This window comes from Phyllobates terribilis, unplaced genomic scaffold, assembly GCF_046119375.1.
Source record: "Phyllobates terribilis strain yellow unplaced genomic scaffold, ASM4611937v1 Scaffold_1__5_contigs__length_1240528914, whole genome shotgun sequence".
NCBI lineage: Eukaryota > Metazoa > Chordata > Amphibia > Anura > Dendrobatidae > Phyllobates > Phyllobates terribilis.
In genome coordinates, this window is record NW_027362761.1 from 760,915,616 (window position 1) to 760,987,704 (window position 72,089).

A 72,089-nucleotide genomic window follows, 5' to 3' on the forward strand; every position below is an offset into this window, starting at 1 on the left:
ACTTCTATAAACCATCAAACGCTGGTAGTTTAAAAAAAAAATCATTAGAGAACTCAGTAAGCAGTCACTTATTTCAAACAATAAACCAGAAAAGAAAAAGGACTCCCTTGGGGTATATTCACATGTTGCATTTTTGCTGCGTTTTTGTTGCTTGTGTTTGCAGCATTTCTTTGTCCCAGAAAAGTGAAAGATTTCTGAAATCTAATATACAGGATGTTTCATTTTTCATTGCAGATATGAAGCAGTTTCATATCTGCAGAATGTCGATTCTATCAGCGTTTTTGCAGCATTTTTCACCCATTCGATTCAAAAACATGCATATTTCATGCAGCATTTTTCCTGCCAACACTCCAGTATAGATTTCTCTTCTGCAAATACCAAACGTGTGCACATATCCACAAGGCCATGTTCTCAATGCAGTTTTTTTGTCAGTATTTCACAAGTCAAAACAGCTATTAATCATTTACAAGACCATATACAGTTTTCAATGTCTCAGAATTGCAATGTATCCGTAATAATCAGATGCTTTACTGTGACTCCATATGTTGTCCGATTTTTTTATTTGCTCATTCATAGACTTGAATGGGGGAATCTCATCCGATTTACAGAGGAAACTAGTGCATGCTGGGATTTTTTTCCACACAGATTCAGTCACTGAAAAAAAATCTGCACTGCTCCAGTGAATAACATTGGTCCGAGTGCTGTCTATTTTTTCCACAGACAGCACTCAGACCGAAAGTACGGTTGTGTGAACGAGCCAACTTAGGCCTCTTTCACATGTCAGTGTCTCCGGTATGTGTGGTAACAGTTTTCACATGTACTGGAGACACTGACACATGTAGATTTGAATGGGTCTGTGCACATCAGTGTATTTCGACAGACCGTGGGTCCGTGGGCAAAAGACGGATTTTGGTAAGAACTTACCTGTAAAATCCTTTTCAGCGAAGGAAGGAAGGGAGACACAGATTCTCTACTTCGTGGGTAGGCGGAGCCCCATAGGATAGTCACCTCAGATTGGAAAATGACGACCGGCCCCTCCAGTATATAGGCTCCTCCTACTCCCATGTTCATCAGTCCGTACACAAGCTAAGGAAGAGCAGACCAACCAGCAGAACAACATATCCCCTTCTGAAATTTCAGAAATGAGAGAAAACAGGTTATGTAATAGAAACACACAGTCTTAGGCATACCCCATTGGACCTGACAACTGTGTAGAGCTGGCGAAACTGGAAGGAGAGCCGTAGAGCGCTAAACCCAGTCCAGAAGATCGACATCAGGAAGGAGACGCGCTGCATCTAGAAACACAACAACACACTTCTGCCCTGGGAGGGTGCTGTGTCTCCCTTCCTTCCTTCGCTGAAAAGGATTTTACAGGTAAGTTCTTACCAAAATCCGTCTTTCAGCAGCAGAAGGGAAGGAAGGGAGACACAGATTCTCTACTTCGTGGGACGTCCTAAAGCAGTACCTACTTAAGGGTGGGAAATAGAGGCAGAAGCTTCCATACCCCAAAACTTAGGCAAGAGCGCAAACCGCGCTAAATAATGGAAAACTAAATAAAGGGATAACTTAAATTACCGCCGCCTGCAGGACCCTGCGTCCCAGGGCCGCCTCAGCTGAAGCACTTACGTCCACCTTATAAAACTTAGTAAAGGTGTGAATGGAGTGCCAGGTGGCCGCCCGGCAGAGCTGCGCTGCCGAGGCCCCCTGACGAAAAGCCCACAATGAGCCAATGGCTCTCGTGGAATGAGCTTTAACTTTAACCGGACAAGGCTCGCCCTTGAGCCGGTACGCTTCCAGGATAGCTGAACGGATCCACCGAGCTATCGTGTCTTTGGAAGCACGTTGACCACGCCGACGACCTGCCGGAATTACAAAAAGAGAGTCCGACTTCCGAAAACCTTGAGTGATCGTAAGATAGAACTTCAATGCCCGCACTAAGTCCAACGAGTGCAAGGCCCGCTCCCTTGGATTCTTAGGTCCTGGACAAAGCGAAGGCAACACAATGTCCTGATTAATGTGGAATTGTGACACTACCTTAGGCAAAAAATCTTCACGAGTACGAAGCACCACGCGATCCGGAAAAAATTCCAGAAAAGGAGGTAAGCAAGAAAGTGCTGCCAATTCAGATACCCTTCTCAAAGACGTGACTGCCACCAAGAAGGCCACCTTCCAAGAAAGTAGTAAAAGTTTAGCAGAATCCATAGGCTCAAAAGGCCTATGCTGAAGGGCTTCCAGGACTAGATTAAGCCGCCATGGAGCCACAACTGCCCTCCGTGGCGGAAACGGACGTGCGACTCCGCGAAAAAAAGAACGAACATCCCTGCGAGAGGCAATAGCCTTCCTAAAAAGTGCGGAAAGCGCAGAAGCCTGTCCCCGCACCGTACTTACTGCCAAACCCCTGGCCAGACTAGATTGCAGAAAGGCCAAGAAGTTGGGGATGGAAAAAACCCTCGGGTTTCTTGAGGATCCAGAACACCATGAATAGAAAGACTCCTAAGTTCTGTGATAAATCCTGGACGTAGCTGGACTCCGGGCCGCCCGCAAGGTAGCAATGACCTCGGGCGAAAAACCGCGACGGGTCAAGATCTCGGTCTCCAGAGCCACGCCGTCAAACGAAGGGACCTCAGGTCCGGATGACGAATGGGCCCCTGAGTGAGCAAGTCCGGGCGAAGGGGCAGCGGAAACGGAGGTGCCGCCTGAAGAGACACCAGCGTCGAATACCATGTCCTCCGCGGCCAGTCTGGTGCTATCAGAATTATTGATACCCCTTCGAGTTTGATCCGTCGGATCACCAGAGGCAGTAAGGATATCGGCGGAAACGCATAGATCAGCTTGAACTGACCCCACGGGGCCACTAAAGCATCCACCGCCACCGCCTCCGGGTCCCTGTACCTGGACATGAACGTCGGAACCCTGGCGTTCAGCCTGGATGCCATCAAGTCCACCTGAGGAGTCCCCCAACGGGAACACAGCAGAGAAAACACTTCTGGATGGAGACTCCATTCCCCAGGGTCCACTTGCTCGCGACTGAGGAAGTCCGCCGAGATATTCAACACCCCTGGAATGTGAATTGCAGAAATTGCTGGAACTTTGGACTCGGCCCAGACCAGGATCCGAGAGACCTCCGACCTGAGACTGGAACTCCTCGTCCCGCCTTGGTGGTTGATGTACGCGACAGCCGTAGCGTTGTCCGACTGGATCCGGACCGGTAGACTGCTTAATAAGACCGTCCAATGTTGGAGGCAGAGAAATTTTGCTCTCAACTCCAAAATGTTGATCGGGAGAGACGACTCCTTTGGCGACCAGACCCCCTGAATCCAGAGGTCGTTCCAAACTCCCCCCCAGCCTGTCCGGCTGGCATCGGTTGTCACCACCGACCATCTCGGGGGAAGGAAGGATTTCCCCACGGATAGAGTCTCCGGACGTAACCACCATCCAAGAGACACTCGTACCCTGCGGGAGATAATGACCGAGCGATCCAGAGAAGTTAGCGATCGATCCCAATGGGTCAGAATAAGGTTTTGGAGATCCCGGGAATGAAATTGTGCAAACGGTACTGCTTCCATAGTTGCCACCATTTGACCCAGAAGGCGCATGCATTCCCGAAGGGACATTGACAGCGCCGACCTCATAGCCTGGACCAGAAGACGAAGGTTCGCCTGTTTGACAGGAGGCAGGGACACAACTGCCCGAACTGTATCGAACTGCATCCCCAGGAAAAGAATGGACTGTGCTGGCTCCAATGACTATTTCTTCCAATTGATCAGCCACCCGAAGTCCATCAGGTACTGAAGGGAGAGATCGCGAGCCGTTATTGCCTCCTCTGCTGTGGGTGACACTATGAACAGGTCGTCCAGGTAGGGGAGGATCGTAACCCCCTGTCTTCGAAGAAGCGCCATGAGAGGAGCCAGAATCTTTGTAAAAACCCTGGGAGCTGAGGCCAACCCGAAGGGTAGGGCCACAAACTGGTAATGGGCTTGACCTATAGCGAAACGCAAGAAACGCTGGTGAGCCCTGCCGATAGGGATATGCAAATAGGCGTCGCGGATGTCTATCGACACCAAGAAATCGTACTGCGACAGGGTCACTATCACCGATCGGAGAGACTCCATGCGGAACTTCCGTGTCTGGACGTAAATATTCAAATCCCTGAGATCCAGCACCAGACGAAACTTGTCCTCCTTTTTGGGGACCACAAAAAGGTTGGAATAAAAACCCTTTCCCTGGTCTTCCGGAGGAACCTGAACCACCACACCCTGTGGTAGGAGAGAGTCGACCTCCTGAAACAGTGCGGCAGCCAGTCTTGGCACGGACGGAATGCCCGTCAGACGAAACCTGTCTGGAGGTAGAGAATGAAACTCTATGAAATAGCCTGCCGACATAACCCGTGTCACCCAGGCATCTGCTATGTGGGATGCCCAGATCGACCCGAATTGTAGCAGACGACCTCCCACCCGAGAGCCCTCGGGGGGATCCCTGGCGTCAGTCAGCCTTAGCGGACTTTTTATCAACCTCCCGTCTGTCCTGAGGGGACCGTTGCTTCCAGGGAGTACGAGATTTCTGGGCGGATCTGCCGGAGGATGAGGGACGACCCAATCTCCAAGAAGGCTGACTGAATCGTCCCCTGGCCCGAAAGGACCGAAGACCTTTGCCGGGCCCTGTCCTGCTGGCTGTGGATGCCACTGCCTTTTTCCCAGGCAGAGTAACATCCTTAGCTTTAGCAATTCGTTCCGAAAGATCTGAACCAAAGAGCTGAACGCCCTTATATGCCAGACTAAGCAATCCCTGTTTAGATACCGCATCTCCGGTCCACTGTTTAAGCCATAGAGCTCTTCTAATCGTGACTGCCGAAGCCTGAGCCCTGGATAGAATTGAAGCAGTGTCCAGCACTGCATCTCTGCCATAACACATAGCTTCTTCCATTCGCTGAAAAAGCTTTTCCACTTCTGAACGCGAAGTCCCATCCTGCCACGCCACACGCAGCTGATCCAACCACCGCAGAGAAGCCTCACCGGCCCACATGGCCCCCAAGGCCGCTTGGAAACCATGACCTGCGGCTTCATAGATGGATTTCGCCGCTGACTCCGATCTTCTGTCCAAAGGATCCTGAAGATTGGCTCTCCCTTTAACAGGAAGCAGGGAAGACTTGGTCAGCTGAGACAGAGATATATCCACCTCAGGAGAGGGAACCCAATTAATAACCATCTCCTTGGCACAGGGATATAGGGCATCAAAAAAACGCGTTCCTCGGAAGCGTTTATCCGGACACTGACGCTCCTTCTCCACCGCTTCGTTAAGTTCCTCATGCGCAGGTAATGTAGAACGAACACGGCGCGTCTTCTGATACAGACGGGCCGACCTAGACGGTCTTGTCGGCTCTTCAGACAGCTCTAATACTTCCCGCATGTCCTTAATAAGCCCATCTACACGACCTGAAAGAGAAAGAGCGATCCTGTTGATCCTCCTCTTCGGACTCAGAAATTTCATCAACCGAATCTGTTGGTGAATCCGAAGCCTCTGATGCGCTCTGCGAGGGAGACAACGCCACCATAGTCTTGTGGCGCTTTTTACCTCGTGGCATTGGGTGTGATCTAGCTGACACCCACTGTCCCAGGAGACTAGAGAGACTATCAATGGAGCGAGTGAGCGCCTCCACTTTAACATCACTGAGCGTTGAACTTGATGTAGTAGAAGGCCTGAGTGTATCAGAGGCGTGCGACTGAACCTGAAACGGATCAGGAGACCGATCCGCACTCCCAGGCCCCTGATCAGACATGCCACCCACACCAGATGCCAGGATGTACAACAAGGATGGCAAAAAAGTGTAAAAGCTGCACAGCCTGTTTTCAAAACTCACTCTTTTTTTTTTTTTTATATATGCGTCAGGCTCTGAGGGGTTAAAGCTCACCCTTAGAAAAGAGCTACCCCAGAAAGCCGAGCAAAAATCAATAGGGGGAAACTCCCTTAAACACCATGTGTTTCCCCTAAAGTTCCACTTTTTCAGAAGGGGTTAACATCACAGCAACTATAATACTACGCTGCCTAAAAGGTCAGTGAAGTAAATAGCTTTAGGAGAGAAAGAGGCAGTGCTCACGAGGACTCCTAATAGGTAGCCGAAGTGACAGCACTGACAACGAACCCCTGCCAGAGGCAGAGGTGACTCACCGGTACTGCGGCGACCGCTCCTCCTGAGTGTGTGGACGGACGGACGGGGAGCAGAGAGCAGGAGATGCCGCTGGACGCCGGAGGGAGAAGCAGGGACTGCCAGCGGGTGCTCAACCAAGCACTTCCTGTCTAAGTAATGACGGCAGGAAGCCAGGAGACGCCAAGCCACGCCCCCACTAGGCCACGCCCCCCGCCAAAGCCCGCGCTTATTCAAAAAACGAGGGCAGAAAACTTCCTACCTCTATGAAGGCAGGAAGCAAGTCAATAAAAGCAAGGAAACGCGCGCAAATACAGGGAGCTTCCTGCCTCAATGAAGGCAGGAAGCAAAAACGAAAAAGCATGCGCAAATAAAAAATAAAAATTACTGGCCTCCGTCTCTGCTCCCCAGTCAAGGCAGCGTCTGAAATAGACAAGAAACACACAGGCAGTACACTTGCCGTAGCCGTCAAAGATACTCTTTAGACCAAAGAGCACTTACCCGGCTGAACGCCACAGGGATCCTCAGGGATGTGTGGCGCCATGGCCCTTTGCTCCCCCCTATGGCGGAGCGCGCAGGGACCCTCTCAGATGTGTGGTGTGCGCCTCCGCCAGGGAGCCCCCTGTATCCCCCGGGGCCGGCAGGCATAAGTGGGAACCTCCTCAAGGGGTACACAGAGCTGCCAGGGGAGGGTCAGGGGTCTCAGCAGCGCCGAGATCCCTAGAGACCTCTAGACCACGGGGGGTCCAGGACTCGCTGGATATAAAATAAACTCTTCTGAGGAGCTGCCGAAGCAGCGACTATCCTCTGAGACCTCAGATAAAAAGACTGATGAACATGGGAGGAGGAGGAGCCTATATACTGGAGGGGCCGGTCGTCATTTTCCAATCTGAGGTGACTATCCTATGGGGCTCCGCCTACCCACGAAGTAGAGAATCTGTGTCTCCCTTCCTTCCCTTCTGCTGCTGAAACACGCTTACATGTCCATTTTTTGCATGCCTCATGGACCCCAAAACGTCCCACACACGTGCACACTGATGACATCAGTGTGACACGTACCGACACCTGGGAATCAGCGGTACAGTTAGCGCTTTTCCCAAGTGCCGGGTGCTGCAGGCATCTGTCATCATTGTCCCCTGCCAGCGCTGCGATCAGCGCGAGCAAGGGACAATGCTGACAGTTGTATTCTGCCCCCGCTGTCTGCAACAAGTGTAAAAATAAGAATAAAATAAAAAACACATTATACTCACATTTACACCTAATTCCCTGAAACCATTGTTCCCTGTAAACAAACCAAAAATAAAAAAAACACAATACACCTCACCTGTCCGAAGATGAAATAATCCAATGTCCCACGCTTTAATCCATCTGACCGACATTTCTTCATCAGCGTGTGTGGTGACTTGAGGTGACTGCACACACTGAGGAGCAGGGGAGAATGACTCACTGTAGCGAGCGGGCTCCTGAACTGCGCTGAGCTCACTGAGTGAGAGGACACTGCTCACTGAGCTCAGCGCAGTTCAGGGGCCCTCTCGCTGCATCGGGTCCTTCTCCCTTGCTCCTCAGTGTGTGCGGTCTCCTCAAGCCACCGCACATGCAGATGAAGAAATGTCGGTCAGATGGATTACGGCGTGGGACACTGGATTATTTAATCTTCGGACAGGTGAGGGATATTGTTCTTTTTTATTTTTGGTTTGTTTACAGGTGACATGGGCTTAGGAGTAAAAGGGGAGTATAATTATTTTTTTATTTTATTCTTATTTTTACACTTGTTGGTGACAGTGGGAGGTGAATACTACTCTCAACATTGTCCCTTGCTCATGCTGATCGCAGCGCAAGCAGGGGACAATGATGAGAGATTCCTTCAGCACCCGACGCTTGGGAACAGAGCTTTTTATATCGCTGATTCCCAGGCGCCGGTACGTGTCCCACTGGTGCGGCACACGGTTGCCACACGTATGCCACACAGATACACACGGACATGGATATTTACAGTACTCTATTATATGCTAATGACACTCGGCTCAAACTTTGATCAGAGTGGGAGCCAAAACCAGGAGTGGGTGATAAATGCAGAATTGGTACACTTGTTTCTATTATACCTTTTCTCTGATTGTTCCTCACCTGGTTTTGGCTCCCACTCCTGAGAAAAAATACTGACCGAATACTGAGGCTGTGTGCACACGATGCATTTTTAATGCGTTTCCGCAGCGTTTTTGCAGCTGCAGAAACTCATTAAAAATGCATGGTAGAAGGGCAGCAATGTTCCCCAATGATAATCCGCATGTGCTGTGCCCATGCTGCGGATTTTTCCGCAGCGTTTATGCTGCGCTCAAAAATTCGCAGCATGTCCATTAATTTAGCGGAAACGCGGCGTTTTTGCCGCCATTGACTTGCTTTGTACTTGCGTTATTGGCGCGTTCTAATGTGCGGATGGTACCCGGGTGTGGCGGACAGGAGAGTCTCCTCCACACCCAGGTACCATTAAAAAGCTGTAAAAACAAGAATAAAATAAAGAATAAAGATATATTCATCTTCCGACGGCCCCCGGTCTCCTTCCCTCTGCTCGCGTGCAAGACTGAAGGACCTGAGGTGACGTCACAGTCATGTGACCGCAGGCCCTTCAGCGCAGTGTCTCGCGATATCCCAACAGCCAGGAACAAGCCAGGAACGAACGTGGCAGCCACGCTGGGGCATCAGAGGGTAAAGTATAGTTTTATTTTTTTATTTTTAAACATTCTTACGGTCACACTATATAAATCCATGCCGGTTGCATGGATTTATATAATGTGACCTAGTTGTCAAGCACTTTCCAGGTGATGCTAAAATCGCCTGGAAAGCACTTGTCAATCCGCATGTGGATCCACATGTATTCCGCAGGAAAAACGCATGTACAATCCGCATGTGTTTTTTCTGCCAGGGAGATGCAGAAATGATGCAGAAATTTTCTGCTTCATTTCTGCATCGTGGGCACATAGCCTGATAGTGAGGCCGTGGCCTTAGGATTTGGCTCTGCTTGTTGGTTTGAGTGGCCATAACGAGTGCTCATATGAAACTTGCATATTTGTGGTCAGATGCCAACTAACTAATCTTCCTGCTTCTCTGAATATTCATGTGAATGCATTGAGAGAAGTAGGAAGAGAAGTTATATGACGACAAGTATGAAAATCGCATATGAATCATGTGATGACTAATCAAACCGGTAAGCAGAGCCAAACCCTAAGGCTCGAGTCACACAAAGGTATAAAAAATTGGTGCGATTTTCATCCAGAAGAGTGATATTTTTTTCTCACTTGTCATCCGTGTGCAGTCTGTATGCAGTCATTTACAAGACCATTTACTGTTTCCTATGTTAGGCCTCCTTCACACGTCCTTGTTTCCAGTACGTGTGGTATTCATTTTTTATTTTCACAGATACCACACATACCCATTGTAACCTATGGTGCTATGCACGTCTGTGTTTTCACATGGACCATGTCAAACACAAAAATACATGTCTATTTTTTTCCGGCAGCATGGATGACAAGGGCCAATACAAGTCTATGGCTCCGTGATAAACACGTACAGCACACAGATGGCATCAGTGTACAATCCATGTGTTGATTAACATTGCAAAGTATAGGAGAAGCTTTGTTATTTATTTATTTCATTATTCATACTGGAAAAACCCTGATGACACACTGATGGTAAAAACCAACATATGGATGACACACTGATGGAAAACACTGATGACACCGTTACCGTTTTTCACGTATGTATTTAATCTGGACATGTGAAGGAGGCCTTACAGAACTGTAATGTTACTTACTGCTATTCACAGTCGCCGGGGCCGGATACGGGGAACGCTGGACTATGTCAGACCTGCGTGGGAACGTTTTTTCTAATAAATTTGTGAACAAGGGACAGTGTCTTGTTTTTTTCTCTCTATGTTTTTCAGGTTTCCAATTGTGGACTACGTCAGATTCTGTGGACTACATCGGACCTGCAGAGGCTTTTTTTTTCATAAATTGGTGAACCAGGGAAAGTGTGGGGGAGTGTTTTTCAAAAAAAAAATTTGTGTGTGTGTTTTTATTTTTGGTTACTGGGTTAGTAATTGGGGTGTCTGATAGAAACCTCTCCATTGCTAACCCCAGGGCTTGATGCCAGCTATGATTTTTGACAAATCACATCTGATATCAACCCCAAGCGCCATTACCTTTGCACCAGGGCAATCGGGATAAGGGAGGCAAAGTGCCAGAATTGGTACATCTCATGTGATGTGCCACTTCTGGGGTGGCTGCGGGCTTGTATTTTTAGGTTGGGAAGGGGTCAATAACTAGGGACCTTCACAGCCTGATAATATCAGCCCACAGTGGTCTGCTTTACCTTTGCTGGTTATCAAGAATAGGCTAAACACTCTTTAGTACCACATGAAAGACACTAAAGGGTGTACATTTATTATATGAAGAGGGCTTGTGAAATTATATATCTACCTATCTATTCATCCTGACCGTTCTGGTTGTGAATTTACTGTACTTGGCTGATGAAATTTCATGGTTCCTTTTAGATGTGTGCGTAAAAATTGGATGGCAGACAGATGGTCCGTGTGCCGTCCAATTTTTTTCTCGCACCCTTAGACTTGCATTGGCGAGTCTCGTCCAATATACCCATGCAATTGCAGCATGCTGCGATTTATTCCTCAGTCTGATTAGAGCTGAGGAATAAAATGCAGATCTGATCTGCATCATTAAAGAACATTTTTTATCGGATTGCATTCATCCGATTCATAAGCTTGTGTGACTCCGGCCTTAATTTTTGAAGAGCTCAGTAAATGTTTTCACCAGGCTGCGGCCAAAGACTATTGCAACTGAGCAGGGGCACTGAGTGTTAGATTCCTACTGATCCAAAATCGATGACCTATGATCAATGTCATTTGCTCAGAGAACCTCTTTGAAAAAAATAAATAAGTTGTGTACTGTACGCTAAATTGGTACTAATAAAAACTTCACCTCGTCCTGCAAAGAACTAGCCCTCGTTCAGTTCCAACCACACAAAAAATAAAAAAAGCTCTGGGTCTCAGAATATGGCACCACAGCTACATTTTTAGTTTTTTTTTCCCAAGTTTTATTTTTTAAAAGCAATATAGCATAAAAAACCTTACATAAAATAGTTTTTGCCACAATCATACTGTTCCACAAAAACAAAAAAACAGGAACTCATATGGCTTTGTGAACAGAAAAGTAAACAGTTATGTCATGAAAAAAAACTAAAATAAACCTTAAAAAAGTGGTCATAATAGCAAGGAGATGCTACATGGAATTATTATATACAGTGCCTACAAGTAGTATTCAACCCCCTGCAGATTTAGCTGGTTGACACATGCGGAATTAACTTGGCATTGTGACATTTGTACTGTAGATCAGCCTGGAAGTGGGAAATGCACTGCAGCAAATATTTTTTTTTTGTTTTTTTAAAACGTTAAAAGTTAATTCAGAGTGTCATTTATTATTCAACCCCTCAAACCACAAGAATTCTGTTTGGTCCCCCTAAAGTATTAAGAAGTAGTTCAGGCACCAAGAATAATGAGCTTCACATGTGTGGATTAAAGATCTCTTTTGCCAGCCTTTTCTGACTATTTAAGACCCTCCCCAAACTTGTGAACAGCACTCCGACATGGTCAACATGGGAAAGACAAAGGAGCATTCCAAGGCCATCAGAGACAAGATCGTGGAGGGTCACAAGGCTGGCAAGGGGTACAAAACCCTTTCCAAGAAGTTGGGCCTACCTGTCTCCACTGTTGGGAGCATCATCCGTAAGTGGAAGGCTTATGGAACTACTGTTAGCCTTCCACGGCCTGGACAGCCTTTGAAAATGTCCTCCCGTGCCGAGGCCAGGCTTGTCCGAAGAGTCAAGGCTAACCCAAGGACAACAAGGAAGGAGCTCCGGGAAGATCTCATGGCAGTGGGGACATTGGTTTCAGTCAATACCATAAGTAACGTACTCCACCGCAATGGTCTCCGTTCCAGACGAGCCTGTATGGTACCTTTACTTTCAAAGCGTCATGTCAAGGCTCGTCTACAGTTTGCTCATGATCACTTGGAGGACTCTGAGACAGACTGGTTCAAGGTTCTATGGTCTGATGAGACCAAGATCGAGATCTTTGGTGCCAACCACACACGTGACGTTTGGAGACTGGATGGCACTGCATTCGACCCCAAGAATACCATCCCTACAGTCAAGCATGGTGGTGGCAGCATCATGCTGTGGGGCTGTTTCTCAGCCAAGGGGCTTGGCCATCTGGTCCGCATCCATGGGAAGATGGATAGCACGGCCTACCTGGAGATTTTGGCCAAGAACCTCCGCTCCTCCATCAAGGATCTTAAGATGGGTCGTAATTTCATCTTCCAACAAGACAACAACCCAAAGCACACAGCCAAGAAAACCAAGGCCTGGTTCAAGAGGGAAAAAGTCAAGGTGTTGGAGTGGCCTAGTCAGTCTCCTGACCTTAACCCAATTGAAAACTTGTGGAAGGAGCTCAAGAATAAAGTCCACATGAGACACCCAAAGAACCTAGATAACTTGGAGAAGATCTGCATGGAGGAGTGGGCCAAGATAAATCCACAGACCTGTGCCGGCCTGATCAGGTCTTATAAAAGACGATTATTCGCTGTAATTGCAAACAAGGGTTATTCCACAAAATATTAAACATAGGGGTTGTATAATAATTGACCCACACTTTTATGTTTAAAATTTAATAAAATTCAACTGAGCAACATAACTTTTTGGTTTGTAAGATTTATGCTTCTGTTCATAAAACCTCTCGTTTGCAGTTTGAAGGCTCTAACTTATTTGCATCTTATCAAACCAGCTAAATCTGCAGGGGGTTGAATACTACTTGTAGGCACTGTACATACACCTCATATGTTCACCTTTCTGGCCCCTCCGCTCCTCAACATCTGGTCCTCGTCACATTCTGATCACTGGATCTCTCACGCTAGGTAGGGACTTCCGGCTCTGATGAGGCCGGCATTGTTTTATGCATGCATGCTCAAGGTAGTGACACATCATGAGTTTATCATGTGCGACGTCATGACCTTTCACGCTATTACTCAAAACCCTTCCGGGTTTCATCGGAGCCCGAAGTCCTGGCCAAGCACGAAGAGGCCAAGTAATCCAGTGCTCGCAGCGCCAATCAGCAGATGCGACAAGGACTGGACTGCTGACGGTGAGGAACGGAGGCTAGGGAGAGGCGAGTGGTAAGGTAATTCTAAGTATCTTTTTACATCTTACGTATAATGTCCACAGAGCAAAACAAGGGACATTAACTTTACTGCAAATCAAATTTCCCTGGAAAATCCACACATTAGAATCCGTTCATCTCTACATGCCTTATATGCAAATTAACTTGTAAATACATGCATGGTGCAGCAATGAAGAAAAGCAGAGTATGCACTGCACATCAGTGGTGCGTACAAGGCAATGGTGCATCTGAGACATGGCAGAGGGGAGGCTTTGATAACCGGACTGCATGGCTACTTACAATACCAGAACTGCAATCAACATACACCATGCGATATTAAAAGTTCAATTATATAATACAGAAACTGAAAGTCTACATTGTGTGCACAATTATTGAGAAAATTGTATTTTTCATGATTCATTTTATTATTGATCAGCCACAATGCTGTTGATCAATCCAAAAGGCTAATAAACCTGAATATTTATAAAAGTAAAAGTGAGGTTTTGTCTTTCCTAGGAGAACATCTGTGTGCAGAATTATTATGTAATTAAACGGAAAACATACATTTTCCCATATCAGTTTATTTTCATCTGTTAAAGTGAGAACAACCAAACTCAAAATGTCCAAAAATACATTTCTAAGATTTCAAAAAAATATCAGTGACCAATATAGCCATCCTTTTCAATGAATCATGGATAGAACAAGTACATGATCCACGGACGTCTGAAAGAGGTAAGATGCTGTGGATATTCACTGGGGCCCTCACTCTTTGTAAGATCTTATTCAGACATCCGTGTTGTATCCATATTTTATGGCGCTTTGCACATGTCTTTTTCACAGACCATATGTCTGTGCAAAACATACAGAGACATGTCCGTTTTTTTCCGGCAGCACGGATGACAAGACCCAATACAAGTCTATGGGTCCGTGAAAAACACGTACAGAACACAGATGGCATCAGTGTCCCACCCTTGTGTAACATTGCAATGGGTAGGAGAAGTTTTGTAATATATATATATATATTCCTTTATCTAGCCATGAAAAACACTGATGCACAACACTGATGACACCAGTACCATTTTTTCATGTTTTTAAACACTGCTGTGTGAACGAGGCCTTATGCAGAGGGTGAGGTCTCCAGTATAGCTGAAGCGCTACTGCCTTGTAAAACGCAACAAAACCTGCAGATTCCATTGTGGATTTTGATGCTACAGTATTTTGTATAGCAGAAATTCATCAGGATATTTGACCTGTGTAAAGTACTTTATCATTCTATTTAGAAAAAGCCACTGACATCAATGCCTGCACTGGATTCTACCACACACTAGAAGGGACCTACTCCATATGCCATACACTACGAGGTACCTGCTCCATATGGACTACTTCCTAATCTTCTGCATTTGATTAGTAACTCATGGTTGCTAGACTGATTATATTGAAGGCAGTGCAATAAAGTAAGAAGGGTGTACTTTGTATTTCCTTTGTTTCTGTACATTGCTTTACGTGATTGTAGTAGGTGTAATATTAGCAAATCCCTCCAATTGGAAAGGTAGTATAGTTCTACTTACTTACCATGTTGCTTACCGCATTTGCAGGGCATTGCAATCGGTTACAACCACTTATATAGTGACAGCAGTTGTAACCATGGATACCATGAGGTAAGTGACAGAAAAGCCTTAGTTACTTAACGGTAACGGGATTTTTCGGAGCCCATGACAGCACCACGAGAGAGAGGATCCGCCCATCAAGGACAGGAAACCTACAGGTTAAAAAGGGCGGCACCTCTCTCTCGCCTCAGTTTAGTTAACAGAGCATGAGAGGACCGCCAAGGTTAATTACAACAAAACAAATTCATTTTAAGCCAATTACTTTAACTAACTTCCCCCGAGGGTGCAAAAAAGGAAATTAACTCTACGGGAGTGCAAAAAACACCAGTGTAGGGAGGGAATATAAGGGTGCTGTCATGGGCTCCGAAAAATCCCGTTACCAGTAAGTAACTAAGGCTTTATTCGTACTCCCATGACAGCACCACAAGAGAATTTCAGAGACGAAAGGAGATTAGGGAGGGACCACAGCTTGAAGCACCCTTCTCCCAAGGTGAGATCAGAAAAGACACCTAAATCCAATCTATAAATGCCTATAGAAGGTGGAGGGAGAAGACCAGGTGGCAGCCTTACATATGTCTTCGATGGAAACCCCCGTCTTCTCCGCCCAAGAGGTTGCTACTGCTCTGGTGGAGTGAGCCCTCAACCCCTCCGGTACCTTCCTTATCCTCTGAAGAGTAGGCGAGGGTGATGGTCTCTCTAATCCACTTCGCAATCGTAGATTTTGAAGCTTTACAACCTTTCCTAGCCCCCTGATGGCATATGAATAGGGAACTATCTTTCCTAAAACTGTGTGAAACCTCTAGGTATTTAAGTACGCACCTCCTAACATCCAATGTGTGTAGTTTCTCCTCTTTCCGATTCTTAGGGGGAAAACAAAAAGTTGGAAGATTAATCTCCTGAGTCCTATGGAATTGTGAGACTACCTTTGGAAGAAAGGCTGGGTCAGGCTTTAATACAATTCTATTATCCAGAATTTGAGTAAATGGTGGTGATATAGATAAAGCCTGTATGTCACTTACTCTTCTGGCTGAAGTCAGGGCAACTAACAGGGCTGTTTTACGAAGAATAATTTTATGGGAGGCTGAATCTAGGGGCTCGAAGGGAGGGTTAGTCAAGGCATTTAGGACTAGATTTAAATCCCAGGGAGAGGATTTAGTTTTAATAATAGGTCTACACCTAAAAGGCTTTTATAAACCGTGCTACCCAATAATTAGCCGCTATAATCGGAAGAAAAAGCTCCTAAAGCCGAAACTTGTACTTTCAATGTACTAGTGCTAAGGCCCCGTTCTAAACCCCGCTGTAGAAATTTTAGTATTTTCCCAAAAGGGGGCCCATCCTCTGGTTTAAATTTCGAAAAGGACAGAAACTTCCTCCAAGTCCTAGCGTAGATGCGGGTAGTAACGGGTTTTCTGCTACATAAGAGTGTTTACTACATTTGTGGAAAAACCTTTGCTGGTTAACAGCGCCCTTTCAAATTCCATGCCGTTAAATGGAGATTTGAGGCTTGAGGATGGGAAACCGGACCCTGAGTGAGAAGGTCCGGAATCACCCAGGGGTCTGATATGGACATTCTCCGGAGGCAAGTGAACCACAGTCTCTTGGGCCAAAAGGGGCATATGAGGATCATTCTGGCTTTGTCTGCCCTGATCTTCCTTATGACTGACAGAAGTAGGACCATGGGAGGGAATGCATACGCCAAAGGAAACTCCCAGGGAACCATGAAGGCGTCCACTGCCAGGGGCCTTTCCCTGGGGTTTAGGGAACAAAACGTTGCCACCTTTCGATTGGATTTTGTCGCAAACAAGTCCACTGTTGGAAGACCCCACATTGCCACAATCCTGGAGAATATCTGAGGGTTCAAGGACCATTTCTCCTTTTATGGAAGTACAGCTGAGAAAATCTGCTGTGACGTTTTCTTTCCCTCTTAGATGAACCCCAGAAGGGGAGAGACAATGATCCTCTGCATTCTGAAGAAGTCTGTCCGCTACTCTCAATAAGTCTTTTGAACGGGTTCCCCCTTGATGATTTATATATGCTACTGAGACTTGATTGTCCGAGAGTATACGGACATCCTGGCCCTGTAAATATACAAGAAACTTATTGAACGCATAATCAACCACCAAAAGTTCCTTAACATTTGAGGAAAACCGTACCTCATTTTCTGACCAGGTCCCCTGAATTAAGTTACCTTCAAAATAAGCTCCCCAACCTGTAGCACTTGCATCTGTAGTCAAGACTGCAGTAGGTTTACATTCCCAAGGGACTCCCCTAGAAAGATTAGTGTGTACCAACCACCAACGAAGGGATTGTAAGGAGCGAGGGGCCAAGGTAAACTGCCGGTCTAGATGTCCATCTAGGATTGAGTAGTTTTACAATATATCCCATTGAAGTGCCCTTGAGTGAAATTGGGACCAACGCACTGCTGTAAAACTTGAAGTCAGGGACCCTAGTAATGACATGGTTTTACGGAGTGACAGAGGGTCTATTCATACAATGTCTTACTAAGCCCTGGATTTTTGCAATCTTTTCTTCTGATAAATAGCATAACTGTCTTTCAGAATCTAAAATGACCCCTAGGAACTGTTGAGCTTTTAGTGGAGTCAACCTAGATTTTTCCAGATTTAGAAACCAACCTAGTCTTTCTAGGAAAAATAGTTACCTGAAGGTGGGCCTCGCATTGAACAAAGGAGTTCCCCACTATCAGGAAATCATCAAGGTAAGGGATTATTAAGATGTCTTTTTCTCTTATATGGGCCATAACCTCTGCCACTAGTTTGGTAAAAATTCTCGGGGCTATAGCTAACCCAAAGGGAAGTGCGGTATACTGAAAGTGTTTAACCACCCCTTTTATTTCAATGGCCACCCTCAAAATACTTTTGATAATCCTTACGAATGGGAACATGGTAATATGAGTCTTTAAGATCCAGAACTACCATATAAAACAGTGGGGAAAAAGTAATTTTATCTTTAAGGATTCAATTTTAAAGGTGTCTATTTTAAGAAAGCTATTTAAAGATCTTAAATTTATGATAGTCCTGAAACACCTATCCAGTTTGGGGACCAGGAAGAGTGGGGAGTAGAATCCGTGACATCAATCAGGACGTTTTTCTTTATTAGGACTTGAATTTCCAATACGAGGGCAGTCTGCCGCTCTGGGGAGGAACTAGAGGGAACAAATCATGAATCTTCTGTAAGGAAGAGTTTGAAATTGAAATTTAAGACCAAATCTAATCAGGCTCAAAAGCCAATTACTATGTGAGATACGTTCCCAAGCCGGGAAAAATAATGACACAATCTCCCTCCCACCTGGGCCGATAGCGAGTCCCCTGGCTTCTGCTCATCTTTGGAAGAACCACCAAAGAGTAGGCCTCTACCTTTGCGACCTCTTCCTTTGAATTTCTCTTGTTCTCTGAAAAATCTTCCTTAGACAAATTTCTTTTTCCGAAACGATTTCTTAAAATAGGGTAGAGGTACAGATGGAAATCCCTTCTTAGGATCTCCGGCTTTTTCCAACAGTTCGTCCATGGTCTGGCCGAAAAGATATTCCCCTTCGCAAGGAATTGTACAAAGTCTAGACTTCGTTTGTACATCTCCAGGCCAGCATTTAAGCCATAGGGCTCGCCGAGCAGCATTTGATTGGCAGCAAAATCATCAGCTCTATCTAACAGTCTGCAGACGCATCAGCAAGAAAGGCCGCTGCACCCTGGACCAGGGGAAGGGAAGAAATAATCTCTTGGAGACACCCTCCTTTAGTTGATTGTCTAGCTGTTCCAGCCAAACCATCAGGGCTCTGGATGTGCAGGTGGCTGCCACTGCTGGTCTCAGGGCTCCTGCAGTTACCTTCCTCAAAGGTGCATGGGAGACATCGGTTCGTCTGTCCAGGGGGGGGGGGGGGGGTCTCTTAATGCTCCCATGTCAAAGGGGAGAGAAGACTTTTTTGATGCCTTAGCGCAATGGCAACATCTAACCTTGGTGCTTTTGACCAAAAGGTACATGCGGCATCATCAAATGGATACCTCCTTTTGAAAGAGGGAGGAATGCTGCCCTTCCTGTCTGGCTTTTGCCACTCTATCAATGAGATCTTTGACTTTTGTATTTATGGGGAAACATCTTTTTCTGACCTAATCCCCCAAACATTACATCCTCTGCAGATTTTTGTGGTCTCGTGTCTACAATGCCCATGGTAGTTCGGACAGCTTTCACCAAGGCATCAACCTCCTGCAGAGGAAAACACTGTCTATCCGACTAGCTATCAGAGGAAGAGAGGGAAGAGGAAGAAATGTCTGACATATCAGAGTCCGAGCTTGGCTGAGGGTTCCGAGGAAAATGCCCGGACTCAGAATTCCCTTGCAAATCCTTGCCTATTTCTTCTTTAATTAAATTCTTTGGGCCTAAGGAAAACCCTGGGATTTCTTCCGTCATTACCTTGTCAATACAAGGTTGGCACAATTTCTTAACATACGCATCAGGGAGCAGATTGCTGCCTAGGGCACATTCCTTATGTTTAGTCTTAAATGAACATTTCTTGCTCTGAAAGAAAGTTATAGATCAAGGAGGAGGAAGAAGAATTAGTAGAACTTTCACGAAGATTCCACTTACCCCTTGGAATATGTGGCACCATAGAAGCAGAAGAATCCATCTTAACCGGCGGAGAATCACACCGAACTACCGGACCTTCTTTCCTGCTTTTTGCGGTGAACTTTCTAGTTGGAACGATTGGACCCAGACCGGGAACGTTGTTGCACCGCCAGTTGTGAGGGCTCCCCAGAGGGCTGCTCCTGCAGCAGTTCTTGCTGAGGTGATGGCTGCTCCTGTGTATCTCCCAAGCTTACCAAGGCAAAAAACAATTGGCTGGGAAGCACCTCTGTATGTTGCCAGGAACCTTTTATACTGCCCATACCTGGTACTTGTGTGGGTGTTTTTTTTTTTTTTTTTTTTTTTTGGGGGGGGGGGGGCTTCAGAAGGAATTCACCCCCCCCCACCCCTTGGTGGGCTAATCACTGCTGTTAGCAGTACTGGTGGAACGCCCCTGGACTTTCCTCCCACCTGCTCCGGCGTCAGAGAGGTGCCGCCCTTTTTAACCTGTAGGTTTCCTGTCCTTGATGGGCGGATCCCCTCTCTCATGGTGCTGTCATGAGAGTACGAATAAATGTAGTATAGTTCTTCTGATTCGCTAATTGGAGGTATTTGCCATTATTACACCTACTACATATTGGGATAGGATCTTTGAGATGGGAATACCCCTTTAACCCCTCACAGAAGATTCACACCAACTGCTGCAGCAACTACTTTAATCAGCCGAGGCTGATAAAATGATCTGCTGCCTGCGCACATGCCCAGGTGTACAGACTCAATAGGAAGTCTAATTTCACATGGTTTTTTTTCCAGCTTTTTTTTATGCAAATTTTCAACTGCGTTTTGCAGTACGACTAAAGTCTATGAGATTCTAGAAGTCTCATGCACACCATGTTTTTTTTTGTTCAGGATTTTGTGCTTTGCGTGTTTTTTTTTTTTGCAAAAATTGAGGTGGTGGGTGGGGGATAAAAAAACAAAAAAAAAAACACCCAGCAACAAAAATCCTGAACAACCTCCTAGCAAGAGATCAGGTTTTGCTGCAGAAAAACCCATGGTGTGAACATAGCCTTAGCCTCTACAGCGTAGAATAGCAGCTCAGACTTTATTTTGAGCCCGTAACACTGTTATGCACATGCTCAGCTTCATGCCAGAGTTTTTTTTCCTCTTTTCCAGAAGGAAGAGGTAATTCCAGGAACAAGACATCCAACGATTTGCTGCACGTTGGGTACTACCACTTTAAATAAGTGGTGCCTAGGACTTCTGCAACACTTCAGTAATACATTTTGGCAATTCATATATTATATATACCCCGAATAAGCACAGTCTGCTATAGATCTGTGATGCGCTTTCATAGGACTTGATGTTCTATGGCAGCACTTTTAAGCCAGTATCACACAAAAAAAAAAAAACCTTTTCTTTCAAATGCTTCATCTTTATTACAATTCACTTTAAAAACCACAAATTCTAAAAATAGACATATCAATTTCACTCGTGATTATAAAGTGCATATGTCGTCCCCAATGACTTGTGTACAAAGTTAGCTTTTCCCTTAAAATACAAAGATGCAGAAACACTTGAACAAGGCACTGTCTGGTAAAGTTAAACATCTGTATAATTATCCTGACATTCCTTTCAGAGAAAGGTTACAGTAGGAGCTTGTTACCCTCTTTCAGTTTACTTTGTGAGTTCTTGGGAACTCAGGTTATATACGAAGATTCTGCCAATCTTGGAGCTTCTACCCGTACTGGATCTCTAAGTATACAGAAGAGTAAACCACTCAGAAAGGAGCTTTGTAAGAGGGAAAGGTAAGGGATTCTTAAGGCGCATTCCCATCTCCAAGATCCTATCCCAATATGTATTAGGTGCAATAATATTTGCAAATTCCTCCAATTAGAAATTTAGTATATAGTTCTTCTGATTGCTATCACTTACCCAATGCGCAGGGCATTGCAGTAGCTTAGATATACATTGTTATGTCAACTGTCACTATGAGTGGATGTAACCATGGATACCCAAGCTCCTGAAATGCAATAAGCGGTCAACTGGAAGAACTATACCGCATATTGGGATAGGAGCTTGGAGACGAGAATACCTCTTTTAAAGTAGTCAGTAAAAGTGGTTAAAGGAGGAAATGAAAAAAAACAAAAAAAAAAAACAAAGCTGGCCACCTTATGGAAAGTGTAAATATAAAGGGGAATTGCACAAAATTCAGATTTTATAAAATACTGATTGCTTTTATTGAAAAGCACATAAATAAGGTGAACATAAAATGGCAAAAAAAAAAGATATTTGGACTGTAAAAAAAACAAACAAAAAAAACATCCTCTAACCTTATAAAAAAGGAAGAATGCATGGGAAACAAGTGCCAGCATACATGAATCTATTGTCAGATCCTGCATTATTAGCTGTACCTGCTCTAGATACAATTCTACACCAGTCCGGCCAGTGTCAGCTGTATACTAGTCTCAATTAAAAGACAATCCCACACACAAGGATGCCCATTTTTCTCATTTGTATTAGGCAGACACTAGAGAAAAAATTTGCAGGAAATTGGTTCTTAGTCTGGGGTCATCGGACCAGAGTCCTGCAAGCCTCCCTGCCACCTGTCCGATTGGTAGGCTCATTACGGCGTGACATTGCACCCAGCCTACTTGTCAGAAGAGATGCCAAGGATGCCGTTAGGAAGGAGGTTCACAGGGTTCTAGTCCGGTGGCTGCAGACTACCGATGTGGCCGCTGCACCAGGGTCCTGCATGTCTACTGAGCCTTATAAGAACACTGCATCCACCAAAATTTATAAAAACTATAAATATGCTGAGTGACACCAATGGGAAACATAAAAGATTGCAAAAACAGAAGTCTACAAGTGCGAGTGAGTGCAAGATGCATAAGATAATAGTTTAAGGCACAGATAGTCAAGTGACCCAAAATAAATGTACAATTCATGTGATATTAAAAGACAAGCTTTACTGAACCAAGTAGTACCTGTATGTGCCAAACCCAAGAGGCCACCCATTAGATCAGTTCATCAGCGGTTAAAAAACAGACCTAAAGCTACTCAAGTCTGTTATTCCAGCACCATCGGAAGGGTTATAAGAACAGGTGCAGAGTATGTGCATAGGGTGGGGAGGTGACAATAACCTTTAATAATGCGGCTCCAGACATATCACCTGAGCAGACTAGGGAGGAATTGGCTCCATGTTTAGAATCCACAGTGGAAAGCAGATCCATCTTTTAATAAACGTCAACGCAGTATCAAGTATTCTAGTGAAATGCACATGACCAAAAAAAAGTGTAGCAGCTTTTAGGAAGTGGGGGCAGGGAGAAAAATAAGGATTAGCAGCATTTTCTAGATTTTTACCCCCATAACTGTGCCAATTCTGATTTTAGGGTTAACCTTTACAGGGAACCTAAATAAACCCCCAGAAGTCACATCACCTATTATAGGTTCTGAGAGTCCCGACTAATGCCATTTAAAAGACATTCCCATTATATCCCATATCTACAGTGTTAGGACCACCATCAGTTCCAGGTCAGTTTGTTTTTTTGCAATATTAGTAGTAAGGTCCTTGTTTGTCAAACCCAGAGTAGCTGGACCATTCTGGAAATATACCATGTGAGCACCTGGGACTTCCAAACTGATCTAGAGAAAAACTATAGTCTGGTTCGCAGTGGCGGCTCTTAAAGTCTGAACGAATTATTTTGTAGTTTTGTCCTTTGTTGCCGTCCCAGTAAGTTTTCCCATTGCATTCAAAGCAAACAGCAAATTCTATCTTCTCTTGTAGTTGGGCGCCATCTGGCAAGGCAATATCGAAAGAAAATGTGTCCCTATCAGAGCCAGCATAGGTGTCTTTGACATACTGACATTCGTGATCGGTAAAAGCACGCCAAGAATTACTAGTCATTCGTATCTTGACACATTTCTGGAAGGCAAGATTCTTGACTTTCACAGTGCCGACAAGAGATCGCTCTTTGAGTATACAATTTTCTAGACAAACAAAGTCTGTCTGGAGACGGTTCCTGAAGTCCAAGTAGTCTGCCGCAGGCTGGGCGAAGTCCAAAACAAGGTGCTCTCTCTCTATAGTGGTCAGGTTGACTATATTGTCTATCAACTCCGTTATGTTGAAAGGAATTTCCAAGTCATCATCATCAAGGTCAGAAAACACCTTAACCATTGTAAGAGCTAATCCCCTGCTGTCGGCAAAGGAGACCTTTTTCTTCACCTTTAGCTCTGTGAGCAAGGATTTGTCATTTGGCTGAATGCACGGCCTCAGAGGCTTGTTTGGATTAGGCATTATCCTGCACTCCAAACGGTCTTGTTTCATTGCTGGCGAACGCAAATAAAACTTCATAGCAATATCCAGAGCCATGGTGGGCTTGCGTGGAAAGAAGTCCAGGACACTGGGGAACAAACAAAAAGGAGAGAAGTTATTTTTTTTTTTCCTCCCTTGAAAAACACAAAAGGCCTAATTCTTCAAGATCGGCAATTTTCACGCTTGTCTTAAATGAGGAGGCTCAAGACACTGATTCATCAAGAGGTGTGATCTTGCCCTTGGCTAAACATGTAAGCTACATCTACAAAAGGTCTTACACCATCTTTTTGGCTTCCCTTTTCACACCCCTCTAGTACACGACACAGAAGAGGTGATAACCCAAAGAAAAGTAGAGTAGATTTGGTTTTGCAACACGGATATACCATAACTAGATTCCTTCATAATTTTGCCATACCTACCAGACCCAGTTTCTTAATGCACACATACACATTATATAATATAGCAAAAAGTAGGTAACTATAGATATCAAAATGACACCGACTTCAATAGTTAAGGCTTCCCATGGGACACACAGTTCCAAGCAAGTTGGTTGCTGTTAATGCAAGGTTTTCCTTGGCCTTACAGGAATGTGCACATTACAGATTCAAGCTGATAACTTTAAAACCACGAGGAGAGAAAAAAAAAAATAAATAAATAAAAAAAAAATAATTTGTGAAAAACCAGAATGTGTTAAACCTTTGAGTTCTCAAAGTACCCCCCCCCCCCTTTTACTCTGAGAAAAGTTAAATGGGATATAAAGCTATCAAGCAGCTTCATCAGGTAGTTACCTGAAATGGTTCCCAATGAACTTCAGAAAGTGTTTGCGATCATCAGGTGGGTTCTGCAGAAGTAGAGTTTTACAATTCTATACAGTGCCAAGTCCTATTCCACAACCGTTCTAAGAGAATATGGCAAGAACCATTCAAGTAACAAGAAACTACAGTCCACCATAACTTTCAGACGTGAAGTTCAGTCAACCAAGAAAATTGCAAGAACCTTGAAGGCATCTTCATGTGCGGTTGTAAAAATCAATTGCTATGATGTAACTGGCTCTCTTGAGGACCGCCCAAGAATTACCTCTGAAGCATAGGAGAAAATCAGAGTTACCAGCCTCAGAAACCAAAATATCATAAGTGTATAGACATCAAATAGGTCCATAGCAGACTGCGAGAAGCAGGCCTTTATGATCGAATTGCTGCAGAAGAGCCACTGATAAGAGAAGACCGCTTGGCCCAAGCAACACAAGAACTGGACATGAAGTCATAAAGCCCACAAATGATAAACATACTTAAATTAATAAAAGAACCACACTACTATTATATATGGAGTAAAACTTATTTATTGGTTGGGTACCTTTGTCAAGTTTAATAAAATAATCAATATAGTAAATCCATGAATAATCAAATACATTAAATATTAAAACTGCTCCAGACATAAATAAATAATTTAATAAACAACTCATTAATAATTATCTCCATACGGATCCACCCAAGTATCTGGGTGACCCATCCACCAGGACTCTGCTTAAAAAGCAGAGCCCCCCCCCCCCCCCACAAAACCACCCGACCAATGCTCAATCATAGTCTGAAAGTCTAAATTCAAAATGTCATAACCGACATCAGAAAGATGAACGGAATCTCTACTATACATCCCCACTACATATCCCTCCAACTCTCTGTGCCTATAGCAAAAACCGTTGAGGCTTGGCAAAAATTTGGAAAGATCTCTATTCACTTTACGCTTGATCTTTTCAAGAAAAAAAATACCCCATCCGATTTCCAACGAAGGCGGGATATTATCTCCGAAAAGGCAATCGTAGCAGCAGGAAAAAAACTGGTAATCCAAAGAAGATCCTGTTTGACTTGCCAGAGCAGATCAGAAGACCGAAACTTGCCAATATCATTACCCAATAAATGTAAAATTAAAAAATCAGGTATAGGATAACGCAAAGATAAATCTAATACTTTCTTCAACTGTGACCAACGCATACCACGAATACCATGCCAGAAGATTTGAAATTCGGATGAACTGAACGATAAATTTTCAGAATAATTTCTTTTACTCGCCCTTCTCCGAGCCCAATAAACATAAGAGTGCCCAATAATCCATATACATCTGGGCCCTACAAAATAAAAAGAATCAACATGTAAATAACAAGTCAGGGTGAACATACAACTGGTATCGATTTGACTTCCACCTCCCTAATTGCTTAATCAAATTCTCATCTAGGCCAGCTTGGTCAGCCATAGTTGCTGCCCCTATCCTAAACGAATGACCTGTAATATGTAAATTCCCCAGTTTCAGATCGCCCAAGCATTTCCTCAATATGAAAGAAAATTGGAATTTAGTTACTGGGCTACCATTTTTATGAATGAATAGAAGGGAAAAACCAAGGGGGCGAATTGACAGCCATCGTCTCATGTTAGACACAGGGCATAAGGGAGAATCGCTGATTGCCCTTACTATGATTTTAGTGCCCCTGCCAACTGATCTGTCTTAGACCTCCTCAAGAAAAGGACCATACTGTGCTGTAGTACTGAAACGTCAGAAAACAGAAGCCCCGTAGGCCGAAGCCCATTATCTGACAATAACTCCCCCGTCCTCATTGCTGAAAAAAATAAAGTAATAAAAATGGCCCTAAAAAGAGTTGCTTCAAAAAGGTTGAAACAAACCTCAGAAACCACTGAACACAATTTGGACAAAAGTTCAATCGTAACTGGTCGTCTGGTATCTGCAGAAAAAGAATTACGCTTAAAACCCTTTAAAAATTGCTTTACTACAAATAATGACGACAAGGGAGCTGACCCATATAACTTTAAGAAAAAGGATATCCCTGCTATACTTTTTGCCAAAGCTGAGTGAGACAACCCTTCATTCACTAACATGTCTAAAAATGACAAGGCTAAAGTAGCAAAACATGCATGAGGATCAAAGCCATTAACTTGACAAAATCCCCGCCATCGCTCCCACGCGCATGAATAACCAGCCCATGTGCGCGAAGCTAAGGAATGAATAATGTATTTAGGAACATGAATTAAACCAGATCCCACAGGGACGTGGGAAGCCTCGTTCTGTCCGCTTCTGCCTCTGGATACCGCGCAAGGAATTCTTCCACCCGCTGCTGAGACAGAAGATCCGCCATTACATTACTATATTCTGTAGAAACGCAGGCTTTAAGCCAAATGTTGTGCTGAAGTAATAACATCAAATGCCTCAAAATTTTAGAGATCAACCCGTTTCTAGAAGACATAGTGTTAAGTGAAAAACAAAGACCCGGAGATCTGGAGCGCAACAAAATTCTACAATTATCGAGACGAGAACTCCAAATGGAAAAAATAGCAAAAACTGCAAAAGACTTCAAAAAAATGATATAGTAAAATCCTTACTGCAGAAAAAACCCGGCCAAAGCTCTGAAATCCATGCACCGCGGAAAAATCCCCCAAAACCGGAAAGACTAGCTGCACAAAACAATTGCAGTTTATCCGCTGATTGAAATTCTGACTGCCAGCAAGACACACCATTATACTCGTCCAAAAACCGGGCCCACAACCATAAATCCTCCTTCATATCAGGAGAAATAATAATCAAGGACGTCGGGGAGGTGTGGCCTTTGATAGCATCGTACAAACGCCTCAAAAAAATTCTCCCAACAGGTATTATGCGCAAAGCAAAATTTAATGCTCCTAATAAAGATTGAAAATCGCCTCAAAGAAGCAGTGTCCCGTCGCAGAAAAAGGTAGACTAGTGATTTCAGCTTAATCACTTTATCCAATGGCAGCCTACATACCATTTCATTGGAATTTAACTCTATCCCTAAAAATTCCAGTTACGTACAAGGAAAAACCGTCTTCTCTGCGGCAATGGGGACCCCAAAAATAGCCATAATGGACAAAAAACGTGTCAACAATTGAGAACAAATGTCAGAACCAGAGGGGCCTAAGAATAAAAAATCATCTAAATAATGTAACACATGTCCTTGTGGAAAAATAGATTGAAGACACCATTGCAAAAAGGAAGAAAACATTTCAAAATAAAAACAGGATAACGAAAAACCCATTGGGAGACATCGGTCAAAAAAATAAAATCCCTCAAAAACAAAACCCAATGAACAATAACCAGACTGATGAACAGGAAGCAGGCGAAAAGCGGCTTGAATATCAGTCTTAGCTAGCATGGCATTGCCGCCGACATTCCGTAATAAATCTACGGCCATGTCAAATGAGGCATAATGGACAGATGCTTTAGTCTTATCCACCTGGTCGTTCAATGAATCGCCGGAAGGGAAAGATAAATGATGTATAAGGCGATAGGAACCCCGCTCTTTTTTTGGAACAACCCCTAATGGGGAGATCCTAAAATTCAAAAGGGGGGGGGGGAAAATCAATGAATGGACCAGAACACCTACCGAGCTGAATTTCCTTAACAATTCTCTCTCACTACTTCAGGAAAACGCCTGGCTGAAGGTAAATTCTCAATTACCTTGCAACCAGACCCTTCAAAACTAGGTACAAAAAAACACTCTGTGAAACCTTTAAACAGTAGCAGGGCCTTCTCCCTGTCGTGATATTTGTTTAGAAACGGTAGCATTTCTACCACCTTCACCGGTGTCTTTGCCATTAAGAAATGGCTCTTTTGCAATAGCCCTTTGAGGCGACTGAGTAAATTTCTTGAAGCATTTATTCATTGGGTGAGCCCCCCCCGCAAATGGAACACTCATGCTTATAACGACAATTGTGCAGCCATCTGCAGGAGGACTCATTAAACGCGAAACATAACCCTTTCCGAATCTGTTGAGAAACCAGGTTTTTAAGAATATTAGGTTGCCTCTGTGGGACCATCATTTGTAGCCATAGGCCTACGTCTTTAACCCCCCATTTTAATGAAGGGTGAACAGACAATTTTTGCCTAAAGGCTTCATCATACAGCAGCCAAGCAGTACCGCCAAAATGGCGGTAAGCCTCCAATACAATATCTATATGTTGAAGGAGTCCACAGCAAAGAGACGCGGATTTCTCCCCCAACACGGCCGCATAAATTAAGAAGGCCTGTAGCCACGAATGAAAAGATTTAAAAATTCTTTTCCCTCATCCGATTTATCGGTCCGAAAAGCATCTTTACCGGGAAGCAGGGAAAAAACATCCAGATACTCCCCAGCCCAGATCCTCTTTCACCGACGCAGACAAGTGAAAACCCAAAGGGGAAACCTCGCAGGACAATGCTTCCTTGAAGCAAGCTGCAGGTACATGAGGCCTCTGAGAAACCTTAAGGGAGGACCCCATATCAAACTTAGAAAATCCCCTAAGGGCATCCTGCACAGCAATATTAATTATCTCTTTAAGAGAGGCTGAGCTAGAAATAACATTATCAATTAAACTGTCATTATGCATTAGTATCTCACCATCCGAAGATCGTGCCGGAGATGTCTGCATCTGTCCTTGCGTTACTGATGTCTTCTCTATTCTCCCACCAGACCCCTGAGCGGTCTCAGTGAAAGGGGCCATCCCGGTACTAGCCACAACCGCTGGGCTCCAGGCCTGGGACACAGCTGCAGCCGCCTGACAGCTCTTTTGCTGCGGCTGCAAGCTGGCGCCCCGGCTCCACAGAGCGGTCGTGACCACTACCGCTGCCTTCATCCGTCCTGCGCTCCGGGGACCCAGATGCCGGCTGGCTCACGGAACCACACCCCCTCGTAGGACTACGCGAGAGCCTGCTGACAGGCTCCCCGCTTAGCGATGCCGCCGGCCTCTTCCTGCCTTGGCTCCGCCTGCCTCCTGATGGTGGCAGTGATTGGGACCAGCGTCGCAGCTTCCTGGGTCTCGCACTGCGACGGGGAACCGGCGCTCCGTCCTGTATCTCGCCATCTTCGGGTTCCTCAATCGCCCCCTCAACAGCCTCTTCCTGTGCCGCTGAATCTTCCTCCAGGCACCGCAGAAGCCAGTCCCGACCTCCCCCAGTGCTCGCCTTCAACAGCCGGCTCAGGAGCTCCTCCATCCCATCTTCAGGCTTCTTCAGCTCTTGAGGTAAAACTGACCCCTCCTGACAGGAGCCGTCACCTTATATAGGCATATGCCCCCACTCTCCCCCCCTTACAGAACCAATCAGCTGTTCTCCATTTCCCGCTCAAAAACCAGTTAAGGCCAGATTTGTACCACTTCTGAAAGTTCCCAGTAATATTGTCAGTTACCTCATAACCTGACTTGACCATGTAATACATTAGGGGCTTATTCCCTCATGATGTCCCCATTTAAGGCAATGTGGCCATCTCATTAGATCAGAGGAAGTCTGCACTGTGGTCTGATTAGACATAATTTGAGATTTATGATAAACAGCATGTCTTTATGAGAAGCAGGAAAAGGTGAATGGATGGTTTCTACACGTGTGGTGCCCACCGTGAAGCATGGAGGGGGAGATGTGATGATTTGCTCCAAATAAATAGCACTTCCCCAGCATTCTGCAACATGTCACCCCATCTCGTTTACACTTCGTGGGACCATCATTTGGGTTGTAATAGGACAAATTACACCTCCTCCAAGAAGAAGGATGGAGTGCTGCATCAGATGACATGAACTAATGGTTTGTGAAGAGTTGGGCCTCAGTGAAGACAAAGCAGTGAAGTGCTTAACATTTCTGGAACCTCTTTCAAGACTGGTGGAAAGTCATTCCAGGTGATTACCTGATAAAGCTTGGAGAGAATGCCAAGGGTGTGTCATGCTGTCAGGCTAAGACGGGGAAGAGCGAAGGGGGTGGGGGGGCTACTTTGAGGAATATAAAAGGTTTAACATTCTGGTTTGTTTCAATTGTGTTTCCTCTAGTTTCCATACACGTTCCTTTGTGGTTTTGCTGCTTTCACTCTAATTGGAATGTGCACATTGTGGATTCAGAACAAAGAAAACCATCACATGAACAGGTGTCTCTGAACTTGTGATCAGTATTATATTTGCAGAAAAAGAAAAATCCAGATTTTGTTACAGAAATTCTGCAGATTACACTTTGTATTGTGACATCCAAAATCGGGAATTGACATGCAGCAGTTATGCTGGTCAATTTGCACCACCATTGTGAAATCGCATTTACAGCATTGCTACTGTAAGGCTATGTTCACACATTGCATTTTTAATGCAAAATTTTAAGCTGCATTAAAGCCGCTTACAAAAAGCAGATTTTGCCAAGTTTTTTTGACTGCGTTTTTTGTCAGTGTTCATTTGGCTCTTGTGCATAATGAAAATTTAGTACAAAAAAAAAAAAAAAAAAAACAACCCCACACACACCTTAATCAGGTTTTGGCAACAAAAATGCAGCAAAACCTGATACCTGTGTTTTTGCACTTATTGCTTTCAATGGGTGAAAAACGCTGCAAAGATGCTGAAAGTAGTGACATGCTGCATTTTGCAAAAACACAGCCCTAACAAAACAGAAAAAAAAAAAAACAAGGTGTGCACATGAGATTTCTCAAATCTCAGACATTGCTGGTACTGTGAAACGCAGCTGGAAATTTGCATAAAAGAAAATAAAAATTACAAAAAACGCTACATGTGAACATAGCCTTGTACTGGGTTTTCCACTGAAAATCCACTGCATAAATGCCCCAGCATACCCTAAAGGGAATGCACAGGATCAGAAAAACCATGCTACAACTGCCCTTTGTGTCTGGTATTCTAGTTCAGGTTTACTTTTTCACAGTGCTAAAAAGCATAGAACAGAGGAGTGCACAACACAGGCATATTACAGCATATCGCTTTATGTTAAAGGGGTATTCCAATCTCCAAGATCCTATCCCAATATGTAGTAGATACAATAATATTAGCAAATACCTCCAATTAGAAATTTAGTATAGTTTTTCTGATTCGCTATGTCTCTTTCCTCATGTGCAGGCATTGCAGGACCTTAGGTATCCAGGGTTACGACCACTAGCACCTAGCTAACTCACTATATCAGTGGTCGTAACCATAGATACCTAAAGTCCTGCAATGCCTGCAGGAAATAGACATAGCAAATCAGAAAAACTATACTACATTTCTAATTGGAGGTATTTGCTAATATTATTGCATCTAATACATATTGGGAAAGGATCTTGGAGATGGGAATAACCCTTTAAGGATGTATTCTCAAAATTGTCCTCCCTAAAAAAATAATCAGGGAATTCCAAGGGCATGTACACACATTCAGTATTTGCAGCAGATTTTTCAGCTACAATACTGGAGTGTTGGTAGGAAAGAGGTATATTTTTGACACCCCACTTCCATTCATTTGAATGGGTGAAAAATGCTGCTGCAAAAAAAAAAAAAAATTGAAACCATTGCAAATCTGCAAGAAAGAAAAATAAGCAGCATGTGCATGAGAGTCCAGGAATGGCATTTACTTTGCTGGGACAGTAAAACGCTACATTTTTGTCCAGAAAAACACAATGTGTGAACATAGACAACCGTTTCCCGACCTCCACAGAAAGAAGTGCCGAACCTGCCGATTTTGGTGGGACAGGCCACATATTTAATGTGTATGGGAGCCTTATCTTCTCTCCCTCCAGTGAAAAATTAAAGTGACAGAAGCACCCTGTCCTGTTTTATTCCATTTAATATCACTTCCGTCACGTCTTGGCTCATTGTCTCCGGGCTGAGGAATGCTTTAATGTATGACCTATGTGGAGTAGTGGGGGAAGGGAAGAGAACTGTTCTGCTAGCATTCTTATTCCAGAAATTGCTTTGTGCACCTCAAGTACCTTGGTTAAAACTAAATACCCAACAAATGACCGTATTGTGCCATATGGGAAAAAAAAGTCCAGCTGTAAAATGGGGATAAAAGTATGCGGGCTGGAGCTGCCCTCCAAAATATTACCAGCAAGAGTCCGCAGCAGAATAAAAAGCTAAGATGTACCAGCTAAATACAGAAAAAAAGTCATGTGAACCGTGCCTGGAAGATGTATCAGAGAGAACAAAGAAAGGCCAACTTTGTTTTACCTGGCAGAGTTCATCTGTGAAATGATCCTGGGCATTTAGTACACATTGAAAGAAATCCTGGCCAGGATGGAGAGAAAGGAAGATGCAGTGGGTCTTGATGCCTGTAAAGAGGGGAAAAAAAAGAAAAAGCGGAAATTAGCACAGCACGTATACAGGAACACACCCCCTTATCTGCTGCTGCTGTGGAGGAGACGGTTCCGTGTTCCTTCTAGCTTTCCATGGACTGTCACTGCCACCTAGTGGCAGCCACGCTCACCCAGAAGTAGGGCAGGATGCAATACAGCACAAAGTAACAGGATTCTTAAATGTTCCAGTAGTATAATAGGGGCCTATTGAGTGCAAATCTGCCTGCCCTATTCATAAAAAAGGAAAATTGAGCCCTATACCCGTGCAGATGGATTTTAGATCTCGTAGTAGTGGAAACAAGGGACCGAGTAAACTCTGCATTTGAGACCGTGTGATTTATAGCATGGAAACGGAGTACCAGAGGCTTAGAAAACAAATCCTGGCGCACCTTCCTAAAGGAAATACCCTTTAAAAAAGGACATTTCAAAGTCAAAAGTGGCTGTTTTTTGTTATTTTTTTAACCAACCATCTGGTTTTATTAATGAGCCCCTTCAAATCAGTGCACTTTTTTTGGTCTTTACCAAGGGTGCGTGGGTCACAGGATTCTCTGCACAATTATCCCGTGAGCCACACCCCCTTGGTAAAGACCATTAAAAAAAAAAAAAAAAAAAAAAAAAAAAAAAAAACACCCAACACTAAATAGCTCTATGAAATCGTATGGCAGATTTTAAAAAAATAATTACATAATCACACGGAATAAAGTGAGCAAAAACAAGTAGGTAGAAACATTTGTTTGGCCAAGGGTGCAGCACAGAGACCCTGTATTTGAATTGACCAGCCATTCTATACAGAGACTCCCATTAACTACTTCCTGACCACCTCCCCCCATGGTCTCCAATGCAATTCCGCACTTTCAATGCCCAGGCTGCGGATTTTTCTGCAGCGTTTATGCTGCGCTCAAAAATCTGCAGCAAGTCCATTAATTTTGCGGAAACGCTGCGTTTTCACCGCCATTGACTTGCATTAGAACGCGCCAATTCTGCAAGACAGCATCTGTACTTGCGCTATTGGCGCGTTCTAATGTGCGGATGGTACCCGGGTGTGGAGGACAGGAGAGTCTCCTCCACACCCAGGTACCATTAAAAGCTGTAAAAAAAGAATAAAATAAAAAATAAAGATTATATTCACCTTCCGACGGCCCCCGGACTCCTTCCCTGTGCTTGCCGACAGATCGCGCAGGACTAAAGGACCTGCGGTGACGTCAGTCATGTGACGGCAGGACTTTCAGTGCAGTCTACCGCGATCTGCCGGCAGCCAGCACAGGTCATCAGAAGGTAAGTATAGGTTTATTTTTTTATTTTTAACCATTCTCTCGGGTCACACTGTATAAATCCATGCCGTTTGCATGGACTTATATAGTGTGACCAAGTTGACAAGCACTTTCCAAGTGATGCTAAAATCGCTTGGAAAGCGCTTGTCAATCCGCATGCGGAAATGCAAGTGAAGAACGCTTCACATCCGCATGTCCCTGGCAGGAAAACGCATGTACAATCCGCATGTGTTTTTTTCTGCCAGGGAGAAGCAGAAACGCTCAGGAAAAAATCCGGAGCACTTCTGCATCGTGGGCACAAGGCCTAATAGGATTCTCAAGATTTTTTTCTATGCTCCCCAAAAGGTCTTTTATGACCTTACAGGGGGCAGTGTGTGAAAGGGAAAAAAATGTAAATCTGAATGAGAAGATTTTTTTAAATACAGTATACAAGACAAAGCAAAATTGTGCCTGGTCTTGAACTAGTTAAACCCTACGTGTTCACAAATAAACGCTGGCAAGCACTAAAGCTGCGAGGCAGAATTTCTTGGCGGCTAGCCATGCAAATGGTTTCTAGTCCTACCAAAGCAAGCTAAGAACATCTACTAGTGTTGGCTCTTCTTCATCCCCCCCCCCCCCCAAAAAAAAGAAAAATTGGTTGTGAATAAAGAAAGTGGAAGGGGCTTATAAGTGATTTGAAAGCTCAATCTGGGTTTTGTTGTAAAGACAATTCAGTCACTTTACATTTTGGGATGCCTCCCATCCCATACATAAATATTGCCCAGGTTCGGGAGGGGATGATGTTGATTTTTCTTTTCTATAGTGTTGCACAAGTTATGTAAAACCCCAACAAATCTGTGCACCATTTAGGTATAGGATTTATTTTTACTGGATACCTCTGTACATACAGCAGTAAAACACTGATGTATTAAGGCCAAAAAGGAGGTCTATACAGAAATCAGACACAGCCAAGTGCAGTATGAAGCCAGGAGGCTAGTCCTCCGCTGACGTTTATAGGGCTGGACAGCCCAGAAGATAGTGTGGCAGTAAATGTGATATTCTGTTTTATTGTGCAAAAATACCAGTTAATGCCACCACCAGGTATAAATACAGGCTGCGTGAGGAATTTACAGGGCAGGTGGCAACACTGATGTCCACAGACCTATCACCTTAACTATATAACTATCCCCATACAGAATTTTCTTCAAAATCAGGACCCTCATATTATCTGTTTACACACCCTCCATAGCCCTTTGTGTCTGTACTGTACACATACTGGCTGGTGACCAGTTCATACAGCGTTATGTGAATACCCTATTTATTACATTGATGGCTGGACCATACAATACAAGCACATTTTACCTTTTGTGTCCCCCCCTATTTCCTCAGATTGTAAGCTTGTGAACAGGGTCCTCATTCCTCTTGGTATCTGAGTTGTGTTATTCTGTAAAGTCTTTAGTGCCTGTACAAGTCCCCTCTAATATGTAAAGTGATGCAGAATATGTTGGCGCTATTCACACCAGAGTAGTTTGCCCATCTGATGTGAAACCCATACATTAAAAAAAAAACAATATAATATAGCTAGTTCCCAGGTATAAGGGGATAGAGATATATATATATATATATATACATACTCCATCTCCCCAGATCTATGACCTTACATGCAAACTACTTGTCACTCTGCCTGGTCAGTGACAGTCCTCACTACTCCCAACTTACACAATGATGGGAATGTAGTCAGAAGGGTCGCTTCTGCCACTAGTCCATGACAATCCAGGTGTCAAATACGTGCAGAGCATATAACTACCCGCAACACGTACAATCAATGCGCCCATGACTCAGCAACTATAGGGTACGATCACAATATCCATCGTATCGTATGCACATGGCTCATTATCGGGGAGAGCCATGCGATAAAGTGCACAGAATGGCTGATCTCATTGCCTCCACTCCCAACAAATGCAACCAACCATCCGAGGACTAGTCTGGAGCCTCCACAAGTGAGTTTCCCCATACGATCGGTGCGATCCAGGCATGAATAACTCCAGTGTGACTATACCGTGAGCCCCTGCACGCCGCATACCTGATCACATAAGCGTCCCCTCTCAGAGCTGCACACTAGACCCGGGGAGGCAGGACTAGACAGGGGGAAAGCATGCTGCCAGCCGCGGACTGCCCACCCCGTCTCACGACCGCACGCCTCCAACCACTGAGCCGACTCGTCTGGTTAACTGGTCACTCATTGTTAAAGTAACCGTCGTTCCGTCCCACTCCCAGCTTCACGTGAACTAGTTTACTCAGCCAATCAGTGCTATGCTGGCAGAAGACGCTAACCAATAGGAAGACGGCAACCCTCACGTGAGCGCCTGCTGGACGCCAGTGCCGGCGAGTGCTCGGGTACAGAGGTGCATGTGGGAAAGAGGTGATTGGGGGAGGGGAACTATGTGATGACTGATATAGACATGTGCTGAGGTGAGACAAGACGAGCTCAGGATTGTGGGGCGACTACACGTCACTGGACGATAGCATGTATGTGTGCACTGCGGTCAGCTGGTGTCTGGTGCTCACAGCCATGGATGGTGCCTGCTACACATTCACAGAAAGAGATCGCCAGCATCCCCATGAAGTGCCAGTGTACAGGGGGCAACCTTCCATTACAGCCTTCTAGAGTCTTAAAGCTGCATGCCGGAGAAATGCTTCCCTCATTAAACACCAGCTATGTATAGAGAGCACCCATACACAGTGCCCCTGCTATAGAGAGCACCCATACACAGTGCCCCTGCTATACAGAGCACCCATACACAGTGCCCCTGCTATAGAGAGCACCCATACACAGTGCCCCTGCTATACAGAGCACCCATACACAGTGCCCCTGCTATAGAGAACACCCATACACAGTGCCCCTGCTATACAGAGCACCCATACACAGTGCCCCTGCTATAGAGAGCACCCATACACAGTGCCCCTGCTATACAGAGCACCCATACACAGTGCCCCTGCTATACAGAGCACCCATACACAGTGCCCCTGCTATACAGAGTACCCATACACAGTGCCCCTGCTATACAGAGCACCCATACACAGTGCCCCTGCTATAGAGAGCACCCATACACAGTGCCCCTGCTATAGAGAGCACCCATACACAGTGCCCCTGCTATACAGAGCACCCATACACAGTGCCCCTGCTATAGAGAGCACCCATACACAGTGCCCCTGCTATACAGAGTACCCATACACAGTGCCCCTGCTATAGAGAGCACCCATACACAGTGCCCCTGCTATACAGAGCACCCATACACAGTGCCCCTGCTATAGAGAGCACCCATACATAGTGCCCCTGCTATACAGAGCACCCATACACAGTGCCCCTGCTATACAGAGCACCCATACACAGTGCCCCTGCTATACAGAGCACCCATACACAGTGCCCCTGCTATACAGAGCACCCATACACAGTGCCCCTGCTATACAGAGCACCCATACACAGTGCCCCTGCTATACAGAGCACCCATACACAGTGCCCCTGCTATACAGAGCACCATACACAGTGCCCCTGCTATACAGAGCACCATACACAGTGCCCCTGCTATACAGAGCACCCATACACAGTGCCCCTGCTATACAGAGCACCCATACACAGTGCCCCTGCTATACAGAGCACCCATACACAGTGCCCCTGCTGTACAGAGCACCCATACACAGTGCCCCTGCTGTACAGAGCACCCATACACAGTGCCCCTGCTATAGAGAGCACCCATACACAGTGCCCCTGCTATACAGAGCACCCATACACAGTGCCCCTGCTACACAGAGCACCCATACACAGTGCCCCTGCTATACAGAGCACCCATACACAGTGCCCCTGCTACACAGACCACCCATACACAGTGCCCCTGCTATACAGAGCACCCATACACAGTGCCCCTGCTACACAGACCACTCATACACAGTGCCCCTGCTACACAGAGAACCATACACAGTGCCCCTGCTATACAGAGCACCATACACAGTGCCCCTGCTATACAGAGCACCCATACACAGTGCCCCTGCTATACAGCACACCCATACACAGTGCCCCTGCTACACAGAGAACCATACACAGTGCCCCTGCTATACAGAGCACCATACACAGTGCCCCTGCTATAGAGAGCACCCATACATAGTGCCCCTGCTATGCAGAGAACCATACACAGTACCCCTGCTATACAGACCACCCATACACAGTGCCCCTGCTATAGAGAGCACCCATACACAGTGCTCCTGCTATAGAGAGCACCCATACACAGTGCCCCTGCTATAGAGAGCACCCATACACAGTGCCCCTGCTATAGAGAGCACCCATACACAGTGCCCCTGCTATACAGAGCACCCATACACAGTGCCCCTGCTATACAGAGCACCCATACACAGTGCCCCTGCTGTACAGAGCACCCATACACAGTGCCCCTGCTATACAGAGCACCCATACACAGTGCCCCTGCTGTACAGAGCACCCATACACAGTGCCCCTGCTATACAGAGCACCCATACACAGTGCCCATGCTGTACAGAGCACCCATACACAGTGCCCCTGCTATAGAGAGCACCCATACACAGTGCCCCTGCTATAGAGAGCACCCATACACAGTGCCCCTGCTATACAGAGCACCATACACAGTGCCCCTGCTATACAGAGCACCCATACACAGTGCCCCTGCTATACAGAGCACCCATACACAGTGCCCCTGCTATACAGAGCACCCATACACAGTGCCCCTGCTATACAGAGCACCATACACAGTGCCCCTGCTATACAGAGCACCCATACACAGTGCCCCTGCTATACAGAGCACCCATACACAGTGCCCCTGCTATACAGAGCACCCATACACAGTGCCCCTGCTATACAGAGCACCCATACACAGTGCCCCTGCTATAGAGAGCACCCATACACAGTGCCCCTGCTATACAGAGCACCCATACACAGTGCCCCTGCTATACAGAGCACCCATACACAGTGCCCCTGCTATACAGAGCACCCATACACAGTGCCCCTGCTATACAGAGCACCCATACACAGTGCCCCTGCTATACAGAGCACCCATACACAGTGCCCCTGCTATACAGAGCACCTATACACAGTGCCCCTGCTATACAGAGCACCCATACACAGTGCCCCTGCTACACAGACCACCCATACACAGTGCCCCTGCTATACAGAGTGTAACGGGTCTGGGAGGCGGAACCTCTGGGCTACAATACAAGGGGGCGGTCCTTGTAAGGGAGCGGGTGGCGACCAGGCAGGTAGTCACAGGAGGTGACCAGGACAGTCTCTGGGTGTACGGGCAGGAGGACACGGCAAGCGATCGGGGCAGTCTCTGGATAAAGGGTAGGTACGACCTGTGATGGCTGAACCTCCAGGTAGGCTAGCAAGGCAGATGAAGAATGTGTGCTCCCAGGTGAGCAAGCGAGAGTCTCTGGAATAGCAGGTGGTCACAGCACGTGACGGCGGAGCCTCCAGGTAGGCAAGCAGGCAGGTAACGGAGAAGCGCTCCCAGGTGAGCGGGCAAGAGTCTCAGGAATAGCTGGTGGTCACAGCACGTGACAGCGGAGCCTCCGGGCAGGCAAGCAGGCAGGTAGCGGAGAAGCGCTCCCAGGTGAGCGGGCAAGAGTCTCAGGAATAGCTGGTGGTCACAGCACGTGACAGCGGAGCCTCCGGGCAGGCAAGCAGGCAGGTAGCGGAGAAGCGCTCCCAGGTGAGCAGGCAAGAGTCTGGAGTAGCTAGTGGTCACAGCACGTGACAGCGGAGCCTCCGGGCTGGCAAGCAGGCAGGTAGCGGAGAAGCGCTCCCAGGTGAGCGGGCAGGCTGGTCCTTAGACAGACTGACAGGAGTAGTAAGGCAGACCGTCGGACCTCAGACTAGCAGACAGGTAGCAAGTAATCAGGCAGGAATCTGACAGGTAACTGGCAGGTAACTGGCAACGGGACCTGAGGGCTGAAGCACAGGTGCAAACAACATTGCTCGGGCACCTCCATTTTGGAGGAGGTGCCTTATATATGATGGAGTCCTCCGGCCATTGGCCGGGGACTCCTCAGGACGGCGCGCGCGGCCCCTTTAAGAGGAGGGGAGCGCGCGCGCGCGCGCCCTAAGCACACGGGCCGGGAAGGAGCGCGCGCTGAGAGCAGAGCGGGAGGAGGACGCCGGGAAGGAGCGCGCGCTGACAGCAGAGCGGGAGAGGGACGCCGGGCACGGGGCAGAGCGGTGAGGGGAGCAGCGTCCCTGCCTAGCAGAGGGCAGGGACGCCGGCACTACACAGAGCACCCATACACAGTGCCCCTGCTACACAGACCACCCATACACAGTGCCCCTGCTACACAGAGAACCATACACAGTGCCCCTGCTATACAGAGCACCATACACAGTGCCCCTGCTATACAGAGCACCCATACACAGTGCCCCTGCTATACAGCACACCCATACACAGTGCCCCTGCTACACAGAGAACCATACACACTGCCCCTGCTATACAGAGCACCATACACAGTGCCCCTGCTATAGAGAGCACCCATACACAGTGCCCCTGCTATAGAGAGCACCCATACACAGTGCCCCTGCTATAGAGAGCACCCATACACAGTGCCCCTGCTATAGAGAGCACCATACACAGTACCCCTGCTATACAGAGCACCATACACAGTGCCCCTGCTATAGAGAGCACCATACACAGTGCCCCTGCTATAGAGAGCACCATACACAGTGCCCCTGCTATAGAGTGCACCATACACAGTGCCCCTGCTATACAGAGCACCCATACACAGTGCCCCTGCTATACAGAGCACCCATACACAGTGCCCCTGCTATAGAGAGCACCCATACACAGTGCCCCTGCTATGCAGAGAACCATACACAGTACCCCTGCTATACAGACCACCCATACACAGTGCCCCTGCTATAGAGAGCACCCATACACAGTGCTCCTGCTATAGAGAGCACCCATACACAGTGCCCCTGCTATAGAGAGCACCCATACACAGTGCTCCTGCTATAGAGAGCACCCATACACAGTGCCCCTGCTATAGAGAGCACCCATACACAGTGCCCCTGCTATAGAGAGCACCCATACACAGTGCCCCTGCTATACAGAGCACCCATATACAGTGCCCCTGCTATAGAGAGCACCCATACACAGCGCCCCTGCTATAGAGAGCACCCATACACAGTGCCCCTGCTATACAGAGCACCCATACACAGTGCCCCTGCTATACAGAGCACCATACACAGTGCCCCTGCTATAGAGAGCACCCATACACAGTGCTCCTGCTATAGAGAGCACCCATACACAGTGCCCCTGCTATAGAGAGCACCCATACACAGTGCCCCTGCTGTACAGAGCACCATACACAGTGCCCCTGCTATACAGAGCACCCATACATAGTGCCCCTGCTATAGAGTGCACCATACACAGTGCCCCTGCTATAGAGAGCACCCATACACAGTGCCCCTGCTATAGAGAGCACCCATACACAGTGCCCCTGCTATACAGAGCACCATACACAGTGCCCCTGCTATACAGAGCACCCATACACAGTGCCCCTGCTATAGAGAGCACCCATACACAGTGCCCCTGCTATACAGAGAACCATACACAGTACCCCTGCTATACAGAGCACCCATACACAGTGCCCCTGCTATAGAGAGCACACATACACAGTGCCCCTGCTATACAGAGCACCCATACACAGTGCCCCTGCTATACAGAGAACCATACACAGTACCCCTGCTATACAGAGCACCATACACAGTGCCCCTGCTATAGAGAGCACCATACACAGTGCCCCTGCTATAGAGTGCACCATACACAGTGCCCCTGCTATACAGAGCACCCATACACAGTGCCCCTGCTATACAGAGCACCCATACACAGTGCCCCTGCTATAGAGAGCACCCATACACAGTGCCCCTGCTATACAGAGAACCATACACAGTACCCCTGCTATACAGACCACCCATACACAGTGCCCCTGCTATAGAGAGCACCCATACACAGTGCTCCTGCTATAGAGAGCACCCATACACCGTGCCCCTGCTATACAGAGCACCCATACACAGCGCCCCTGCTATAGAGAGAACCCATACACAGCGCCCCTGCTATAGAGAGCACCCATACACAGTGCCCCTGCTATACAGAGCACCCATACACAGTGCCCCTGCTATACAGAGCACCATACACAGTGCCCCTGCTATAGAGAGCACCCATACACAGTGCTCCTGCTATAGAGAGCACCCATACACAGTGCCCCTGCTATAGAGAGCACCCATACTCAGTGCCCCTGCTGTACAGAGCACCATACACAGTGCCCCTGCTATAGAGAGCACCCATACACAGTGCCCCTGCTATACAGAGCACCCATACACAGTGCCCCTGCTATACAGAGCACCATACACAGTGCCCCTGCTGTTCAGAGCACCCATACACAGTGCCCCTGCTGTACAGAGCACCCATACACAGTGCCCCTGCTGTACAGAGCACCCATACACAGTGCCCCTGCTACACAGAGCACCATACACAGTGCCCCTGCTACACAGAGCACCCATACACAGTGCCCCTGCTACACAGAGCACCCATACACAGTGCCCCTGCTGTACAGAGCACCCATACACAGTGCCCCTGCTACACAGAGCACCATACACAGTGCCCCTGCTATAGAGAGCACCCATACACAGTGCCCCTGCTATAGAGAGCACCCATACACAGTGCCCCTGCTATAGAGAGCACCCATACACAGTGCCCCTGCTATACAGAGCACCATACACAGTGCCCCTGCTATAGAGAGCACCATACACAGTGCCCCTGCTATAGAGTGCACCATACACAGTGCCCCTGCTATACAGAGCACCCATACACAGTGCCCCTGCTATACAGAGCACCCATACACAGTGCCCCTGCTATACAGAGAACCATACACAGTACCCCTGCTATACAGACCACCCATACACAGTGCCCCTGCTATAGAGAGCACCCATACACAGTGCTCCTGCTATAGAGAGCACCCATACACAGTGCCCCTGCTATAGAGAGCACCCATACACAGTGCCCCTGCTATAGAGAGCACCCATACACAGTGCCCCTGCTATACAGAGCACCCATACACAGTGCCCCTGCTATACAGAGCACCCATACACAGTGCCCCTGCTATAGAGAGCACCCATACACAGCGCCCCTGCTATAGAGAGCACCCATACACAGTGCCCCTGCTATACAGAGCACCCATACACAGTGCCCCTGCTATACAGAGCACCATACACAGTGCCCCTGCTATAGAGAGCACCCATACACAGTGCTCCTGCTATAGAGAGCACCCATACACAGTGCCCCTGCTATAGAGAGCACCCATACACAGTGCCCCTGCTGTACAGAGCACCATACACAGTGCCCCTGCTATACAGAGCACCCATACACAGTGCCCCTGCTATAGAGTGCACCATACACAGTGCCCCTGCTATAGAGAGCACCCATACACAGTGCCCCTGCTATAGAGAGCACCCATACACAGTGCCCCTGCTATAGAGAGCACCCATACACAGTGCCCCTGCTATAGAGAGCACCCATACACAGTGCCCCTGCTATACAGAGCACCCATACACAGTGCCCCTGCTATACAGAGCACCATACACAGTGCCCCTGCTATACAGAGCACCCATACACAGTGCCCCTGCTATACAGAGCACCCATACACAGTGCCCCTGCTATAGAGAGCACCCATACACAGTGCCCCTGCTATACAGAGAACCATACACAGTACCCCTGCTATACAGAGCACCCATACACAGTGCCCCTGCTATAGAGAGCACCCATACACAGTGCCCCTGCTATACAGAGCACCCATACACAGTGCCCCTGCTATACAGAGAACCATACACAGTACCCCTGCTATACAGAGCACCATACACAGTGCCCCTGCTATAGAGAGCACCCATACACAGTGCTCCTGCTATAGAGAGCACCCATACACAGTGCCCCTGCTATAGAGAGCACCCATACACAGTGCCCCTGCTGTACAGAGCACCATACACAGTGCCCCTGCTATAGAGAGCACCCATACACAGTGCCCCTGCTATACAGAGCACCCATACACAGTGCCCCTGCTATACAGAGCACCATACACAGTGCCCCTGCTATAGAGAGCACCCATACACAGTGCCCCTGCTGTACAGAGCACCCATACACAGTGCCCCTGCTGTACAGAGCACCCATACACAGTGCCCCTGCTACACAGAGCACCATACACAGTGCCCCTGCTACACAGAGCACCCATACACAGTGCCCCTGCTACACAGAGCACCCATACACAGTGCCCCTGCTGTACAGAGCACCCATACACAGTGCCCCTGCTATACAGAGCACCATACACAGTGCCCCTGCTATAGAGAGCACCCATACACAGTGCCCCTGCTATAGAGAGCACCCATACACAGTGCCCCTGCTACACAGAGCACCATACACAGTGCCCCTGCTATAGAGAGCACCCATACACAGTGCCCCTGCTATAGAGAGCACCCATACACAGTGCCCCTGCTATAGAGAGCACCCATACACAGTGCCCCTGCTATAGAGAGCACCCATACACAGTGCCCCTGCTATACAGAGCACCATACACAGTGCCCCTGCTATACAGAGCACCCATACACAGTGCCCCTGCTATAGAGTGCACCATACACAGTGCCCCTGCTATACAGAGCACCCATACACAGTGCCCCTGCTATACAGAGCACCCATACACAGTGCCCCTGCTATACAGAGCACCCATACACAGTGCCCCTGCTATAGAGAGCACCCATACACAGTGCCCCTGCTATACAGAGAACCATACACAGTACCCCTGCTATACAGAGCACCCATACACAGTGCCCCTACTATAGAGAGCACCCATACACAGTACCCCTGCTATACAGAGCACCCATACACAGTGCCCCTGCTATACAGAGAACCATACACAGTACCCCTGCTATACCGAGCACCATACACAGTGCCCCTGCTATAGAGAGCACCATACACAGTGCCCCTGCTATAGAGTGCACCATACACAGTGCCCCTGCTATACAGAGCACCCATACACAGTGCCCCTGCTATACAGAGCACCCATACACAGTGCCCCTGCTATAGAGAGCACCCATACACAGTGCCCCTGCTATAGAGAGCACCCATACACAGTGCCCCTGCTATAGAGAGCACCCATACACAGTGCCCCTGCTATACAGAGCACCCATATACAGTGCCCCTGCTATAGAGAGCACCCATACACAGCGCCCCTGCTATAGAGAGCACCCATACACAGTGCCCCTGCTATACAGAGCACCCATACACAGTGCCCCTGCTATACAGAGCACCATACACAGTGCCCCTGCTATAGAGAGCACCCATACACAGTGCTCCTGCTATAGAGAGCACCCATACACAGTGCCCCTGCTATAGAGAGCACCCATACACAGTGCCCCTGCTGTACAGAGCACCATACACAGTGCCCCTGCTATACAGAGCACCCATACATAGTGCCCCTGCTATAGAGTGCACCATACACAGTGCCCCTGCTATAGAGAGCACCCATACACAGTGCCCCTGCTATAGAGAGCACCCATACACAGTGCCCCTGCTATACAGAGCACCATACACAGTGCCCCTGCTATACAGAGCACCCATACACAGTGCCCCTGCTATAGAGAGCACCCATACACAGTGCCCCTGCTATACAGAGAACCATACACAGTACCCCTGCTATACAGAGCACCCATACACAGTGCCCCTGCTATAGAGAGCACCCATACACAGTGCCCCTGCTATACAGAGCACCCATACACAGTGCCCCTGCTATACAGAGAACCATACACAGTACCCCTGCTATACAGAGCACCATACACAGTGCCCCTGCTATAGAGAGCACCATACACAGTGCCCCTGCTATAGAGTGCACCATACACAGTGCCCCTGCTATACAGAGCACCCATACACAGTGCCCCTGCTATACAGAGCACCCATACACAGTGCCCCTGCTATAGAGAGCACCCATACACAGTGCCCCTGCTATAGAGAGCACCCATACACAGTGCCCCTGCTATACAGAGAACCATACACAGTACCCCTGCTATACAGACCACCCATACACAGTGCCCCTGCTATAGAGAGCACCCATACACAGTGCTCCTGCTATAGAGAGCACCCATACACCGTGCCCCTGCTATACAGAGCACCCATACACAGCGCCCCTGCTATAGAGAGAACCCATACACAGCGCCCCTGCTATAGAGAGCACCCATACACAGTGCCCCTGCTATACAGAGCACCCATACACAGTGCCCCTGCTATACAGAGCACCATACACAGTGCCCCTGCTATAGAGAGCACCCATACACAGTGCTCCTGCTATAGAGAGCACCCATACACAGTGCCCCTGCTATAGAGAGCACCCATACTCAGTGCCCCTGCTGTACAGAGCACCATACACAGTGCCCCTGCTATAGAGAGCACCCATACACAGTGCCCCTGCTATACAGAGCACCCATACACAGTGCCCCTGCTATACAGAGCACCATACACAGTGCCCCTGCTGTACAGAGCACCCATACACAGTGCCCCTGCTGTACAGAGCACCCATACACAGTGCCCCTGCTGTACAGAGCACCCATACACAGTGCCCCTGCTACACAGAGCACCATACACAGTGCCCCTGCTACACAGAGCACCCATACACAGTGCCCCTGCTACACAGAGCACCCATACACAGTGCCCCTGCTGTACAGAGCACCCATACACAGTGCCCCTGCTACACAGAGCACCATACACAGTGCCCCTGCTATAGAGAGCACCCATACACAGTGCCCCTGCTATAGAGAGCACCCATACACAGTGCCCCTGCTATAGAGAGCACCCATACACAGTGCCCCTGCTATACAGAGCACCATACACAGTGCCCCTGCTATAGAGAGCACCATACACAGTGCCCCTGCTATAGAGTGCACCATACACAGTGCCCCTGCTATACAGAGCACCCATACACAGTGCCCCTGCTATACAGAGCACCCATACACAGTGCCCCTGCTATACAGAGAACCATACACAGTACCCCTGCTATACAGACCACCCATACACAGTGCCCCTGCTATAGAGAGCACCCATACACAGTGCTCCTGCTATAGAGAGCACCCATACACAGTGCCCCTGCTATAGAGAGCACCCATACACAGTGCCCCTGCTATAGAGAGCACCCATACACAGTGCCCCTGCTATACAGAGCACCCATACACAGTGCCCCTGCTATAGAGAGCACCCATACACAGCGCCCCTGCTATAGAGAGCACCCATACACAGTGCCCCTGCTATACAGAGCACCCATACACAGTGCCCCTGCTATACAGAGCACCATACACAGTGCCCCTGCTATAGAGAGCACCCATACACAGTGCTCCTGCTATAGAGAGCACCCATACACAGTGCCCCTGCTATAGAGAGCACCCATACACAGTGCCCCTGCTGTACAGAGCACCATACACAGTGCCCCTGCTATACAGAGCACCCATACACAGTGCCCCTGCTATAGAGTGCACCATACACAGTGCCCCTGCTATAGAGAGCACCCATACACAGTGCCCCTGCTATAGAGAGCACCCATACACAGTGCCCCTGCTATAGAGAGCACCCATACACAGTGCCCCTGCTATACAGAGCACCATACACAGTGCCCCTGCTATACAGAGCACCCATACACAGTGCCCCTGCTATAGAGTGCACCATACACAGTGCCCCTGCTATACAGAGCACCCATACACAGTGCCCCTGCTATACAGAGCACCCATACACAGTGCCCCTGCTATAGAGAGCACCCATACACAGTGCCCCTGCTATACAGAGAACCATACACAGTACCCCTGCTATACAGAGCACCCATACACAGTGCCCCTGCTATAGAGAGCACCCATACACAGTGCCCCTGCTATACAGAGCACCCATACACAGTGCCCCTGCTATACAGAGAACCATACACAGTACCCCTGCTATACAGAGCACCATACACAGTGCCCCTGCTATAGAGTGCACCCATACACAGTGCTCCTGCTATAGAGAGCACCCATACACAGTGCCCCTGCTATAGAGAGCACCCATACACAGTGCCCCTGCTGTACAGAGCACCATACACAGTGCCCCTGCTATAGAGAGCACCCATACACAGTGCCCCTGCTATACAGAGCACCCATACACAGTGCCCCTGCTATACAGAGCACCATACACAGTGCCCCTGCTATAGAGAGCACCCATACACAGTGCCCCTGCTGTACAGAGCACCCATACACAGTGCCCCTGCTGTACAGAGCACCCATACACAGTGCCCCTGCTACACAGAGCACCATACACAGTGCCCCTGCTACACAGAGCACCCATACACAGTGCCCCTGCTACACAGAGCACCCATACACAGTGCCCCTGCTGTACAGAGCACCCATACACAGTGCCCCTGCTATACAGAGCACCATACACAGTGCCCCTGCTATAGAGAGCACCCATACACAGTGCCCCTGCTATAGAGAGCACCCATACACAGTGCCCCTGCTACACAGAGCACCATACACAGTGCCCCTGCTATAGAGAGCACCCATACACAGTGCCCCTGCTATAGAGAGCACCCATACACAGTGCCCCTGCTATAGAGAGCACCCATACACAGTGCCCCTGCTATAGAGAGCACCCATACACAGTGCCCCTGCTATACAGAGCACCATACACAGTGCCCCTGCTATACAGAGCACCCATACACAGTGCCCCTGCTATAGAGTGCACCATACACAGTGCCCCTGCTATACAGAGCACCCATACACAGTGCCCCTGCTATACAGAGTGTAGCGCTGGCGTCCCTGCCCTCTGCTAGGCAGGGACGCTGCTCCCCTCACCGCTCTGCTCCTTGCCCGGCGTCCTCTCCCCGCTCTGCTGTCAGCGCGCGCTCCTTCCCGGCGTCCTCCTCCCGCTCTGCTCTCAGCGCGCGCTCCTTCCCGGCCCCTGTGCTTAGGGCGCGCGCGCGCGCGCTCCCCTCCTCTTAAAGGGGCCGCGCGCGCCGTCCTAAGGAGTCCCCGGCCAATGGCCGGAGGACTTCATCATATATAAGGCACCTCCTCCAAAATGGAGGTGCCCGAGCAATGTTGTTTGCACCTGTGTCTCACCTGTGCTTCAGCCCTCAGGTCCCGTTGCCAGTTACCTGCCAGTTACCTGCCAGTTACCTGCCTGATTCCTGCCAGTTTCCTGCCTGATTCCTGCCTGAATACTTGTTACCTGTCTGCCAGTCTGAGGTCCGACGGTCTGCCTTACTACTCCTGTCAGTCTGTCTAAGGACCAGCCTGCCCGCTCACCTGGGAGCGCATATCAGCTACCTGCCTGCTTGCCTGAGGTCCGACGGTCTGCCTTACTACTCCGGTCAGTCTGTCTATGGACCAGCTTGCCCGCTCACCTGGGAGCGCTTCTCCGTTACCTGCCTGCTTGCCAGCCCGGAGGCTCCGTTGTCACGTGCTGTGACCACCAGCTATCTCAGAGACTCTTGCCCGCTCACCTGGGAGCGCATCTCCGTTACCTGCCTGCTTGCCAGCCCGGAGGTCCCGTTGTCACGTGCGGTGACCACCAGCTATTCCAGAGACTCTTGCCCGCTCACCTGGGAGCGCTTCTCCGTTACCTGCCTGCCTGCCAGCCCGGAGGCTCCGCCGTCACGTGCCGTGACCACCTGCTATTCCAGAGACTCTCGCTTGCTCACCTGGGAGCACACGTCTACCATCTGCCTGCTAGCCTACCCGGAGGTTCTGTCATCACAGGTCGTACCTACCCCTTACCCAGAGACTGCCCTGATCACTTGCCGTAACTCCTTGTCCGTTCACCCAGAGACTGCCACCCGCTCCCTTACAAGGGCCGCCCCCTTGTATAGTAGCTCAGAGGTTCCGCCTCCCGGACCCGTTACAGTTTGCTCGGGCCATGGAACCCGGTGGCACCCAAGCTCCCTCGCTCTCGGACCTCTGTCTTGAACTGTCCCGTCAGAGGTCCCAACAGGAGGCCATCCTGGGTCACCTGCGGAATGTTAATACTCGCCTGAACACTCTGTCTGATCCACCAACAACCTCCGCCAGTGCTATATCTTGCAATCCGGCAGCTCCGCTGCCCACTAATACTATGGTATCCTACCCCGGACCCCGGCTTTCTGCACCTCCTCGCTTCGGAGGCGACCCCGTCCAGGCTCGGGGCTTCATAAATCAGTGCACCCTGCACTTTGAACTTTTGTCCCATCAGTTTAATTCCGACCGGGCCAAAATTGCCTTTATCATGTCCCATCTCACCGGGGAGGCCCTGGCCTGGCTAAATCCTCTATGGGAGAGAGGAGACCCCCTGGTGTCCAACTTGCCTGCTTTTCTCTCAGCTTTCCGGAAAGTCTTCGACGAACCCGGACGGAAGACCTCATCCGCATCCTCTCTGCTACGCCTCCGTCAGGAGGGTCTCACCGTAGGCCAATATGCCATACGGTTCCGCACCCTTGCCTCGGAGCTGGCCTGGGATAACGACGCTCTGGTATCCGTCTTCTGGGAGGGTCTGTCCGGTCGTATTAAAGATGAACTTGCTGGTCGGGACATTCCTACCTCTCTCGATGATCTAATAACCCTTGCCACCCGGATTGACCTACGGTTCCAGGAGCGTGCCAAAGAGGTCACCCGTGAGAGAAGGATTCCACGTTTAGCTCCTACTTTCCAGAAACCCGTCATTCCCTCCATCTCTCCCCAGGTACACTCTCCTGAGCCTATGCAGGTCGACCAGACCAAGATGGTCAAAACCCGTCAGGACTCACGCCGTGCCGAGGGGAGCTGCTTCTACTGTGGCAGTAAGGAGCACCGGATCCGTGCCTGCCCGGAGAGGTCGGGAAACGCCTGTGTCTAGGTTCGCTCAGAGAGGTCCACCTAGACAAGAATAAATCCTCTCCATCCCTGCTATTGTCAGTTTCGATCATCTACGGGGAGAACCGTTATTTCGAACTAGCCCAACTTGACTCTGGAGCAGCCGGGAACCTTATTTCACAGTCCCTGGTTGAGAAATACCGCATCCCCACCAAACCTCTGGCTGTACCCTTGTCTGTCGCTGCCGTGGATGGGGGCCTCTTACCTCGCCCCATTCAACTCATCACCGAATCCATTACCCTGCAGGTGGGAATGCTGCATTCTGAAAGTATCTCCTTTCATGTTCTGCCTGGACTCTCTCACGCCCTCTTGCTAGGTCTGCCCTGGCTCCAGAGACATGCACCCGTGCTAGACTGGCAAACCGGAGAGGTCCTTCGCTGGGGACAAGACTGTCATAAAACCTGCCTGGTTCCCGTCCATCCCGTCCGTCCCTCTCCTACCCCAGCTAATCTACCTGGACTTCCGATTCCTTATTGGTCTTATGCAGATGTCTTTAATAAAAAGGAGGCAGAGACATTACCACCACATAGACCATACGACTGTCCCATCGATCTGCTACCCGGTACTACTCCTCCCCGTGGGCGTATCTATCCTTTATCCGCTGCTGAGACCCGGTCAATGTCCGAATATATTGAGGAGAATCTGGCCAGAGGATTCATCCGGAAATCTACCTCCCCGGCGGGAGCAGGCTTCTTTTTCGTCAAAAAGAAGGACGGCTCTCTCCGTCCCTGTATAGACTATAGAGGCCTAAACCTGATCACGGTGAAGAATAAGTACCCCCTTCCGCTCATTCCAGAATTATTTGATCGCCTGAGGGGGGCTAGGATCTTCACCAAACTGGACCTTCGTGGGGCGTACAACCTGGTTCGTATTCGTCAGGGGGATGAATGGAAGACGGCATTCAACACCCGGGACGGCCACTATGAATACCTGGTAATGCCCTTTGGTCTCTGTAACGCTCCTGCCGTCTTTCAAGAGTTGGTCAATGACATCTTCCGGGACCTTCTCTACTCCTGCGTAGTGGTGTACCTGGACGACATCTTGGTCTTCTCTCCGGATCTCCAGACTCACCGGAGGGACGTTCGTCAGGTCCTGCTCAGGCTAAGGCAGAACCATCTCTACGCTAAATTTGAGAAGTGCCTCTTTGAGCAGACCTCGCTTCCGTTTCTGGGCTACATTATCTCTCAGACCGGCCTACAAATGGATCCTGAGAAACTGTCTGCCATCGAGAAATGGCCCCGACCGGAGGGGTTGAAGGCCATTCAGCGATTCCTGGGCTTCGCCAACTACTACCGCCTCTTCATACCACACTTCTCTTCCCGGACGGCCCCAATTTCTGCGCTCACCCGTAAAGGTACTAATCCCAAAGAGTGGCCACCCGAAGCAGAGGAGGCCTTTCTTTCCCTTAAACAGGCCTTCTCTTCCGCCTCGGTGCTGCATCGCCCAGATGGCAACAAACAGTTCTTCCTGGAAGTTGACGCCTCCTCCTCTGGAGCCGGAGCGGTACTTACTCAAAAATCATCTTCCGGGAGGATGGTAACTTGTGGCTTCTTCTCTAAACTCTTCTCCTCCTCTGAGCGCAACTATTCCATAGGAGACCGAGAGTTATTGGCCATCAAACTGGCATTGGAGGAGTGGCGTTACCTGCTCGAGGGGGCTCTTCACCCGGTAATAATTTACACTGACCACAAGAACTTGGCTTACCTCCAGCATGCCCAGAGACTTAACCCGCGCCAAGCCCGGTGGTCCTTGTTTTTTGCTCGTTTTGATTTTGTCCTTCATTTTCGCCCGGCTGACAAAAACGTCAAGGCGGACGCCTTGTCTCGGTCCTTTCTGGTGTCTGATCTCGAGGAGGATCCGAAACATATCATCGATCCCGCCAGAGTAATGCAGGTGGCTCCCGTGAGTCTAAATCGTCTTCCTCCTGGTAAGACGTTCGTACCAGTACCTGATCGGGAGAAGATCCTACACTGGGGTCATTCTTCTAAACTAGCTGGCCACGCCGGTCAGAAAAAGACCCTCCAGCTTATTACCCGGCATTACTGGTGGCCTAACCTGCACAAGGATGTAATAGACTTTGTTTCTGCCTGTGTGTCCTGCGCCCGCAACAAAGTTCCGAGACACCTGCCGGCCGGCCGCCTCCTACCTCTGCCAGTACCTGCTGCCCCCTGGCAGCATATAGCGATGGACTTCATTACTGATCTACCCGTCTCTGCCGGTTGTACGGTCATTTGGGTGGTCGCTGACCGCTTCTCCAAGATGGCTCACTTCATTCCACTGCCAGGTCTTCCGTCTGCACCCGAGCTGGCTAAAGACTTTATCCGCCACATCTTCCGTCTTCATGGCCTGCCCCGTCACATCGTGTCGGATCGTGGGGTACAGTTCACTTCCCGTTTCTGGAGAGCCACTTGTAAATTGCTGGACGTCACCCTGGACTTCTCCTCCGCTTACCACCCACAGTCTAATGGTCAAGTGGAGCGGATCAATCAGAACCTGACCAGTTACCTTCGGCACTTCGTTAATGCCCACCATTCTGACTGGGTGGATCTCCTGCCATGGGCCGAATTCTCGTACAACAATCACGAGAGCGAGTCTTCCTCCAAATCCCCGTTTTTTGTAGTCTACGGTCAGCATCCTCGGATCCCGTTTCCCGTCTCCACCGCGGCGGACAATCCGGCTGCGGAATCTCTTGTTAACAAATTTTCCTCCATATGGGAGAGTACCCGGTCCGCACTCCTTCTGTCATCCGAGCGTATGAAAAGACACGCTGACAAAAAACGTCTGGACCCTCCTCAATTCCGCCCTGGGGATAAAGTCTGGCTCTCGTCCAAATATGTCCGGCTCAAGATCCCTTCCTATAAGTTAGGGCCTCGGTTCATCGGCCCACTGGAGGTCATCAGTCAGATCAACCCGGTGGCCTATAAATTGAAACTCCCGGCCAACTTACGGATCCCTAACTCCTTCCATGTGTCTCTCCTCAAACCTGTGGTGCTTAACTCTTTTTCCAAGTCTACAGGTACGCCTCCTGCTCCGGTTTCTGCTGAGGACGAGTTTGAGGTAGAGAACATTCTTGCCACCAAAAGGGTAAGAGGAAAGACTTTTTTTCTGGTAGATTGGAAGGGGTTTGGTCCTGAGGAGAGAACGTGGGAGCCCCGGGAGAACATCCATGCCCCTCTCATCCTAGCTAAATTTCTGTCTGGCCTAAAAAAGGGGGGGCCTAAAGGGGGGGGTACTGTAGCGCTGGCGTCCCTGCCCTCTGCTAGGCAGGGACGCTGCTCCCCTCACCGCTCTGCTCCTTGCCCGGCGTCCTCTCCCCGCTCTGCTGTCAGCGCGCGCTCCTTCCCGGCGTCCTCCTCCCGCTCTGCTCTCAGCGCGCGCTCCTTCCCGGCCCCTGTGCTTAGGGCGCGCGCGCGCGCGCTCCCCTCCTCTTAAAGGGGCCGCGCGCGCCGTCCTAAGGAGTCCCCGGCCAATGGCCGGAGGACTTCATCATATATAAGGCACCTCCTCCAAAATGGAGGTGCCCGAGCAATGTTGTTTGCACCTGTGTCTCACCTGTGCTTCAGCCCTCAGGTCCCGTTGCCAGTTACCTGCCAGTTACCTGCCAGTTACCTGCCTGATTCCTGCCAGTTTCCTGCCTGATTCCTGCCTGAATACTTGTTACCTGTCTGCCAGTCTGAGGTCCGACGGTCTGCCTTACTACTCCTGTCAGTCTGTCTAAGGACCAGCCTGCCCGCTCACCTGGGAGCGCACATCAGCTACCTGCCTGCTTGCCTGAGGTCCGACGGTCTGCCTTACTACTCCGGTCAGTCTGTCTATGGACCAGCTTGCCCGCTCACCTGGGAGCGCTTCTCCGTTACCTGCCTGCTTGCCAGCCCGGAGGCTCCGTTGTCACGTGCTGTGACCACCAGCTATCTCAGAGACTCTTGCCCGCTCACCTGGGAGCGCATCTCCGTTACCTGCCTGCTTGCCAGCCCGGAGGTCCCGTTGTCACGTGCGGTGACCACCAGCTATTCCAGAGACTCTTGCCCGCTCACCTGGGAGCGCTTCTCCGTTACCTGCCTGCCTGCCAGCCCGGAGGCTCCGCCGTCACGTGCCGTGACCACCTGCTATTCCAGAGACTCTCGCTTGCTCACCTGGGAGCACACGTCTACCATCTGCCTGCTAGCCTACCCGGAGGTTCTGTCATCACAGGTCGTACCTACCCCTTACCCAGAGACTGCCCTGATCACTTGCCGTAACTCCCTGTCCGTTCACCCAGAGACTGCCACCCGCTCCCTTACAAGGGCCGCCCCCTTGTATAGTAGCTCAGAGGTTCCGCCTCCCGGACCCGTTCCACAGTGCACCCATACACAGTGCCCCTGCTATACAGAGCACCCATACACAGTGCCCCTGCTATAGAGAGCACCCATACACAGTGCCCCTGCTATACAGAGAACCATACACAGTACCCCTGCTATACAGAGCACCCATACACAGTGCCCCTGCTATAGAGAGCACCCATACACAGTGCCCCTGCTATACAGAGCACCCATACACAGTGCCCCTGCTATATAGAGAACCATACACAGTACCCCTGCTATACAGAGCACCATACACAGTGCCCCTGCTATAGAGAGCACCATACACAGTGCCCCTGCTATAGAGTGCACCATACACAGTGCCCCTGCTATACAGAGCACCCATACACAGTGCCCCTGCTATACAGAGCACCCATACACAGTGCCCCTGCTATAGAGAGCACCCATACACAGTGCCCCTGCTATACAGAGAACCATACACAGTACCCCTGCTATACAGACCACCCATACACAGTGCCCCTGCTATAGAGAGCACCCATACACAGTGCTCCTGCTATAGAGAGCACCCATACACAGTGCCCCTGCTATACAGAGCACCCATACACAGTGCCCCTGCTATACAGAGCACCCATACACAGCGCCCCTGCTATAGAGAGCACCCATACACAGTGCCCCTGCTATACAGAGCACCCATACACAGTGCCCCTGCTATACAGAGCACCATACACAGTGCCCCTGCTATAGAGAGCACCCATACACAGTGCTCCTGCTATAGAGAGCACCCATACACAGTGCCCCTGCTATAGAGAGCACCCATACACAGTGCCCCTGCTGTACAGAGCACCCATACACAGTGCCCCTTCTACACAGTGCACCATACACAGTGCCCCTGCTATAGAGAGCACCCATACACAGTGCCCCTGCTATACAGAGCACCATACACAGTGCCCCTGCTATAGAGCACCCATACACAGTGCCCCTGCTGTACAGAGCACCCATACACAGTGCCCCTGCTGTACAGAGCACCCATACACAGTGCCCCTGCTACACAGAGCACCATACACAGTGCCCCTGCTACACAGAGCACCCATACACAGTGCCCCTGCTACACAGAGCACCCATACACAGTGCCCCTGCTGTACAGAGCACCCATACACAGTGCCACTGCTACACAGAGCACCCATACACAGTGCCCCTGCTATAGAGTGCACCATACACATTGCCCCTGCTATACAGAGCACACATACACAGTGCCCCTGCTATAGAGAGCACCCATACACAGTGCCCCTGCTATAGAGAGCACCCATACACAGTGCCCCTGCTATACAGAGAACCATACACAGTACCCCTCCTATACAGAGCACCCATACACAGTGCTCCTGCTATAGAGAGCACCCATACACAGTGCCCCTGCTATAGAGAGCACCCATACACAGTGCCCCTGCTGTACAGAGCACCCATACACAGTGCCCCTTCTACACAGTGCACCATACACAGTGCCCCTGCTATAGAGAGCACCCATACACAGTGCCCCTGCTGTACAGAGCACCCAAACACAGTGCCCCTGCTGTACAGAGCACCCATACACAGTGCCCCTGCTACACAGAGCACCATACACAGTGCCCCTGCTACACAGAGCACCCATACACAGTGCCCCTGCTACACAGAGCACCCATACACAGTGCCCCTGCTGTACAGAGCACCCACACACAGTGCCCCTGCTACACAGAGCACCATACACAGTGCCCCTGCTATAGAGAGCACCCATACACAGTGCCCCTGCTATACAGAGCACCATACACAGTGCCCCTGCTATACAGAGCACCCATACACAGTGCCCCTGCTATAGAGTGCACCATACACAGTGCCCCTGCTATACAGAGCACACATACACAGTGCCCCTGCTATACAGAGCACCCATACACAGTGCCCCTGCTATAGAGAGCACCCATACACAGTGCCCCTGCTATACAGAGAACCATACACAGTACCCCTGCTATACAGAGCACCCATACACAGTGCCCCTGCTATAGAGAGCACCCATACACAGTGCCCCTGCTATAGAGAGCACCCATACACAGTACCCCTGCTATACAGAGCACCCATACACAGTGCCCCTGCTATACAGAGAACCATACACAGTACCCCTGCTATACAGAGCACCATACACAGTGCCCCTGCTATAGAGAGCACCATACACAGTGCCCCTGCTATACAGAGCACCCATACACAGTGCCCCTGCTATACAGAGCACCCATACACAGTGCCCCTGCTATAGAGAGCACCCATACACAGTGCCCCTGCTATACAGAGAACCATACACAGTACCCCTGCTATACAGACCACCCATACACAGTGCCCCTGCTATAGAGAGCACCCATACACAGTGCTCCTGCTATAGAGAGCACCCATACACAGTGCCCCTGCTATAGAGAGCACCCATACACAGTGCCCCTGCTATACAGAGCACCCATACACAGTGCCCCTGCTATAGAGAGCACCCATACACAGCGCCCCTGCTATAGAGAGCACCCATACACAGTGCCCCTGCTATACAGAGCACCCATACACAGTGCCCCTGCTATACAGAGCACCATACACAGTGCCCCTGCTATAGAGAGCACCCATACACAGTGCTCCTGCTATAGAGAGCACCCATACACAGTGCCCCTGCTATAGAGAGCACCCATACACAGTGCCCCTGCTGTACAGAGCACCATACACAGTGCCCCTGCTATACAGAGCACCCATACACAGTGCCCTTGCTATAGAGTGCACCATACACAGTGCCCCTGCTATAGAGAGCACCCATACACAGTGCCCCTGCTATAGAGAGCACCCATACACAGTGCCCCTGCTATAGAGAGCACCCATACACAGTGCCCCTGCTATACAGAGCACCATACACAGTGCCCCTGCTATACAGAGCACCCATACACAGTGCCCCTGCTATACAGAGCACCCATACACAGTGCCCCTGCTATAGAGAGCACCCATACACAGTGCCCCTGCTATACAGAGAACCATACACAGTACCCCTGCTATACAGAGCACCCATACACAGTGCCCCTGCTATAGAGAGCACCCATACACAGTGCCCCTGCTATACAGAGCACCCATACACAGTGCCCCTGCTATACAGAGAACCATACACAGTACCCCTGCTATACAAAGCACCATACACAGTGCCCCTGCTATAGAGAGCACCATACACAGTGCCCCTGCTATAGAGTGCACCATACACAGTGCCCCTGCTATACAGAGCACCCATACACAGTGCCCCTGCTATAGAGAGCACCCATACACAGTGCCCCTGCTATAGAGAGCACCCATACACAGTGCCCCTGCTATACAGAGAACCATACACAGTACCCCTGCTATACAGACAACCCATACACAGTGCCCCTGCTATAGAGAGCACCCATACACAGTGCTCCTGCTATAGAGAGCACCCATACACAGTGCCCCTGCTATACAGAGCACCCATACACAGTGCCCCTGCTATACAGAGCACCCTTACACAGCGCCCCTGCTATAGAGAGCACCCATACACAGTGCCCCTGCTATACAGAGCACCCATACACAGTGCCCCTGCTATACAGAGCACCATACACAGTGCCCCTGCTATAGAGAGCACCCATACACAGTGCTCCTGCTATAGAGAGCACCCATACACAGTGCCCCTGCTATAGAGAGCACCCATACACAGTGCCCCTGCTGTACAGAGCACCCATACACAGTGCCCCTTCTACACAGTGCACCATACACAGTGCCCCTGCTATAGAGAGCACCCATACACAGTGCCCCTGCTATACAGAGCACCATACACAGTGCCCCTGCTATAGAGAGCACCCATACACAGTGCCCCTGCTGTACAGAGCACCCATACACAGTGCCCCTGCTGTACAGAGCACCCATACACAGTGCCCCTGCTACACAGAGCACCATACACAGTGCCCCTGCTACACAGAGCACCCATACACAGTGCCCCTGCTACACAGAGCACCCATACACAGTGCCCCTGCTGTACAGAGCACCCATACACAGTGCCCCTGCTACACAGAGCACCATACACAGTGCCCCTGCTATAGAGAGCACCCATACACAGTGCCCCTGCTATAGAGAGCACCCATACACAGTGCCCCTGCTATACAGAGCACCCATACACAGTGCCCCTGCTATAGAGTGCACCATACACAGTGCCCCTGCTATACAGAGCACCCATACACAGTGCCCCTGCTATACAGAGCACCATAAACAGTGCCCCTGCTGTACAGAGCACCATACACAGTGTCCCTGCTATAGAGAGCACCCATACACAGTGCCCCTGCTATAGAGAGCACCCATACACAGTGCCCCTGCTATAGAGAGCACCCATACACAGTGCCCCTGCTATAGAGAGCACCCATCCACAGTGCCCCTGCTATAGAGAGCACCCATACACAGTGCCCCTGCTATAGAGAGCACCCATACACAGTGCCCCTGCTATAGAGAGCACCCATACACAGTGCCCCTGCTATACAGAGCACCCATACACAGTGCCCCTGCTATAGAGTGCACCATACACAGTGCCCCTGCTGTACAGAGCACCCATACACAGTGTCCCTGCTATAGAGAGCACCCATACACAGTGCCCCTGCTATACAGAGCACCCATACACAGTGCCCCTGCTATACAGAGCACCCATACACAGTGCCCCTGCTATAGAGTGCACCATACACAGTGCCCCTGCTATACAGAGCACCCATACACAGTGCCCCTGCTATAGAGTGCACCCATACACAGTGCCCCTGCTATAGAGAGCACCCATACACAGTGCCCCTGCTATAGAGAGCACCCATACACAGTGCCCCTGCTATAGAGTGCACCATACACAGTGCCCCTGCTATACAGAGCACCCATACACAGTGCCCCTGCTATAGAGTGCACCATACACAGTGCCCCTGCTATACAGAGCACCCATACACAGTGCCCCTGCTATACAGAGCACCCATACACAGTGCCCCTGCTATACAGAGCACCCATACACAGTGCCCCTGCTATACAGAGCACCCATACACAGTGCCCCTGCTATAGAGTGCACCATACACAGTGCCCCTGATATACAGAGCACCCATACACAGTGCCCCTGCTATAGAGTGCACCATACACCGTGCCCCTGCTATAGAGAGCACCCATACACAGTGCCCCTGCTATAGAGTGCACCATACACAGTGCCCCTGCTATACAGAGCACCCATACACAGTGCCCCTGCTATACAGAGCACCCATACACAGTGCCCCTGCTATAGAGTGCACCATACACAGTGCCCCTGCTATACAGAGCACCCATACACAGTGCCCCTGCTTTACAGAGCACCCATACACAGTGCCCCTGCTATAGAGAGCACCCATACACAGTGCCCCTGCTATACAGAGCACCCATACACAGTGCCCCTGCTATACAGAGCACCCATACACAGTGCCCCTGCTATAGAGAGCACCCATACACAGTGCCCCTGCTATACAGAGAACCATACACAGTACCCCTGCTATACAGACCACCCATACACAGTGCCCCTGCTATAGAGAGCACCCATACACAGTGCTCCTGCTATAGAGAGCACCCATACACAGTGCCCCTGCTATACAGAGCACCCATACACAGTGCCCCTGCTATACAGAGCACCCATACACAGCGCCCCTGCTATAGAGAGCACCCATACACAGTGCCCCTGCTATACAGAGCACCCATACACAGTGCCCCTGCTATACAGAGCACCATACACAGTGCCCCTGCTATACAGAGCACCCATACACAGTGCCCCTGCTATACAGAGCACCATACACAGTGCCACTGCTGTACAGAGCACCATACACAGTGTCCCTGCTATAGAGAGCACCCATACACAGTGCCCCTGCTATAGAGAGCACCCATACACAGTGCCCCTGCTATAGAGAGCACCCATACACAGTGCCCCTGCTATAGAGAGCACCCATCCACAGTGCCCCTGCTATAGAGAGCACCCATACACAGTGCCCCTGCTATAGAGAGCACCCATACACAGTGCCCCTGCTGTACAGAGCACCCATACACAGTGCCCCTGCTATACAGAGCACCATACACAGTTCCCCTGCTATACAGAGCACCCATACACAGTGCCCCTGCTATACAGAGCACCCATACACAGTGCCCCTGCTATACAGAGCACCATACACAGTGCCCCTGCTGTTCAGAGCACCCATACACAGTGCCCCTGCTATAGAGAGCACCCATACACAGTGCCCCTGCTATACAGAGCACCCATACACAGTGCCCCTGCTATAGAGTGCACCATACACAGTGCCCCTGCTATACAGAGCACCATACACAGTGCCCCTGCTATACAGAGCACCCATACACAGTGCCCCTGCTATAGAGTGCACCATACAAAGTGCCCCTGCTATACAGAGCACCCATACACAGTGCCCCTGCTATAGAGTGCACCATACACAGTGCCCCTGCTATACAGAGCACCCATACACAGTGCCCCTGCTATAGAGTGCACCATACACAGTGCCCCTGCTATACAGAGCACCCATACACAGTGCCTCTGCTATAGAGTGCACCCATACACAGTGCCCCTGCTATAGAGAGCACCCATACACAGTGCCCCTGCTATAGAGAGCACCCATACACAGTGCCCCTGCTATAGAGTGCACCATACACAGTGCCCCTGCTATACAGAGCACCCATACACAGTGCCCCTGCTATAGAGTGCACCATACACAGTGCCCCTGCTATACAGAGCACCCATACACAGTGCCCCTGCTATACAGAGCACCCATACACAGTGCCCCTGCTATACAGAGCACCCATACACAGTGCCCCTGCTATACAGAGCACCCATACACAGTGCCCCTGCTATAGAGTGCACCATACACAGTGCCCCTGCTATACAGAGCACCCATACACAGTGCCCCTGCTATAGAGTGCACCATACACCATACACCGTGCCCCTGCTATAGAGAGCACCCATACACAGTGCCCCTGCTATAGAGTGCACCATACACAGTGCCCCTGCTATACAGAGCACCCATACACAGTGCCCCTGCTATACAGAGCACCCATACACAGTGCCCCTGCTATAGAGTGCACCATACACAGTGCCCCTGCTATACAGAGCACCCATACACAGTGCCCCTGCTATACAGAGCACCCATACACAGTGCCCCTGCTATAGAGAGCACCCATACACAGTGCCCCTGCTATACAGAGCACCCATACACAGTGCCCCTGCTATAGAGAGCACCCATACACAGTGCCCCTGCTATACAGAGCACCCATACACAGTGCCCCTGCTATACAGAGCACCCATACACAGTGCCCCTGCTATACAGAGCACCCATACACAGTGCCCCTGCTATACAGAGCACCCATACACAGTGCCCCTGCTATAGAGTGCACCATACACAGTGCCCCTGCTATACAGAGCACCCATACACAGTGCCCCTGCTATAGAGTGCACCATACACCGTGCCCCTGCTATAGAGAGCACCCATACACAGTGCCCCTGCTATAGAGTGCACCATACACAGTGCCCCTGCTTTACAGAGCACCCATACACAGTTCCCCTGCTATACAGAGCACCCATACACAGTGCCCCTGCTATAGAGTGCACCATACACAGTGCCCCTGCTATACAGAGCACCCATACACAGTGCCCCTGCTATACAGAGCACCCATACACAGTGCCCCTGCTATACAGAGCACCCATACACAGTGCCCCTGCTATACAGAGCGCCCATACACAGTGCCCCTGCTATACAGAGCACCCATACACAGTGCCCCTGCTATACAGAGCACCCATACACAGTGCCCCTGCTACAGAGAGCACCCATACACAGTGCACCTGCTATAGAGTGCACCCATACACAGTGCCCCTGCTACACAGACCACCCATACACAGTGCCCCTGCTACACAGACCACCCATACACAGTGCCCCTGCTATACAGAGCACCCATACACAGTGCCCCTGCTATACAAAGCACCCATACACAGTGCCCCTGCTATACAGAGCACCCATACACAGTGCCCCTGCTACACAGACCACCCATACACAGTGCCCCTGCTATACAGAGCACCCATACACAGTGCCCCTGCTATAGAGAGCACCCATACACAGTGCCCCTGCTATAGAGTGCACCATACACAGTGCCCCTGCTATACAGAGCACCCATACACAGTGCCCCTGCTATAGAGTGCACCCATACATAGTGCCCCTGCTACACAGAGCACCATACACAGTGCCCCTGCTACACAGACCACCCATACACAGTGCCCATGCCATACAGAGAAGCATACACAGTGCCCCTGCTATACAGAGCACCCATACACAGTGCCCCTGCTACACAGACCACCCATACACAGTGCCCCTGCTATACAGAGCACCCATACACAGTGCCCCTGCTATACAGAGCACCCATACACAGTGCCCCTGCTATAGAGAGCACCCATACACAGTGCCCCTGCTATACAGAGCACCCATACACAGTGTCCCTGCTATACAGAGCACCATACACAGTGCCCCTGCTATACAGAGCACCCATACACAGTGCCCCTGCTATACAGAGCACCATACACAGTGCCCCTGCTATAGAGAGCACCCATACACAGTGCTCCTGCTATAGAGAGCACAAATACACAGTGCCCCTGCTATAGAGAGCACCCATACACAGTGCCCCTGCTATACAGAGCACCCATACACAGTGCCCCTGCTATAGAGAGCACCCATACACAGTGCCCCTGCTATGGAGAGCACCCATACACAGTGCCCCTGCTATACAGAGCACCCATACACAGTGCCCCTGCTATACAGAGCACCATACACAGTGCCCCTGCTATAGAGAGCACCCATACACAGTGCTCCTGCTATAGAGAGCACCCATACACAGTGCCCCTGCTATAGAGAGCACCCATACACAGTGCCCCTGCTATAGAGAGCACCCATACACAGTGCCCCTGCTACACAGAGCACCATACACAGTGCCCCTGCTATAGTGAGCACCCATACACAGTGCCCCTGCTATACAGAGCACCCATACACAGTGCCCCTGCAATACAGAGCACCATACACAGTGCCCCTGCTATAGAGAGCACCCATACACAGTGCCCCTGCTGTACAGAGCACCCATACACAGTGCCCCTGCTGTGCAGAGCACCCATACACAGTGCCCCTGCTGTACAGAGCACCCATACACAGTGCCCCTGCTACACAGAGCACCATACACAGTGCCGCTGCTACACAGAGCACCCATACACAGTGCCCCTGCTACACAGAGCACCCATACACAGTGCCCCTGCTGTACAGAGCACCCATACACAGTGCCCCTGCTACACAGAGCACCATACACAGAGCACCATACACAGTGCCCCTGCTATAGAGAGCACCCATACACAGTGCCCCTGCTATAGAGAGCACCCATACACAGTGCCCCTGATATACAGAGCACCCATACACAGTGCCCCTGCTATAGAGTGCACCATACACAGTGCCCCTGCTATACAGAGCACCCATACACAGTGCCCCTGCTATACAGAGCACCCATACACCGTGCCCCTGCTATACAGAGCACCATCCACAGTGCACCTGCTATAGAGAGCACCCATACACAGTGCCCCTGCTATACAGAGCACCCATACACAGTGCCCCTGCTATACAGAGCACCATACACAGTGCACCTGCTATAGAGAGCACCCATACACAGTGCCCCTGCTATACAGAGCACCCATACACAGTGCCCCTGCTATAGAGTGCAACATACACAGTGCCCCTGCTATGCAGAAAACCATACACAGTGCCCCTGCTATACAGAGCACCATACACAGTGCCCCTGCTGTACAGAGCACCATACTCAGTGACCCTGCTATACAGAGCACCCATACACAGTGCCCCTGCCATAGAGAGCACCCATACACAGTGCCCCTGCTATAGAGAGCACCCACACACAGTGCCCCTGCTATAGAGAGCACCCATACACAGTGCCTCTGCTATAGAGAGCACCCATACACAGTGCCCCTGCTATAGAGAGCACCCATACACAGTGCCCCTGCTATAGAGAGCACCCATACACAGTGCCCCTGCTATACAGAGCACCCATACACAGTGCCACTGCTATAGAGTGCACCATACACAGTGCCCCTGCTGTACAGAGCACCCATACACAGTGCCCCTGCTATAGAGAGCACCCATACACAGTGCCCCTGCTATACAGAGCACCCATACACAGTGCCCCTGCTATACAGAGCACCCATACACAGTGCCCCTGCTATACAGAGCACCCATACACAGTGTCCCTGCTATACAGAGCACCATACACAGTGCCCCTGCTATACAGAGCACCCATACACAGTGCCCCTGCTATAGAGTGCACCATACACAGTGCCCCTGCTATACAGAGCACCCATACACAGTGCCCCTGCTATAGAGTGCACCATGCACAGTGCCCCTGCTATACAGAGCACCCATACACAGTGCCCCTGCTATAGAGTGCACCATACACAGTGCCCCTGCTATATAGAGCACCCATACACAGTGCCCCTGCTATAGAGTGCACCATACACAGTGCCCCTGCTATACAGAGCACCCATACACAGTGCCCCTGCTATAGAGTGCACCCATACACAGTGCCCCTGCTATAGAGAGCACCCATACACAGTGCCCCTGCTATAGAGAGCACCCATACACAGTGCCCCTGCTATAGAGTGCACCATACACAGTGCCCCTGCTATACAGAGCACCCATACACAGTGCCCCTGCTATAGAGTGCACCATACACAGTGCCCCTGCTATACAGAGCACCCATACACAGTGCCCCTGCTATACAGAGCACCCATACACAGTGCCCCTGCTATAGAGTGCACCATACACAGTGCCCCTGCTATACAGAGCACCCATACACAGTGCCCCTGCTATAGAGTGCACCATACACCGTGCCCCTGCTATAGAGAGCGCCCATACACAGTGCCCCTGCTATAGAGTGCACCATACACAGTGCCCCTGCTATACAGAGCACCCATACACAGTGCTCCTGCTATAGAGTGCACCATACACAGTGCCCCTGCTATACAGAGCACCCATACACAGTGCCCCTGCTATAGAGTGCACCATACACAGTGCCCCTGCTATACAGAGCACCCATACACAGTGCCCCTGCTATAGAGAGCACCCATACACAGTGCCCCTGCTATACAGAGCACCCATACACAGTGCCCCTGCTATACAGAGTTCCCATACACAGTGCCCCTGCTATAGAGTGCACAATACACAGTGCCCCTGCTATACAGAGCACCCATACACAGTGCCCCTGCTATAGAGAGCACCCATACACAGTGCCCCTGCTATAGAGTGCACCCATACACAGTGCCCCTGCTACACAGACCACCCATACACAGTGCCCCTGCTACACAGAGCACCCATACACAGTGCCCCTGCTATACAGAGCACCCATACACAGTGCCCCTGCTATACAGAGCACCCATGCACAGTGCCCCTGCTACACAGACCACCCATACACAGTGCCCCTGCTATACAGAGCACCCATACACAGTGCCCCTGCTATAGAGAGCACCCATACACAGTGCCCCTGCTATAGAGTGCACCATACACAGTGCCCCTGCTATACAGAGCACCCATACACAGTGCCCCTGCTATAGAGTGCACCCATACACAGTAACCCTGCTACACAGAGCACCATACACAGTGCCCCTGCTACACAGACCACCCATACACAGTGCCCCTTCTACACAGAACACCCATACACAGTGCCCCTGCTATACAGAGCACCCATACACAGTGCCCCTGCTACACAGAGCACCCATACACAGTGCCCCTGCTATACAGAGCACCTATAGACAGTGCCCCTGCTATACAGAGCACCCATACACAGTGCCCCTGCTATACAGAGCACCCATACACAGTGCCCCTGCTATACAGAGCACCCATACACAGTGCCCCTGCTATAGAGAGCACCCATACACAGTGCCCCTGCTATAGAGAGCACCCATACACAGTGCCCCTGCTATAGAGTGCACCCATACACAGTGCCCCTGCTACACAGACCACCCATACACAGTGCCCCTGCTACACAGACCACCCATACACAGTGCCCCTGCTATACAGAGCACCCATAGACAGTGCCCCTGCTATACAGAGCACCCATACACAGTGCCCCTGCTACACAGACCACCCATACACAGTGCCCCTGCTATACAGAGCACCCATACACAGTGCCCCTGCTATAGAGAGCACCCATACACAGTGCCCCTGGTATAGAGTGCACCATACACAGTGCCCCTGCTATACAGAGCACCCATACACAGTGCCCCTGCTATAGAGTGCACCCATACACAGTAACCCTGCTACACAGAGCACCATACACAGTGCCCCTGCTACACAGACCACCCATACACAGTGCCCCTGCTACACAGAGCACCCATACACAGTGCCCCTGCTATACAGAGCACCCATACACAGTGCCCCTGCTACACAGCACCCATACACAGTGCCCCTGCTATACAGAGCACCCATACACAGTGCCCCTGCTATACAGAGAAGCATACACAGTGCCCCTGCTATACAGAGCACCCATACACAGTGCCCCTGCTATACAGAGCACCCATACACAGTGCCCCTGCTATACAGAGTACCATACACAGTGCCCCTGCTATACAGAGCACCATACACAGTGCCCCTGCTATACAGAGCACCCATACACAGTGCCCCTGCTATACAGAGCACCCATACACAGTGCCCCTGCTATACAGAGCACCCATACACAGTGCCCCTGCTATACATAGAAGCATACACAGTGCCTCTGCTATACAGAGCACCATACACAGTGCCCCTGCTATACAGAGCACCCATACACAGTGCCCCTGCTACACAGAGCACCCATACACAGTGCCCCTGCTATACAGAGCACCCATACACAGTGCCCCTGCTACACAGAGCACCCATACACAGTGCCCCTGCTATACAGAGCACCCATACACAGTGCCCCTGCTATACAGAGCACCATACACAGTGCCCCTGCTATACAGAGTGCCCATGCACAGTGCCCCTGCTATACAGAGCACCAGACACAGTGCCCCTGCTATACAGAGCACCCATACACAGTGCCCCTGCTATACAGAGCACCCATACACAGTGCCCCTGCTATAGAGAGCACCCATACACAGTGCCCCTGCTATAGAGAGCACCCATACACAGTGCCCCTGCTATAGAGTGCACCCATACACAGTGCCCCTGCTACACAGACCACCCATACACAGTGCCCCTGCTACACAGACCACCCATACACAGTGCCCCTGCTATACAGAGCACCCATAGACAGTGCCCCTGCTATACAGAGCACCCATACACAGTGCCCCTGCTACACAGACCACCCATACACAGTGCCCCTGCTATACAGAGCACCCATACACAGTGCCCCTGCTATAGAGAGCACCCATACACAGTGCCCCTGGTATAGAGTGCACCATACACAGTGCCCCTGCTATACAGAGCACCCATACACAGTGCCCCTGCTATAGAGTGCACCCATACACAGTAACCCTGCTACACAGAGCACCATACACAGTGCCCCTGCTACACAGACCACCCATACACAGTGCCCCTGCTACACAGAGCACCCATACACAGTGCCCCTGCTATACAGAGCACCCATACACAGTGCCCCTGCTACACAGCACCCATACACAGTGCCCCTGCTATACAGAGCACCCATACACAGTGCCCCTGCTATACAGAGAAGCATACACAGTGCCCCTGCTATACAGAGCACCCATACACAGTGCCCCTGCTATACAGAGCACCCATACACAGTGCCCCTGCTATACAGAGTACCATACACAGTGCCCCTGCTATACAGAGCACCATACACAGTGCCCCTGCTATACAGAGCACCCATACACAGTGCCCCTGCTATACAGAGCACCCATACACAGTGCCCCTGCTATACAGAGCACCCATACACAGTGCCCCTGCTATACATAGAAGCATACACAGTGCCTCTGCTATACAGAGCACCATACACAGTGCCCCTGCTATACAGAGCACCCATACACAGTGCCCCTGCTACACAGAGCACCCATACACAGTGCCCCTGCTATACAGAGCACCCATACACAGTGCCCCTGCTACACAGAGCACCCATACACAGTGCCCCTGCTATACAGAGCACCCATACACAGTGCCCCTGCTATACAGAGCACCATACACAGTGCCCCTGCTATACAGAGTGCCCATGCACAGTGCCCCTGCTATACAGAGCACCAGACACAGTGCCCCTGCTATACAGAGCACCCATACACAGTGCCCCTGCTACACAGAGCACCCATACACAGTGCCCCTGCTATACAGAGCACGCATACACAGTGCCCCTGCTATACAGAGCACCATACACAGTGCCCCTGCTATACAGAGCACCCATACACAGTGCCCCTGCTATACAGAGCACCCATACACAGTGCCCCTGCTATACAGACCACCCATACACAGTGCCCCTGCTACACAGACCACCCATACACAGTGCCCCTGCTATACAGAGTGCCCATACACAGTGCCCCTGCTATACAGAGCGCCCATACACAGTGCCCCTGCTATACAGAGTACCCATACACAGTGCCCCTGCAATACAGAGCACCCATACACAGTGCCCCTGCTATAGAGTGCACCCATACACAGTGCCCCTGCTACACAGAGCACCATACACAGTGCCCCTGCAATACAGAGCACCCATACACAGTGCCCCTGCTATAGAGTGCACCCATACACAGTGCCCCTGCTACACAGAGCACCATACACAGTGCCCCTGCTATACAGAGCACCCATACACAGTGCCCCTGCTACACAGAGCACCATACACAGTGCCCCTGCTATACAGAGCACCATACACAGTGCCCCTGCTATACAGAGCACCCATACACAGTGCCCCTGCTACACAGAGCACCCATACACAGTGCCCCTGCTACACAGAGCACCCATACACAGTGCCCCTGCTGTACAGAGCACCCATACACAGTGCCCCTGCTATAGAGAGCACCCATACACAGTGCCCCTGCTATACAGAGCACCCATACACAGTGCCCCTGCTATAGAGTGCACCATACACAGTGCCCCTGCTATACAGAGCACCATACACAGTGCCCCTGCTATACAGAGCACCCATACACAGTGCCCCTGCTATAGAGTGCACCATACACAGTGCCCCTGCTATACAGAGCACCCATACACAGTGCCCCTGCTATAGAGTGCACCATACACAGTGCCCCTGCTATACAGAGCACCCATACACAGTGCCCCTGCTATACAGTGCACCATACACAGTGCCCCTGCTATACAGAGCACCCATACACAGTGCCCCTGCTATAGAGTGCACCATACACAGTGCCCCTGCTATACAGAGCACCCATACACAGTGCCCCTGCTATAGAATGCACCCATACACAGTGCCCCTGCTATAGAGAGCACCCATACACAGTGCCCCTGCTATAGAGAGCACCCATACACAGTGCCCCTGCTATAGAGTGCACCATACACAGTGCCCCTGCTATACAGAGCACCCATACACAGTGCCCCTGCTATAGAGTGCACCATACACAGTGCCCCTGCTATACAGAGCACCCATACACAGTGCCCCTGCTATACAGAGCACCCATACACAGTGCCCCTGCTATAGAGTGCACCATACACAGTGCCCCTGCTATACAGAGTGCCCATACACAGTGCCCCTGCTATAGAGAGCACCCATACACAGTGCCCCTGCTATAGAGTGCACCATACACCGTGCCCCTGCTATAGAGAGCACCCATACACAGTGCCCCTGCTATAGAGTGCACCATACACAGTGCCCCTGCTATACAGAGTGCCCATACACAGTGCCCCTGCTATAGAGAGCACCCATACACAGTGCCCCTGCTATACAGAGCACCCATACACAGTGCCCCTGCTATACAGAGTGCCCATACACAGTGCCCCTGCTATAGAGTGCACCATACACAGTGCCCCTGCTATAGAGAGCACCCATACACAGTGCCCCTGCTATAGAGAGCAACCATACACAGTGCCCCTGCTATAGAGTGCACCCATACACAGTGCCCCTGCTACACAGACCACCCATACACAGTGCCCCTGCTACACAGAGCACCCATACACAGTGCCCCTGCTATACAGAGCACCCATACACAGTGCCCCTGCTATACAGAGCACCCATACACAGTGCCCCTGCTATACAGAGCACCCATACACAGTGCCCCTGCTATACAGAGCACCCATACACAGTGCCCCTGCTACACAGACCATCCATACACAGTGCCCCTGCTATACAGAGCACCCATACACAGTGCCCCTGCTATAGAGAGCACCCATACACAGTGCCCCTGCTATAGAGTGCACCATACACAGTGCCCCTGCTATACAGAGCACCCATACACAGTGCCCCTGCTTTAGAGTGCACCCATACACAGTGCCCCTGCTACACAGAGCACCCATACACAGTGCCCCTGCTATACAGAGAAGCATACACAGTGCCCCTGCTATACAGAGCACCCATACACAGTGCCCCTGCTTTAGAGTGCACCCATACACAGTGCCCCTGCTACACAGACCACCCATACACAGTGCCCCTGCTATACAGAGA

General features: G+C 49.8%; 1 protein-coding gene across 2 annotated transcripts; it reads right to left on the reverse strand.

The window, feature by feature from the left end:
• Positions 1–20,954: 20,954 nt before the first annotated feature.
• PPP1R3B (protein phosphatase 1 regulatory subunit 3B) lies at positions 20,955–36,462 on the reverse strand. Of its 2 annotated transcripts, none has more exons than XM_073636934.1 (3): positions 36,268–36,462; positions 32,810–32,910; positions 20,955–23,943 (listed from the first exon to the last, which is right to left on the reverse strand). In XM_073636934.1, exons 2-3 carry the CDS (start codon positions 32,842–32,844, stop codon positions 23,097–23,099), a joined length of 882 nt encoding a protein of 293 aa, XP_073493035.1. In that variant the 5' UTR covers positions 32,845–32,910; positions 36,268–36,462; the 3' UTR covers positions 20,955–23,096. The 2 variants fall into 2 exon arrangements, with proteins under 2 accessions (XP_073493035.1, XP_073493036.1); XM_073636935.1 differs by having other exon boundaries at positions 36,155–36,277.
• Positions 36,463–72,089: the final 35,627 nt, after the last annotated feature.

Bases quoted from the DNA above. Each gene is read 5' to 3' on its own strand.
- PPP1R3B (XM_073636934.1), bottom strand. From the start codon at position 32,844: ATGCCCAGGATCATTTCACAGATGAACTCTGCCAG. The intron at 23,944-32,809 runs GTAAAACAAAGT...TTTGTTCCCCAG, and splicing joins TCACAGATGAACTCTGCCAG to TGTCCTGGACTTCTTTCCAC.